The sequence below is a fragment of the Mauremys mutica genome, chromosome 21, assembly GCF_020497125.1.
Source record: "Mauremys mutica isolate MM-2020 ecotype Southern chromosome 21, ASM2049712v1, whole genome shotgun sequence".
Taxonomy (NCBI): Eukaryota; Metazoa; Chordata; order Testudines; family Geoemydidae; genus Mauremys; species Mauremys mutica.
The window spans coordinates 22098104-22167752 of NC_059092.1; the positions used below are offsets into that span (position 1 = coordinate 22098104).

General features: G+C 49.8%; 2 protein-coding genes and 1 long non-coding RNA gene across 3 annotated transcripts; 2 read left to right on the forward strand and 1 right to left on the reverse strand.

The window, feature by feature from the left end:
- The first annotated feature begins 14856 nt into the window (after positions 1-14856).
- LOC123354453 (tyrosine-protein kinase STYK1-like) lies at positions 14857-24380 on the forward strand. The gene is made up of 3 exons (XM_044996555.1): positions 14857-14957; positions 17534-17715; positions 24201-24380. The coding sequence occupies exons 1-3, from the start codon at positions 14867-14869 to the stop codon at positions 24336-24338; spliced, it is 411 nt and encodes a 136-aa protein (XP_044852490.1). The 5' UTR covers positions 14857-14866; the 3' UTR covers positions 24339-24380.
- A 14239-nt stretch (positions 24381-38619) lies between these two features.
- On the reverse strand, positions 38620-50586 carry LOC123354456. The gene is made up of 3 exons (XR_006574759.1): positions 50450-50586; positions 45407-45473; positions 38620-38731 (listed from the first exon to the last, which is right to left on the reverse strand). It is a non-coding gene; the product is annotated as an uncharacterized LOC123354456 (long non-coding RNA).
- Positions 50587-50715: 129 nt separating this feature from the next.
- On the forward strand, positions 50716-59900 carry LOC123354455 (small vasohibin binding protein). Its single transcript, XM_044996556.1, has 2 exons — positions 50716-51092; positions 59457-59900. Exons 1-2 carry the CDS (start codon positions 50976-50978, stop codon positions 59541-59543), a joined length of 204 nt encoding a protein of 67 aa, XP_044852491.1. The 5' UTR covers positions 50716-50975; the 3' UTR covers positions 59544-59900.
- The last annotated feature ends 9749 nt before the right edge of the window (positions 59901-69649 follow it).

The window sequence follows — 69649 nt, forward strand, 5'->3', positions numbered from 1 at the left end:
ATGCGTCAGTGCCACAAGATTACAAGGTTGGAGAAGGGGTAGGGGGTTCCAGGGGCCAGTCAAGGGACAAGGAGCAGGGGGGGTTGGATGGGGCAGAGGTTCGGAGGGGCAGTCAGGGGACAGGCAGCAATTGGATAGGCATGGGAGTCTAGGAGGTTTATCAGGGGACAGGTAGGGGGTGGGGTCCTGGGGGGAAGTTGGGTGGGGTCTCAGGAGGGGGCAGTTGGGGACAAGGAGAAGGGAGGCTTAGATAGGGGCTGGGGTCGTTAGGGTCAGTTGTCTCGGGAGTGGGTAACGGGGGAAAAGGACCAGTGGTGCTTAGATAGGGGGTGGGGGTCCTGGGGGGCAGTTGGGTCAGGGGTCTGGGGAGGGGGCAATCAGCGGCCAGGGGCTGGGATTCAAAGGGCTCTGAGCTGCTGGCAACCGTGGGGAGCCCTGAGCCCTTTAAATCCCAGCCGCCGCGGCTGGGATTCAAAGGGCTCTGGGCTCTCTGCCCCTGTGGGCAGCCCAGAGCCCTCCGATTCCCGGCTGCGGCTGGGATTTAAAAGGCTCTGGGCTCCCCGCTGCTGCCGGCAGCCCAGAGCCCTCTGATTCCCGGCCGCAGCTGGGATTTAAAAGGCTCTGGGCTCCCCGCGGTTGCAGGCAGCCCAGAGCCCTCTCATTCCCAGCCGTGGCTGAGATTTAAAGGGCTCTGGGCTCCCCACGGTTGCAGGCAGCCCAGAGCCCTCTGATTCCCAGCCCCGGCTGAGATTTAAAGGGCTCTGGGCTCCCTGCGGTTGCAGGCAGCCCAGAGCCCTCTGATTCCCGGCCGCGGCTGGGATTTAAAGGGCTCTGGGCTCCCCGCAGTTGCAGGCAGCCCAGAGCCCTCTGATTCCTGGCCGTGGCTGGGATTTAAAAGGCTCTGGGCTCCCCGCAGCAGCGGGCAGCCCAGATCCCTCTGATTCCCAGCCACGGCTGAGATTTAAAGGGCTCTGGGCTCCCTGCGGTTGCAGGCAGCCCAGAGCCCTCTGATTCCCAGCCGCGGCTGAGATTTAAAGGGCTCTGGGCTCCCTGCGGTTGCAGGCAGCCCAGAACCCTCTGATTCCCAGCCGCGGCTGAGATTTAAAGGGCTCTGGGCTCCCTGCGGTTGCAGGCAGCCCGGAGCCCTCTGATTCCCAGCCGCGGCTGGGATTTAAAGGGCTCTGGGCTCCCCGCAGCAGCGGGCAGCCCAGAGCCCTCTGATTCCCAGCCGCGGCTGGGATTTAAAAGGCTCTGGGCTCCCCGCCGCAGCGGGCAGCCCAGAGCCCTCTGATTCCCGGCCGCGGCTGGGATTTAAAAGGCTCTGGGCTCCCCGCAGCAGCGGGCAGCCCAGAGCCCTCTGATTCCCGGCCGCGGCTGGGATTTAAAAGGCTCTGGGCTCCCCGCAGCAGTGGGCAGTCCAGAGCCCTCTGATTCCCGGCCGCGGCTGGGATTTAAAAGGGGCAAAACCTAGCTCCAAATATTGGTGGAGCAGAGCCCCTGATTTTGAATATTCCTGGGGCTTTAGCTCCACGAGCCCATATAAGTTGGCACCCATGCGCGCTTGGCGTGCTGGGGCCTGGAGCCGCCCCTGCACATCTGGGATTGGGGTTGGTCTGCACTTCTGAGCCTTTTGGTTGCGCTCAGGTCACATTCTCAAGCTTTTCTCTGCAACCATGAGGCCTAAATGAAAACTAAGGCCATGGCTACACTTGCAAATTTGCAGTGCTGCAGCAGGGTGTGAAAACACACCCTCTCCAGCGCTGCAAATTGCGGCGCTGCAAAGCGCCAGTGTGGTCAAAGCCCCAGCGCTGGGAGCCAGCGCTGTACGTTATTCCCCACAGGGAGGTGGAGTACGGACAGCGCTGGGAGAGCTCTCTCCCAGCGCTGGCGCTTTGACTACACTTAGCGCTTCAAAGCGCTGCCGCGGCAGCGCTGCCGCAGCAGCGCTTTGAAGTGCAAGTGTAGCCATAGCCTGAGATTCTCCTGCAATCTCCTGCTTTCAGCAGCTGCGCTGGTAAGAAACACACCCAAAATTGCTAGATGTTTGATAAAATCATTTGAGTGGGGCAGCATGGACACCCCATCGTCACCTAGGAGACCACACTGTGGAAGTCTATGGAACTGCACTACTAGGGTGACCAGATGTCCCGATTTTATAGGGACAGTCCCAATATTTGGGGCTTTTTCTTATATAGGTGCCTATTACCCCCACCCCCCATCCCTATTTTTCACACTTGCTATCTGGTCACTCTATGCACTATGCATTCAGGGCCTGATTTTCAAGAGCTACACACACAACTGAGGCCTAGTTTTTAGGAGCATTTGGACCCAGATCTTCAAAGGCATTTAGGTACCTAACTCCCATTGAGGATCTGCCCTCAGCTCCCAGCAGCTGCCCCAGTGAGGACACTGATGGCCAGATTTGTCAAGGGCTCCCCACTCTGAACATTGGGTGCTAAGCTCTCTTGCGGTAAATATCTGGCCTTAATAAACAATACATAAAAAACCCTCAAAAGTCCCCTGCCAGAAGCAGCTCCCATAACAGAATGCAACAAGAGGGCAGCTTGAAGGTTAGATGGATGGCAGAAGTCGGGGATGTTTGGATGCAGGGGGTTAGACTTGGGCCATCCGGATTTTCCTCCAGTAAGGAAAAGCCACTGGAGTGAACCCTCAGTCTGACACATCACCTTGGAGGCGTGTTTCCCCTCTTGAGTCTGATTATTTTTTCCCTGGTTGTTTTCTCCTTTTGCCCCCAGAAATCTTTCAAATGATCAATCTCCCTCCCATCTTCATGTCCCATCTCAGAAGAGCAAGCAGTAGAGGAGAGTGGCACTGGCTTGAGCAAACAGTCTCTCTTTAAAAAACAACAAGGAGTCCGGTGGCACCTTAAAGACTAACAGATTTATTTGCCCATAAGCTTTCAGATGCATGGAGTGAAAATTACAGATGCATAAATATACTGACACATGAAGAGAAGGGAGTGACCTCACAAGTGGAGAACCAGTGCTGACAGGGCCAATTCGATCAGGGTGGATGTAGTCCACTCCCAATAATAGATGAGGAGGTGTCAATTCCAGGAGAGGCAAAGCTGCTTTTGTAGTGAGCCAGCCATTCCCAGTCCCTATTCAAGCCCAAATTAATGGTGTTAATTTGAAAATGAATTTTAGTTCTGCAGTTTCTCTTTGAAGTCTGTTTTTGAAGTTTTTTTGTTCGAGTATGGGTACTTTTACATCTGTTACAGAATGTCCAGGGAGGTTGAAATGTTCTCCTACTGACTTTTGTATGTTACCATTCCTGATGTCTGATTTGTGTCCATTTATTCTTTTACGTAGAGACTGTCCGGTTTGGCCAATGTACATGGCAGAGGGGCATTGCTGGCACATGATGGCATATATCACATTAGTAGATGTGCAGGTGAATGAGTCTCTGATGGTGTGGCTGATGTGCTTGGGTCCTCTGATGTGCCGCTAGAGTAGACAGAGTAGGCAATGAGGTTTGTTACAGGGATTGGTTCCTGGGTTAGTGTTTCTGTGGTGGGGTGTATAGTTGCTGGTATTTGCTTCAGATTGGGGGGACTGTCTGTAAGCAAAGACTGGCCTGTCTCCCAAGATCTGTGAGAGTGAGGGATCATTTTCCAGGATAGGTTATAAAATCACATCTCTAAAAAATCCTTGCATAGATTTTTAGATGCACAATCTGAGTATTCGTCTTTAGCCTTAAATGCATGGATCTCCAGACATATAGTTTTTTTAAATAAATCCTTCAAAAGACCACCCTTCTCTAAAATACACGTCAGCCCGGGCTGCCGTCGGGCATAGGGGCACCAGTTTAATAATAATGTAATAGGGCTCCATAAATCCTCAGGACGGCCCTGAGGGCAAATATAGTGCCCATCTTTTAAAAAGGGAAGGAGGAGAACCAGGGAACTACAGACTACAGCCTCACCTCTGTCCCCAGAAAAATCATGGAGCAGGTCCTTAAGGAACCCATTTTGAAGCACTTCGAGAAGAGGAAGGTGATCAGGAACAGTCAACATGGATTCACCTACAGCAAGTCATGCCTGACTAACCTAATTGCCTTCTATGATGGGATAACTGCCTCTGTGGATGTCAAGGTTCCTCCCCAACTCTGAACTTTAGGGTACAGATGTGGGGACCTGCATAAACACTTCTAAGCTTAACTACCAGCTTAGATCTGGCTTCGCTGCCATCATCCAGATTCCTCAGGGTCTGGAACACCCCCTTTCTTCCCAAAACCTTCCCCTCCCTGGGTAGCCTTGAGAGGCTTTTTCACCAAGTTCCTGGTGAACACCGATCCAACCCCTTGGATCTTAACACAAGGAGAATTTAACCATCCCCCCTCCTTTCCCCCACCAATTCCTAGTGAGTCCAGATCCAATCCCCTTGGATCTTAAAACAAGGAAAAATCAATCAGGTTCTTAAAAAGAAAGCTTTTAATTAAAGAAAGAAAGGTAAAAATCATCTCTGTAAAATCAGGATGGAAAATACTTTACAGGGTAATCAGATTCATATAGCCCAGAGGAACCTCCTCCAGCCTTAGGTTCAAAGTTACAGCAAACAGAGGTAAAATCCTCTCAGCAAAAAGGAACATTTACAAGTTGAGAAAACAAAAATAAGACTAACACGCCTTGCCTGGCTGTTACTTACAAGTTTGAAATATGAGAGACTGGTTCAGAAAGATTTGGAGAGCCTGGATTGATGTCTGGTCCCTCTTAGTCCCAAGAGCGAACAACCCCCAAAACAAAGAGCACAAACAAAACCCTCCCCCCACCAAGAGTTGAAAGTATCTTGTCCCTTTATTGGTCCTTTGGGTCAGGTGTCAGCCAGGTTTCCTGAGCTTTTTAACCCTTTACAGGTAAAAGGATTATGGTGTCTCTGGCCATGAGGGATTTTATAGTATTGTACACAGGAGGGCTGTTCCCTTCCCTTTATAGTTATGACAGTGGATACGGGGAAAGCGGTGGACGTGATATATCTTGACTTTAGCAAAGCTTTTGATACGGTCTCCCACAGTATTCTTGCCAGAGCGTTAAAGAAGTATGGATTGGATGAATGGACTATAAGGTGGATACAAAGATGGCTAGATTGTTGGGCTCAACGGGTAGTGCTCAACGGCTTGATGCCTAGTTGGCAGCCGATATCAAGCGGAGTGCCCCAGGTCAGTCCTAGGTCAGCAAGTTCACGGATGACACTAAGCTGGGGGTAGAGATAGATACACTGGAGGGCAGGGATAGGATCCAGAGTGACCTAGACAAATTAGAGGATTGGGCCAAAAGAAATCTGATGAGGTTCAAAAAGGACAAGTGCAGAGTCCTGCACTTAGGATGCACCACTACAGGCTGGGGACTGACTGGCTAAATGGCAGAAAAGGACCTAGGGGATACAGTGGATGAGAAGCTGGATATGAGTCAACAGGGTGCTCTTGTTGCCAGGAAGGCTAACGGCATATTGGGCTGCATTAGTAGGACGGTTGCCAGTGTGACAAAGTTCCTCCTCTACCTTGGTGGGTCCTGTGCTTATTGGCAGATTTGCTCACCTCAGTGATCTTCCCCACAGTCTGGATCAACTTCTCTTGTGTCTGATCAGGAGTTGGGAAGTTTGGGGGGAACCCGGGCCCACCCTCTACTCTGGGTTCCAGCCCAGGGCCTGTGGATCGCAGCTGTCTATAGTGCCTCTTGTAACAGCTGCATGACAGCTACAACTCCCTGGGCTACTTCCCCATGGCCTCCTCCAAACACCTTCTTTATCCTCACCACAGGACCTTCCTCCTGGTGTCTGATAACACTTGTACTCCTCAGTCCTCCAGCAGCACACCCTCTCCCTCTCAGCTCCTTGCGCCTCTTGCTCCCAGCTCCTCACACGCACTTCCTCTCCTCTGGCTCCTCCTCGCCTGACTGGAGTGAGCTCCTTTTTAAACCCAGGTGCCCTGATTAGCCTGCCTTGATTGGCTGCAGGTGATCTAATCAGCCTGTCTGCCTTAATTGGTTCTAGCAGGTTCCTGATTACTCTAGTGCAGCCCCTGCTCTGGTCATTCAGGGAACAGAAAACTACTCATCCAGTGACCAGTATATTTGCCCTCTACCAGACTCCTGTACCCCACTGGTCTGGGTCTGTCACACCAGCAAATCGAGGGAAGTGATTATTCCCCTCTATTTGGCACTGGTGAGGCCACATCTGGAGTACTGTGTCCAGTTTTGGGCCCCCCACTACAGAAAGGATGTGGACAAATTGGAGAGAGTCCAGCGGAGGGCAACAAAAATGATTAGGGGGCTGGAGCACATGACTTATGAGGAAAGGCTGAGGGAACTGGGCTTATTTAGTCTTCAGAAGAGAAGAGTGATGGGGGATTTGATAGCACCCTTCAACTACCTGAAGCAGGTTTCAAAGAGGATGGAGCTCGGCTGTTCTCAGTGGTACCAGATGACAGAACAAGGAGCAATGGTCTCCAGTTGCAGTGGGGAAGGTTTAGCTTGGCTATTAGGAAAAGCTTTTTCACTAGGAGGGTGGTGAAGCACTGGAATGGGTTATCTAGGGAGGTGGTGGAATCTTCATCCTGAGAGGTTTTTAAGGTCAGGCTTGACAAAGCCCTGGCTGGGATGATTTAGTTGGGAATTGGTCCTGCTTTGAGCAGGGGGTTGGACTAGATACCTCCTGAGGTCCCTTCCAACCCTGAGATTCTATGATTCTTTCTCTATGTGTACGTATAGCTCCTAGTACGATGGGACCTTGATCTTGGTTGGGTCCTCTAATATTTTCCACTATAATAATAAACAATAATGAACACTAATAAAACTCAAGTATCAGAGGGGTAGCCGTGTTAGTCTGGATCTGTAAAAGCAGCAAAGGATCCTGTGGCACCTTATGACTAACTGACGTTTTGCAGCATGAGCTTTCGTGGGTGAATACCCACTTCTTCGGATGCAAGTAGTGGAAATTTCCAGGGGCAGGTTTATATATGCAAGCAAGAAGCAAGCTAGAGATAACGAGGTTAGTTCAATCAGGGAGGATGAGGCCCTGTTCTAGCAGTTGAGTGAAAACCAAGGGAGGAGAAACTGGTTCTGTAGTTGGCAAGCCATTCACAGTCTTTGTTTAATCCTGAGCTGATGGTGTCAAATTTGCAGATGAACTGGAGCTCAGCAGTTTCTCTTTGAAGTCTGGTCCTGAAGTTTTTTTGCTGCAGGATGGCCACCTTAAGATCTGCTATTGTCTGGCCAGGGAGGTTGAAGTGTTCTCCTACAGGTTTTTGTATATTGCCATTCCTAATATCTGATTTGGGTCCATTTATCCTTTTCCTTAGAGACTGTCCAGTTTGGCCGATGTACATAGTAGAGGGGCATTGCTGGCATATGATGGCATATATTACATTGGTGGACGTGCAGGTGAATGAACCGGTGACGGTGTGGCTGATCTGGTTAGGTCCTGTGATGGTGTCGCTGGTGTAGATATGTGGGCAGAGTTGGCATCGAGGTTTGTTGCATGGATTGGTTCCTGAGCTAGAGTTACTATGGTGCGGTGTGCAGTTACTGGTGAGAATATGCTTCAGGTTGGCAGGTTGTCTGTGGGCGAGGACTGGCCTGCCACCCAAGGCCTGTGAAAGTGTGGGATCGTTGTCCAGGATGGGTTGTAGATCCCTGATGATGCGCTGGAGGGGTTTTAGCTGGGGACTGTATGTGATGGCCAGTGGAGTCCTGTTGGTTTCTTTCTTGGGTTTGTCTTGCAGTAGGAGGCTTCTGGGTACACGTCTGGCTCTGTTGATCTGTTTCCTTATTTCCTCGTGTGGGTACTGTAGTTTTGAGAATGCTTGGTGGAGATTTTGTAGGTGTTGGTCTCTGTCTGTGGGGTTAGAGCAGATGCGGTTGTACCTCAGTGCTTGGCTGTAGACAATGGATTTTGTGGTGTGCCCGGGATGGAAGCTGGAGGCATGAAGGTAGGCATAGCGGTCGGTAGGTTTTCGGTATAGAGTGGTGTTAATGTGACCATCAATTATTTGCACCGTAGTGTCTAGGAAGTGGACCTCCCGTGTAGATTGGTCCAGGCTGAGGTTGATGGTGGGGTGGAAGCTGTTGAAATCGTGGTGGAATTTTTCCAGAGTCTCCTTCCCATGGGTCCAGATGATGAAGACGTCATCAATGTAGCGTTGGTAGAGAAGGGGCGTGAGTGGACGGGAGCTGAGGAAGCGTTGTTCCAGGTCAGCCATAAAAATATTGGCATATTGTGGGGCCATGCGGGTGCCCATAGCGGTGCCACTGATCTGGAGATATATATTGTCATCAAATTTGAAATAGCTGTGTGTGAGGATAAAGGCACAGAGCTCAGCAACCAGTTGTGCTGTGGCATCATCAGGGATACTGTTCCTGACAGCTTGTATTCCATCAGCGTGTGGGATGTTTGTGTAGAGAGCCTCTACATCCATGGTGGCCAGGATGATGTTTTCTGGAAGGTCACCAATGCATTGTAGTTTCCTCAGGAAATCAGTGGTGTCACGGAGATAGCTGGGAGTGCTGGTGGCATAGGGTCTGAGTAGAGAGTCCACATATCCAGACAGTCCTTCAGTGAGAGTTCCAATGCCTGAGATGATGGGGCGTCCAGGATTTCCAGGTTTGTGGATTTTGGGCAGTAGATAGAATAGCCCTGGTCGGGGCTCTAAGGATATGTTGATTTGTTCCGGTGTTGGTGTGGGGAGTGTCCTGAGTAGATGGTGCAGTTTCTTAGTGTATTCCTCAGTGGGATCTGAGGGAAGAGGCCTGTAGAATTTGGTGTTGGAGAGTTGTCTGGTGGCCTCCTTTTGGTAGTCAGACCTGTTCATGATGACAACAGCACCTCCTTTATCAGCCTCTTTGATTATAATGTCAGGATGGTTTCTGAGGCTGTGGATGGCATTGCGTTCTGCACGACTTAGGTTATGAGGCAAGCGATGTTGTTTTTCCACAATTTCTGCCTGTGCACGTCGGTGGAAGCATTCAGTGTATAGGTCCAGACTGTCATTTCGACCCTCAGGAGGAGTCCATGTGGAGTTCTTCTTTTTGTGCTGTTGGTGGGAGGGTAACTGTGTATCAGTGCGCTATTCAGTGTTGTCCTGATACACAGTAGGAGAACACTTCAACCTCCCTGGCCAGACAATAGCAGATCTTAAGGTGGCCATCCTGCAGCAAAAAAACTTCAGGACCAGACTTCAAAGAGAAACTGCTGAGCTCCAGTTCATCTGCAAATTTGACACCATCAGCTCAGGATTAAACAAAGACTGTGAATGGCTAGCCAACTACAGAACCAGTTTCTCCTCCCTTGGTTTTCACTCAACTGCTAGAACAGGGCCTCATCCTCCCTGATTGAACTAACCTCGTTATCTCTAGCTTGCTTCTTGCTTGCATATATACACCTGCCCCTGGAAATTTCCACTACTTGCATCCGAAGAAGTGGGTATTCACCCACGAAAGCTCATGCTGCAAAATGTCAGTTAGTCTATAAGGTGCCACAGGATCCTTTGCTGCTTTTACTAATAAAACTGAATTTCTAACCTAAAAAAGAACCAAGGGTGGAGAAAAAACTTTAAACACATTCCCAGGCCTTCTGTATACCTCATAAGGAAGCGAAAAATCCCAACCCCGTTTTTCTGGGCTGGGGTCATCTTTAGTCCTGGGACATCACCATTAGCCCTGGTCTACACTACACAGTTAGACTGACATAAGGCAGCTTGTGTTGACCTAACTATGCCAGCGTGCGCACTACAGCCGTGCTCCCGCTGATGCGCCTTCCTACACTGACATCATAACTCCATCTCCAGTGCCCAGCAAGAGTAAATAAACACTGGAAAAACCTACCCAGGATTGAGGTGGATTCTCCATCACTGACAATTTTTAAACAAAGAAAAGTCTGCTCTAGTTCAGACAGGAGCTATTGTGGGGCAGGTCTCTGGCAGGTGCTATCCAGGGGTCAGGCTAGAATGATCACAATGGCCCCGCCTGGCCCTGTAATCTAGGAATCAGTTGAGGCTTCAGCGCTGATAAAATCTGGCCTCCCTCAAATTGCCCTTTTCTGGAAAATATTGAATCTCTGTGGTGATCAGACACTAGGAAGTTTCTTTCTTCCAGCTTCCCCGGCATGTAGCAGTGAGCACCATACCCCTCCTGGCTACTCACTCCTAAAGCAAAGTGACGGCCCTCGTTCCCCCCGATAAGTGGACTCTCCGCCTGCCTGCTACTTTTCAATCAGCCGCACCTGCTTAATGTGTGGGTGGGTGGAAAAGCAAGCTAGCCAGTGGCCTGCGTGCAGAGGTGTGGGTTGTTGGTTTTGTTTTTAAGTTAAAAGGGAAGTAGCATTAAGTAGCAGTTAGAACACAGGCCTGGGAATCAAGAGACCTGGGCTCTAATCCCAGCTCTGTCACTGATCTGCTGGGCAGGCCTTTAGGCAAGTCTCTTCTCCCCTCCATCCCTGGTGCCTCAGTTTCCCAAACTGTAAAATGGGGTAATGCTACTGATCTGCTTTCGTGAAGTGCTTTGACACCTGTGGGTGAAAACTGCTGCAGAAGTGCTACATCTGATTGGCAGGGGATGAAGCGTTTGGCAGCATGAGAATGGTTTGCACTTGCCATGATCCACCTGCTCCAGGGGAATGAGGCAGGCAGGGGTGTAATAGGGTATGTTTGTAAGAAACAGATAACCTACAAGGGAACATGGCTATTCCACTGGAATGGAGGGGCATGTCTCCCCAGAACAACTTTCCTCCAAGGCAGGGGTGACAAGTACTTACCCACACTAGCTGTGATTAAGCTAGTCACTAAAAATAGCAGCGTAGCCACAGCTGCCTGGGTGGTGGGATGGGCGAGCCGCCCTGAGTACATACGGTCCCATGTGCAGCTGTGCACCTCCAGCTCCAGTGCAGATGGACCCCAAGGGCCCATACATGGGATGCACTGTGAGGCCCTGAGAATCTATTGAGCAGCCCTGACTCCTGAAGAGAAGGGTGATAAAGGGCCTGACGGTCTCTCTGTCTCCATCTTGTTAGGGTGCCTGTGGCCAATCAGACTCAAGCCAATGGCATCTCCTTAGAGGCCAAGCAAGGATGTGCTGGGCCATAGGGTCCGACTCCTTGCCCAGCTCTTGTACCATCGGCCATTGCACCTAGTTCCTCAGGGCCGACCGGGAGCTGCCAAGGGATCCTTGCCAGCACTGAAAGGTTCTTCTCTAGCATCTCCCCCTGGTTCTTTGTTGCAGACGAAAATGGGATACAGCATGCAATGATCATCATCCCCTCCTTCCTGGCCTCCTCCACGTTGCTGGTGGCGGCGGTCATCATCTGGAAGACGTGTCGGAGGGGGAGGGATGCTGAGAGGGAACCCATCATCTTGCTGGAAGGTAAGGACATGAGCTCTGCAGCTTTGGGTCTCACTCCCCAGCTAGGCCTTTCCCCATCTCCAGCCCTGGCCCCTGGATCTTGCCAAGATCCTCCAGTGATCATGTCAACAAAGCCTACTAAGTGAGTCCGGGTTAGGAGAGTTTTCAAGCCCTAATGAGCCTCACGGCTCTGAAATGGCTTGTCTGGATCCCCTCCAGAAGGAACAGAATGCCGCCAGCTGGACACATGGCATGCACCCAGCATGGGACGTGGAAAGACTGAAAAGGGGATGTGCACAACGGTGCATGTAAATCTCAGCCAAACCTTTGGAGTGGCTGCTGCTGTGTAATTCAGCTGAACAACACCTCTGAGAGGGAGTCAAGATGATCAGAGATTGCAGGAGTTGAGTTCAAGTCCTCTTCTCTGACCATTATGTCACACTTCCTGCTGACTAGCAATTGGTCAAAGTCAGTCAATCATTGAGGGTGTATGATGAGCAATAGAGGAATTTCCCCCAGGCTACAGTCCTGTTCAGTTGAGGAGGTTCAGCCTGTGTAGCGCACTGAAGCAGGAAGCAAAGATTCCACTGGACCAGGGTTTCTCAAACAGGGGTTGCCGCTTGTGTACGGAAAGCCCCTGGCGGGCCGGGCCAGTGTGTTTACCTGCTCCGTCCGCAGGTCCGGCCATCGTGGCTCCCACTGGTTGCAAATCGCTCCTCCGGGCCAATGGGAGCTGCTGGAAGCAGATGGGAGCTGCCTCCACTTCCAGCAGCTCCCATTGGTGTGGAGCAGCGATCTGCAGCCAGCGGGAGCCGCGATCGGCCGGACCTGCAGAGGGGGCAGGTAAACAGACCGGCCCAGCCCGCCAGGGGCTTTCCCTACACAAGAGGCAACCCCTGTTTGAGAAACCCTGAGATATTGCAATCATATGCAGATGGTATGCAAAGGTGATGGTAATACTGCATTGCATCATTAGTTAGTAGCCAACAGAGCTGAGTGATTAGTTGATTTTTTCAGTTCAGTGGCCAACCTGAAAAACCTGGAAAAAATGGTTTGTTTGAAACCAAAATTTAGGGGTTTTTCCCCTTGCCAAAGTGAAAAACCAAAAAATTTTTATTCAGGTCAAACAAAACATTTTGAATGTCAATCTGAAATGATATTTACAAAACAATTTGTTTGCATTTTCAAAAGAAAACATCAAAACCATTTGTTTAGAAAATGTCAAAATCAAACATTGTGACATTTCCCAAAAAAAACATTTTCAGGGTTGGGGGGAGGAGATTGGCCTAAACAATTTGACCTCGATTGGTGAGTAGTTTTGGTGCCTCAAAAATGCATTTTTCAATAAATCTACTGTGACCCGAGATGCCTAGGGCAGCCCACACTGAAAATGCCAAGGTCAGGACAGGCTCCAAGAGGAGAGCAGATTCCCCCAGAACTGGAGGTTAACACTGTAGTTAGATTCACCAACCAGGCACAAACTGTGCTCCTGATTCCCCACATTGGTTATCAAGAAACTAAACAAAAAAATTAAATCACGCAGCCCCCTTTATTGCATTCCAGTTCTCTGGCTAGGTCCAGTAAGACGAGGAGTGATTTAAAATGCTGCTCACTATACAAAATGTTCTTCTGACTCCCAAAGGGTCAGCCACATTACCAGATCAATATTAGTTTGGCTCTTACCCGAAATACCATGCTGCCAGCCAGTCTTTAGTAACTAAAACTAAAGGTTTATTAGACAAGAAAAGAACGAGAAGAGAGTTGTTAAATGGTCAAAGCCATCAGATACGTACATAAGACTTCAGAGTTCATATATCAGGTTCTCAGGAGCATTGGTGAGTTTGCTGGCTTGTAGAGTCCCTCTGGAATGCATCCACAGCTTGGATGGGTCATTCAGTCCTTTTTTTCAAAGCTTCAGTTTGTAGAGAAGTTGCTCCAGAGGTAAGAAGCCAGACTGAAGACAAAATGGAGATGGTGCAGCTGCCTTTTCTATCCTTTGCCATGTGGCTTGTACATCCTCTGTCCCAAACACAAGCTCACAGCACATGGGCCTGGAAAAACACTTGGAGTCATCTGGAGTACTGTGTCCAGTTTTGGGCCCCACACTACAAGAAGGAGTGGATAAATTGGAGAGAGTCCAGCGGAGGGCAACAAAAATGATTAGGGGGCTGGAACACATGACTTATGAGGAGAGGCTGAGGGAACTGGGATTGTTTAGTCTGCAGAAGAGAAGAATGAGGGGGGATTTGATAGCTGCTTTCAACTACCTGAAAGGGGGTTCCAAAGAGGATGGATCTAGACTGTTCTCAGTGGTAGAAGATGACAGAACAAGGAGTAATGGTCTCAAGTTGCAGAGGGGGAGGTTTAGGTTGGATATTAGGAAAAACTTTTTCACTAGTAGGGTGGTGAAGAACTGGAATGGGTTACCTAGGGAGGTGGTGGAATCTCCTTCCTTAGAGGTTTTTAAGGTCAGGCTTGACAAAGCCCTGGCTGGGATGATTTAGTTGGGTTTGGTCCTGCTTTGAGCAGGGGGTTGGACTAGATGACCTCCTGAGGTCCCTTCCAACCCTGAGATTCTATGATTCTATGGTCACCCATATTCCATACAGTGTCACATCTACAATTTGCCAAAACAATTTCACCAAACTCTACAGTTGCAGTCCTGTATTTGGTGGCCATCACCAGGGTATCCTGCCACCTTAAAAGACTTAAATTGAGGTGTTCAAAATCTCAGGTCTAGAAACCAGACTCCATGCTCCCTGCAGCAGAACTAGTCAGCTTGGGAAGCAGGATTTAATCAGCTTAATCCAGCTGGTCAAAGAGGCATGTCTAAGAGCTGACACATTCCTTCTTGTCGTATTTCAGCAGGGAGTGAATCCCAGAGGTCACTGCCAAGGAATCTCTGTTGCCAGTCTTTATAGGGTTGAAGACAGGGCTTTGCGTCTGCCCACCACCTTCCACTGGGGAGCCTTGGAGTGCTTTACCAAAAGCAACACAATTCCTGCATAAGAAGGGGCAATAGCTTCCTCCTCCTTTCACAGAGAGGGGACAGTACAGAAAGGAGTCTTGTCCTTGGGAGAGCTGGGTTCAACTCCCTGCTCTGTTGCAGACTCCACCTGGGACTTTAGCAAAGTCTCTCCAAGTTTCAGTTCCCATGTGTACAAAAGCAATACTAGTCTTGCCCAGCCTGGGGGAGGGGTGTGAGGAAGGTGAGGTGCTCAGATCCTCCAGTAATGACAAGTATCTAAGCTAGAAGTGCATGTCAGAAGTTACACAGCGAGTGTGTGCTGGAGCTGGGAAGAGAACCCAGGCTCAGTGCTGGCTGATGTCTCTCACTGTGTTCCCATGTACGATGATTCTTTCTTGGCAGATGATGTTCCAGGGCAAGATGGGAAGGAATATGACTCCCTGCCCACAGCCACTTCAGCAGCGAGAATTTTGGAGTTTAAGGATTCCCTCCTAGCAAAGTGGGAGCTGCCTAAGAACTGGAACATCCAGGAGGAGAAGGTTTTGGGCATGGGGCGATATGGACAGATTTCCCAGGCCACCCTCATCCAAACAGGTTCTTTGGGGCCTTCACTGTCTGTGATTCTGAGGAAACTACCAGGTGAGCAAGTTGGGGAGAGGAGTTTTCTCTCACTGCCAGGTCTGGGCTGTCTGGCGCGTGATGGCCCAGATGAGACGTCTAGAACAGGAGACGGGTCTAAAAGGAAAGCTGCAGGCATTAGCTAGAATTATACTTTAGCCATCTAAGTAAATGTGTTGGTGGCCAATTTGGTCAACATAACAGGGTCTGAACCAGGGACCTCCAGAGCAAAATGCATGAGCTACTACATCTTGAGTTAAGCCTCGTGCAGCGGAGGCTGCAACAGACTCGTGTCCTCTGTGACTCAGCCACCACGGGGAGGAGGGAAGGAGGGTCCTGTACCACACAGTCCCCAGTGGGACACACACCACTTATTAAATAAGAGCATGTGACCAGGGAAACCTAAGCAGCTTTGAGAAATTCCTCCCTCAGTGTCTCTAGCTCCAGGATTCTTTGGTAACCCCAACTATACATACAACACGATGGGGGCTAATTTAGCTACAACGAGTCAGGAAAAAGATCTTGGAGTCATCGTGGATAGTTCTCTGAAGATGTCCACGCAGTGTGCAGAGGCGGTCAAAAAAGCAAACAGGATGTTAGGAATCATGAAAAAGGGGATAGAGAATAAGACTGAGAATATATTATTGCCCTTATATAAATCCATGGTACGCCCACATCTTGAATACTGTGTACAGATGTGGTCTCCTCACCTCAAAAAATATATTCTAGCACTAGAAAAGGTTCAGAAAAGGGCAACTAAAATGATTAGGGGTTTGGAGAGGGTCCCATATGAGGAAAGATTAAAGAGGCTAGATCTCTTCAGCTTGGAAAAGAGGAGACTAAGGGGGGATATGATAGAGGTATATAAAATCATGAGTGATGTGGAGAAAGTGGATAAGGAAAAGTTATTTACTTATTCCCATAATACAAGAACTAGGGGTCACCAAATGAAATTAATAGGCAGCAGGTTTAAAACAAATAAAAGGAAGTTCTTCTTCACGCAGCGCACAGTCAACTTGTGGAACTCCTTACCTGAGGAGGTTGTGAAGGCTAGGACTATAATAGTGTTTAAAAGAGAACTGGATAAATTCATGGTGGCTAAGTCCGTAAATGGCTATTAGCCAGGATGGGTAAGGAATGGTGTCCCTAGCCTCTGTTCGTCAGAGGATGGAGATGGATGGCAGGAGAGAGATCACTTGATCATTGCCTGTTAGGTTCACTCCCTCTGGGGCACCAGGCATTGGCCACTGTCGGTAGACAGATACTGGGCTAGATGGACCTCTGGTCTGACCCGGTATGGCCGTTCTTATGTTCTTATGACCCCCCCACCCAGCAGTCGCTCCAGTCTGATGGTGCAGGAGAAAGGCTCAGACAATGCAGCTCCTATTGCATGCATGACGGAAGCAGGAGACTTTCAGGGCAAAATGTTAATAAACAGAGGCCTACAAAAATGCATGTGCACAAGTGCAACTATTCCAATTTGCACGTGTGACCCCTTTTAACTCACTGAAGGCCTTGTCTCCCTCTAGTGGCTGGACAGGTGAAATGTTTGAGTCCACTTCAGCCCCAAGATACCTGTATCAACTCTGATAGCTCAAAGAGTAGACCTGCTTTTAGAGCCAGAGGTCCCTGCTTGAGTTGCTGCAGATGACTGAGCTGGAGGTGGGGGGCACAATGGGTAATTGTGTGTAGAGTAAGGAGGCATTTTTGTCCACCTTACTCCGCCTACAGTTTGAAAATCAGCCCCTCCAGTTTGTTGTGAGATAAGCTCTGTTACTATTTAAATGTAAGGAGGATGCCAGGTGAAGTGCAGTGGCTGAGTGGTTAAGGTGCTCAACTACAATCTAAGAAAGAAATAATTGGAGATATATCTATCTCCTAGAACTGGAAGGGACCTTGAAAGCTCATTGAGTCAGGTCCCCTGCCTTCACTAAGTACTGATTTTTGCCCCAGATCCCTAAGTGGCCCCCTTAAGGATTGAACTCACAATCCTAGGTTTAGCAGACCAATGCTCAAACCACTGAGCTATCCCTCACCCCTAGAAGGATGTGGGTTCAAGTCTTGTTTGATCTCCCACTGAAAACCTGCTTCCAGTTCACCCAGCTACAGAATGGGTACCTGCTCTGTTGGGTCAGGGAAGCCCAAGGTGGTTGGCTGTTTCACATCCTTGGGTATTGTTGGCTACAAACCTGCTGTGCCTTAGCCATGGCAGCCCAATGAACCATTGGGTTTGGAGACCTTTGACTAGCAAAAGATTCACTTTGGTACATTCTTTCTATAGTCTGGCTATTGTGTTCTAGTTCTGGGCCACAGCCAACACACCTTGTCCAAATCAAGAGCAGATAGTCCTGATATCACTAGAATGAGGAGAACCAAAATCATGGATCTAAACAGGGCATGTGATAGACCAAGGCTCATGTAGCAAATCTGGCTGTGCTGCAAATCCGGCTCTGTGCTGCAAATCCAACCCGTATCTAGTCCCTGTCGAACCACATTTTGCTCCTCAAGGGTTAGTCCCCTTTCTTGTAGGCCATCAGCTTTCCTCCTCTTGGTGCCGATGCTTGGTATTAACGTTCCTTCTGGTTTCTTTTCTTCAGTGGCCACCAGCCCTCAGGAAATGAAGGATTTTATAGAAGTGATCAAGTTTCACATCACAATCTGTAAACATGACAGCCTGGTGAAGGTCCTGTGGTGTCAGAGCCAAGCTCTACCCCTCTGCCTCATCCTGGAGGCCATGAGCCTAGGAAATTTACTGCACTTCCTGTGGCAAGCCCGTCAGGTGAGAGGAACCGTTTGGTTTTGACATGCACAAGCTGTAGTGGGGGAATGCCGGGCAATGCACCACCCTCAGCCCCCTTCCACTTCTCTTTGCATTGCGGCCTTTTTCGGGTTAATGCAATTCTCCAAGCAGAAGTGGGAAAACATTTGACTTTGGCAAATGAACTCCAAGCTGTGTTGGGATAAAGTCAGGAGAGTTGGAAAGTCTCATGATGTTTGTGTGAAAGCTCCAATTTGAGTTCAAGGCCAGAAGGGATCATTGGATCACCAAGTCTGACCTCATGGATAGCCCAGGCCATTGCATTTCACCAAGTTACCTCTGTGTTGAGGCCAAAGACTCTAGTTAGACCAGGGGTCAGCAACCTTTTTGAAGTGCTGTGCCGAGTCTTCATTTACTCACTCTAGTTTAAGGTTTTGTGTGCCAGTACACCTCTAGCCCGATATAATGCGGTCCTTGGGAGACAAAAAATCTCACCACATTATAGGTGAGACCACGTTATATCGAACTTGCTTTGGCCCCGTGTTCCTTGTTCCCTGACCGCTCCCCCCAGAGTCCCCTGTCCCTAATCACCCCCAGGACCCAGGAGCGCCGCCAGCTTTTTTGGCACCCTAGGCGGCAGACGGTCCCTCTCCCGAAATACCGCCGATGACCGGGGCGGCCGCCGCCCCCCAAATGTTAGCGCCCATGGCGACCGCCTAGGTCACCTAATGGGTTACACCGGCCCTGCCAGGACCCCACCCCCTACCCAACCCCCCTGCTCCCTGTCCCCTGACTGCTCTGACCCCTATCCACAGCCTCCACCCCTTGACAGGCACTCACCGGCAGCTGCGGGAAGCAGAGCAATGTGGCCCCAGCCTGCTCCACCCCGCTACCTCCCAGCCGCGGCACTCCGCTTACCACCGCTGGTGAGTGCGGAGAGGTTGGGGAAAGGACGCCCCCCATACTCACCTGCGGCGGGAAGCGGAGTGATGCGGCCCGAGCCCACTCTGCTTTCCTTGCCTCAGTCTCAGCCCCAGCCGCGTCGCTGGGGGGTGGGGGTAGGGGGCAGGTTGGGGAAAGGTCCTGCACTCACCGGTGGCGGGAAGCGGAGCGCCGTGGCTGGGAGCTGGCGGAGTGGAGCGGGCTGGGGCCGGGCTGCTCCGCTTCCACCACTGCCTGTGATTGCATGGGAGAGGGGGATCCCTTCCCCCAAGCCCAGTCCCCCAGTGACACAGCTGGGGCCGGGGTGAGGGAAGCGGAGCGGGCTGCTCCTGGCCCACCGCTACTCTCCTGGGCAACTCTAGGACTGCAGGGCCCCCAAAATCGCCCCCCCACAGCTCCTGCCTCCTAGATCCTGGGGGGGAGCCCCTGACCGCCCCCGAGACCCTCTGCCCCTTATCCAACCCCTCGGCTCCGGCCCAGTCCCCTTAACACACTGCTCAGAGCAACGTGTCAGAGCTTTACCGTGTTGTATGTGAACCCGTGTTATATCGGGTTGCGTTATATTGGGGTAGAGGTGTAATACATTTTAACGTTTGTAGAAGGTCTCTTTCTCTAAGTCTATAATATATAACTAAACTAGTGTTGTATGCAAAGTAAATAAGGTTTTTAAAATATTTAAGAAGCTTCATTTAAAATTAGATTAAGATGCCGAACCCCCTGGACCGGTGGCCAGGACCTGGGTAGTGTGAGTGCCACTGACAATCAGCTCACGTGCCGCCTTCGGCCCCCGCGCCATAGGCTGCCTACCCCTGTGTTAGACTAAAGAATTTCAGTCCTGGAGACCAAACTTGTGAGGCAGAGAACAGGAGAGTCTGAGGTGCCACCAATGCCGGAGGCCCCTGCAACGGCAGGGGACTGATATGTGCGATTCGCCCTGATGATTCCAGCAGGTGACCCATGTTCCATGATGCAGAGGAAGGTGAAAACCCGCAAGTCCCCTGCCAATCTGACCTGTGGGAAAAGTTCCTGGAGTCATATTATTCCATGAATCTCAGTTTTCATTTTTTTTTTAAATGAGTTTTTAGCCCTCTTGGGACTGTGTGACCTGGGTGAAGGTCCCCGGGGTGAAGCCCCTCACCCTGCCCATGGCCCAGATCCCTGTGCAGACCCAGGAGGGGCCCAGCTGGCTGGTACTTGAGGTTCTCCAAGGTATCGGCTGGGAGGTCCTGTTGGGGGGTGACTGTGTCTCTTTGGGACAGGATCCAGGCCCTGCTCCTGTAACGGCCGAGGATTTGAATTTGAATCCAGGGAACCAATCGGCTGAGACTGAACGGCTCAGTGAAAATGCAAATGACTTGGCTGGCAGGAGGGAGGGGCTGCAGGGCTCAGGATACCTGCCTGTCTGTAACCAGCCCCCTGGGGCTGAGTGGGATGGAGCAGGGCCGGTGCAACCATTTAGGCGACCTAGGCAGTCACCTAGGGTGCTAGGATTTGGCGGGGGCGCCTTTTTCTTCGGCAGCGACCGCAGCAGCCGGATCTTCGGCCACCCCGGTCGCCGCCGGCATTTAGGTGGAGGGAGCTGGGGCAAGGGGGCGCGGGGAGAGCCGCCTGCAGCAAGTGGGGAGGAGGGCGGCACGCAGGGGAACTCCCCGCCCCAGCTCACCCCTGCCCCGCCTCCTCCCCGAGCATGCAGTGGCTGCTTCACTTCTCCCGCCTCGCAGGCTTGTGGCGCCTAAGCTGATTGGCGCTGCAAGCCTGGGAGGCGGGAGAAGTGAAGCAGCGACGGAACGCTCGGGGTGGAGACGGAGCAGGGGAGAGCTGGGGCGGGAGGGGGGGTGCCTCAGGGCAGAGAGTGGGGGGTGGGGAGCTGCCGCAAGGGGGGCGCCTCAGGGCGGAGCTGCTGCGGGGGGTGGGCGCCTCAGGGCGGGTGCGTGGGTGGGGCAAGGTGGACGTTTCGCCTAGGGCGCAAAACATCCTTGCACCGGCCCTGGGATGGAGAGATGCTCCCCACCCCCCTGCACACTGGAAAGGGGGCTCACGCTGGCTCTGATGCTGTGACCGGAGCAGAGAGCTCACTGCCTGCCCCCACTGGGACAGCAAGGGCAGCGCTGAGCACAGTGGGAGCTAAGTATCAGAGGGGTAGCCGTGTTAGTCTGATTCTGTAAAAGCAGCAAAGAATCCTGTGGCACCTTATAGACTAACAGACGTTTTGCAGCATGAGCTTTCGTGGGTGAATACCCACTTCTTCGGATGCAAGTGGTGGAAATTTCCTGGGGCAGGTATATATAAGCAAGCAAGAAGCAAGCTAGAGATAACGAGGTTAGTTCAATCAGGGAGGATGAGGCCCTGTTCTAGCAGTTGAGTGAAAACCAAGGGAGGAGAAACTGGTTCTGTAGCTGGCAAGCCATTCACAGTCTTTGTTTAGTCCTGAGCTGATGGTGTCAAATTTGCAGATGAACTGGAGCTCAGCAGTTTCTCTTTGAAGTCTGGTCCTAAAGTTTTTTTTGCTGTAGGATGGCCACCTTAAGATCTGCTATTGTGTGGCCAGGGAGGTTGAAGTGTTCTCCTACAGGTTTTTGTATATTGCCATTCCTAATGTCTGATTTGTGTCCATTTATCCTTTTCCTTAGAGACTGTCCAGTTTGGCCGATGTACATAGCAGAGGGGCATTGCTGGCATATGATGGCATATATTACATTGGTGGAAGTGCAGGTGAATGAACCGGTGATGTTGTGGCTGATCTGGTTTGGTCCTGTGATGGTGTTGCTGGTGTAGATATGTGGGCAGAGTTGGCATCGAGGTTTGTTGCATGGATTGGTTCCTGAGCTAGAGTTACTATGGTGCGGTGTGCAGTTGCTGGTGAGAATATGCTTCAGGTTGGCAGGTTGTCTGTGGGCGAGGACTGGTCTGCCATCCAAGGCCTGTGAAAGTGTGGGATCATTGTCCAGGATGGGTTGTAGATCCCTGATGATGCGTTGTAGGGGTTTTAGCTGGGGACTGTATGTGATGGCCAGTGGAGTCCTGTTGGTTTCTTTCTTGGGTTTGTCTTCCAGTAGGAGGCTTCTGGGTACACGTCTGGCTCTGTTGATCTGTTTCCTTATTTCCTCGTGTGGGTACTGTAGTCTTGAGAATGCTTGGTGGAGATTTTCTAGGTGTTGGTCTCTGTCTGCGGGGTTAGAGCAGATACGGTTGTACCTCAGTGCTTGGCTGTAGACAATGGATCTTGTGGCGTGTCCGGGATGGAAGCTGGAGGCATGAAGGTAGGCATAGCGGTCGGTAGGTTTTCGGTATAGGGTGGTGTTGATGTGACCATCACTTATTTGCACCGTGGTGTCTAGGAAGTGGACCTCCGGTGTAGATTGGTCCAGGCTGAGGTTGATGGAGGGGTGGAAGCTGTTGAAATCGTGGTGGAATTTTTCCAGAGTCTCCTTCCCATGGGTCCAGATGATGAAGATGTCATCGATGAAGCGTAGGTAGAGAAGGGGCGTGAGTGGACGGGAGCTGAGGAAGCGTTGTTCCAGGTCGGCCATAAAAATATTGGCATATTGTGGGGCCATACGGGTGCCCATAGCGGTGCCACTGATCTGGAGATATATATTGTCAGCAAATTTGAAATAGTTGTGTGTGAGGATAAAGCCACAGAGCTCAGCAACCAGGTGCAAATTTGACACCATCTGCAAATTTGACACCATCAGCTCAGGACTAAACAAAGACTGTGAATGGCTTGCCAATTACAGAACCAGTTTCTCCTCCCTTGGTTTTCACACTTCAACTGCTAGAACAGGGCCTCATCCTCCCTGATTGATCTAACCTCGTTATCTCTAGCTTGCTTCTTGCTTGCTTATATATACCTGCCCCAGGAAATTTCCACCACTTGCATCCGAAGAAGTGGGTATTCACCCACGAAAGCTCATGCTGCAAAACGTCTGTTAGTCTATAAGGTGCCACAGGATTCTTTGCTGCTTTCACAGTGGGAGCTGAGACCCCAGCTGAGTGGGGGGATGCACAGGCAGGGCAGGTCGGCTGCCAACCAGTTTGCCTGGTCCAGACGTGCTGCTGGGAAGTGATTACACAGCAGGGAGGGAGCTACCAGGGACAGGGCTCAGGGGGGCTGTGACCCCAGGCCCAGCCAGCGAGAGGGAGCAGGTCCCACTCCCTTTCCCAGCAGCTGAATTCCAGACCGAGCTGCAGAAGGGTCCCTCCTTGGAGAAGCTGAGGGAACTTGCTGGCCCCAGCGCTGCAAACCCCCTTGGGGAAGGCCGCAGGGACAGAGTCCTGTGGAAGAAGGGATTCCTGTACCGAGAATGGGCTCCCCAAGGGGAAGTAGAACTGTGGGGAATCGGGAGCAGCTGATGGTGCCCCGGAAGTATCGCCACAGGCTATTGTACCTGGCCCACGATGTCCCTCTCTCGGGACACCAGGGGATCCAGCGCCCCAGGCAGCAGCTGCTGCAGAACTTGCACTGGCCCGGACTCTGCACACTGCAGCTGTACTCTGAGAACAGCCTGTAACTGACAATGCGAGGGCTCATTTATTCCCTCTACTTCTGAGTGGAACCTGCTCACTTTACAGCGTAAGTCAGGACTCATTCTAGCTGCCAGCACCACAAATTCCAACTGGGATTTAAAATCCCATTTTTGCTGTCTGGATTCTTATTCCACCTCATCACCATAGTTTCTGAATGCCTTGTGCTTTCTGCCTCTGCACTATCGCCAGTAAGAAAGCTTATGCTGTCAGGGTTTAGCTGACAGTTCTGTTCATGCATGAGATCAAATAGAATCCAGGTCTCTTTCAAATAACTGCAGTGTGAAAATGCATAACAACTTAATTGTGTCAGTAAAGTGAGCAGATATCAGTGAAATTCTACAGAGCATAAGATATGATTTTTATGATAGTTACATCTATAAATGCGCTTTACAGGAGATAGGAATTCATGTTAAACATACTCAAGACTAGATGTGATTATTCCTAAATACTATGTGGTGACTGGTGCCCTACCTAGACCTAAGATACCGTAGATATTGGGAATTCTTTAGGAATAATCAAATCTCTCCTAGACCTACCACAAAGCAGAGAGTAGGAACTAGATGACTTACGAGAGGTCCCGACTGCCTTCCAACCCAAATGGCTGTATTTTGTACAGCAGCATATAGAAGAAAGTTTTAAGCAGAGCAAAGAAATTACTATTAATACCCAACTAGGAACTATAACTAGAGGAATTATTGCATTTAGGTATTTTGCCTGTTTTCTGGTTAACCAATAAATTGTGCCCTGAGGTGACAGCCTGAGACAAACTCTGGTGTGATGCTTCCCAGGCTGGTGGGCTGGCCCCCTGGTTTACAGGGAAAAGGGGGGAAATGGAATTCTGACACTCAAATTGGGGAAGGGGATTTTAAAATTGAAAGGGTCCTGATCCTTAGACTTCCCCATCTTGTCTGCCGTTTCAATTGGATTAGAATGCAATTATTGTGATCCCAAGCGGAAGCTGTTGTAGAACACGACTGTGTTTGTGGGGAGGCGGAGGCTGCCTGAGTCAACTGTCTCTTCCTCTTTTGACTTGGTAGGGGGCCTTACCTGTTAAGGGGCATATTTATGAGCTGACAGAGAAGAGCGTGTTCACCATGGTGATCCAAATCGCACGTGGACTGGTAAGTGCTGAGTATGTAGAGGAGGGGAGGGGGTCAAATACACTGGCTTGTTAATTTCAAGGCCAATTCCTTAATCTTTAGAGAAGGAAGCATGGCTCGTTCCTGTGGTGATCTTAGACCTGGAGGACAATCAATGGGCAAAACCTCGCCATAGTTGTTGCCTTATTTAGCTGATCCTACAGGATGTTCCTGAGCTCAGTTCCCAGCTGGGAGAGCACATAGATCATACTGGGAACAGAAGGGATTTCTTGGAGCATTACAGCCCCTTCCCTACAAGGCAAATGTAGGATTCAGCTAAGTGATGCTGCCGGAAAGGGGACTGGAATTTACACAGACATGCCCATGGGCAGGCCAACGCCTTAACCTCTCAGCCATTCTAAATCACAGGCAGGATCCCCTTTCGGGAGAGCGCAGTTGCAGTAGTTAACTCTGTGGCTGCTGAGACCAGGGGTGGCAGACCACTTGCTACTCACGCAGTCCCAAAGTCTCCTTTGCAGACGTGGCTCTTCTAATTTCAGGACTATCTGACAGCGAGCCAGAAGCTGATCCATGGCGACGTAGCAGCTCGAAATGTACTGATCCACCAGGATATGACAGTTCGGCTCTGCGGCCTGGGGCTGGCGGGAGAGGTCTACCGCAGGGGCATGCTGCCATCTAGGAAAGCAGCTGAGGTGCCCATCAAGTGGCTGCCACCAGAAAGGATCCTGAAGCGCCCAGTCACAGCCAAGGGCGACGTGTGAGTTATTAACACCAGCTAGTTGTTCTCCAGAGCTGACTGGGAAATAGCAGAGGGGCAGCCTAGGAAATGCATGCCAGCTCTTAGGGGAAACCTGGGCACCAACAGCCTAGATGCGTGGCCTAGATTAAGGCCTTATAGGAAGGTTTCTGACGGGCTGCCAAGCTCCAGTCCTGTGGGCTGTGAGAAGCATGTTAGAAACAGTGCTCGCTGGGGAGTGCACACCCGTGCTAGCATCTAGGGCAGGGATCAGCAACCTTTGGCATGCAGCTTGCCAGGGTAAGCACCCTGGCGGGTCGGGCCAGTTTGTTTACCTGCCGCATCAGCAGGTTCAGCTGATCACAGCTCCCACTGGCCGCGGTTTGGGAAGCGGCGCGGGCCGAGGGATGTGCTGACCGTCACTTCCCACAGCCCCCATTGGCTTGGACCAGCGAACTGCAACCAGTGGGAGCCGCGATCGGCTGAATCTGTGGACGCGGCAGGTAAACAAACTGGCCCAGCCAGCCAGGGTGCTTACCCTGGCAAGCCGCGTGCCAAAGGTTGCCGATCCCTGATCTAGGGAGATCTCACAAGCCCCTTCCAGCTCCTAGCAGCACTTTCCCCACTTCTTGGCAGTGATTTGAATCCGCAGTGGTGTGTCCTCACCTCCTCTCTGGTCTCCTGGGGTCCTTGTCTGTGGTGCACCGTACTGAGCTTTCCCTCAGCCCTGCAATGGCCTTTCCAAGCCTTCATCTTCTCCTGGCTCCTCCTCTGGGTACTCTGGCTTGGCCCACTGGCCAAATCGCATGAAAGTTGAAACCGCTCCAGGGTAACGTGAACAGTCCAAATGAAAGTCCAAACAAATCTTCAAACTCAGAACCCTTCCGCCCCCTTCAGACTCCGCTGCAGATGCCTGTTGGCCCTGCCTCAGGGCTCCTCTGCAGGGGCCAGACCTGCGCCTGTAGAGTTCTTCTCCATTGTTCCTGTCTGTTAAACCCTATCCTGGGGCTTCTCTCCGGCAGAGACCTGTCTCCTCTGAGCTCCCTCGGTCCACTTACAAGGCCCAGCTCCACCTCCTCAGGCCAGGAGACAATTGGTTAATCACCCTGCCCAGGTGCAGAGCATGACGAATTGGGATTCTTTCCCTTGCCTTGCAGGCGATGGGGGTAAGCCCTGTCACAGTAACAATGACCTGCCACCTAAGTGTGCTTGAAGAGTAGTTTGGTGTGATGGTGCTTCCTGCATGGGAAGCTGAGATAGGTCTGAGATAATGTTACACTCCTGACCTCCACTTCTAGCTGCCACAGCTCTTTGCTGCTCTTGATATTCCCCCTCCCTTTCAGAGTAGAAACCTACAGCTGCCTCTTGCTCTTCTGCAGGCAGTTTGACAATAGCCAGAAAGCCCCAGCTCTGCAATTACTGATGTATCCGGCACGAAAGCAGATTCATTCTCATCAGCTAGGTTAAGCCTGAAGACTCGAAGGGGAACGAAGCTTCTTGTGATGAACAAATTTAGCTGTGAGGAGAGAATGTTTGTTTGCAGGAGCTGTTTCTACAGGATTTAATGTGGCAAAGGTTTCAATGAGTATTTTCTCTTGGAAAATTAATCATTAGACCATGAGCTCAATCTCTGCATAAGGCTAGCTCTTCTGAGAGTGAGTTTTATACCTCCCGAGCATGGGCAGCAGATATCGTAGGCCAGGGGAGGGTTTCCTCTGGCCATGGGGAGGGGAGGGGAGTGGGGCCTCAGGGCTACGAAGGGCAGGGCCTCCAGTGGAAGGGGTGGGGCCTGGAGCTAACCTCCCCAAACAGGAGGTTCACCCGCCGCCCATGCTCATGAGCCTTCTGCTTTGCTAAGGATGCCCCAGGCAGCAGACAGGGTGATCGCAGGTGTCCTGAAGTTTCAAACAGCAAAGTTTTTCTCTCCACCACTCCCTGCGCTCAGTGCCCTAACAACACACCTAGTGCTGGGGGAGCCTCAAAAGATTCACAGGTTTGATTCCTCTGACTAGCAGGTGAGATTTTGATCAGTCCCTTCTCATGAGATTCCTCTGCTGTAATCAGGGTAGAAATACCCTGAAAATTGTATTTACCTGGTTCTCCTGCATCTGATCCCAAACATCACAGGATGCACAGAGGTGCATGGAATCACAGAATCATAGAATCTCAGGGTTGGAAGGGACCTCAGGAGGTCATCTAGTCCAACCCCCTGCTCAAAGCAGGACCAATTCCCAACTAAATCATCCCAGACAGGGCTTTGTCAAGCCTGACCTTAAAAACCTCTAAGGAAGGAGATTCCACCACCTCCCTAGGGAACCCATTCCAGTGCTTCACTACTCTCTGAGTGAAAAAGTTTTCTGAATATCCAACCTAAACCTCCCCCACTTCAACTTGAGACCATTACTCCTTGTTCTGTCATCGGGTACCACTGAGAACAGCCTAGATCCATCCTCTTTGGAACCCCCTTTCAGGTAGTTGAAAGCAGCTATCAAATCCCCCCTCATCCTTCTCTTCTGCAGACTAAACAATCCCAGTTCCCTCAGCCTCTCCTCATAAGTCATGTGCTCCAGCCCCCTAATCATTTTTGTTGCCCTCCGCTGGGCTCTTTCCAATTTTTCCATATCCTTCATGTAGTGTGGGGCCCAAAACTGGACACAGTACTCCAGATGAGGCCTCCCCAATGTCGAATAGAGGGGAATGATCACACCCCTCGATCTGCTGGCAATGCCCCTACTTATACAGCCCAAAATGCCATTAGCCTTCTTGGCAACAAGGGCACACTGTTGACTCATATCCAGCTTCTCATCCACTGTAACCCCTAGGTCCTTTTCTGCAGAACTGCTGCCCAGCCATTCGGTCCCTAGTCTGTAAACAGTGAATGGGATTCTTCCGTCCTAAGTGCAGGACTCTGTACTTGTCCTTGTGGAACCTCATCAGGTTTCTTTTGGCCCAATCCTCTAATTTGTCTAGGTCCCTCTGTATCCTATCCCTACCCTCCAGCGTATCTACCACTCCTCCCAGTTTAGTGTCATCTGCAAACTTGCTGAGAGTGCAGTCCACGCCATCCTCCAGATCAATTATGAAGATATAGAACAAAACCGGCCCCAGGACCGACCCCTGGGGCACTCCACTTGAAATCGGCTGCCAACTAGACATGGAGCTGTTGATCACTACCCGTTGAGCCCGATGATCTAGCCAGCTTTCTATCCACCTTATAGTCCAATCATCCAGCCCATACTCTTTAACTTGCTGGAAAGAAAACTGTGGGAGACCGTATCAAAAGCTTTGCTAAAGTCAAGGAATAACACGTCCACTGCTTTCCCCTCATCCACAGACCCAGTTATCTCCTCATAGAAGGCAATTAGGTTAGTCAGGCATGACTTGCCCTTGGTGAATCCATGCTGACTGTTCCTGACCTCTTTCCTCTCCTCTAAGTGCTTCAGAATTGATTCCTTGAGGACCTGCTCCATGATTTTTCCAGGGACTGAGGTGAGGCTGACTGGCCTGTAGTTCCCAGGATCCTCCTTCTTCCCTTTTTTAAAGATGGGAACTACAGTAGCCTTTTTCCAGTCATCCGGGACCTCCCCTATTCGCCATGAGTTTTCAAAGATAATGGCCAATGGCTCTCCAACCACATCAGCCAACTCCTTTAGCACCTTCGGATGCAGCGCATCCGGCCCCATGGACTTGTGCTCATCCAGTTTTTCTAAAGAGTCCTGAACCACTTCTTTTTCCACAGAGGGCTGGTCACCTTCTCCCCATACTGTGCTGCCCAGTGCAGCAGTCTGGGAGCTGACCTTATTTGTGAAGACAGATGCAAAAAAAGCATTGAGTACATTAGCTTTTTCCACATCCTCTGTCACTAAGTTGCCTCCCTCATTCAGTAAGGGGCCCACACTTTCCTTGACTTTCTTCTTGTTGCTAACATACCTGAAGAAACCCTTCTTGTTACTCTTAACATCTCTTGCTAGCTGCAACTCCAAGTGTGATTTGGCCTTCCTGATTTCACTCCTGCATGCCTGAGCAATATTTTTATACTCCTCCCTGGTCATTTGTCCAAGCTTCCACTTCTTGTAAGCTTCTTTTTTGTGTTTAAGATCAGCAAGGATTTCACTGTTAAGCCAAGCTGGTCGCCTGCCATATTTACTATTCTTCCTACACATCGGGATGTTTTTTTCCTGCCATCTCAATAAGGATTCTTTAAAATACAGCCAGCTCTCCTGGACTCCTTTTCCCCTCATGTTATCTTCCCTGGGGATCCTGCCCATCAGCTCCCTGAGGGAGTCAAAGTCTGCTTTTCTGAAGTCCAGGGTCTGTATTCTGCTGCTCTCCTTTCTTCCTTGTGTCAGGATCCTGAACTCGACCATCTCATGGTCACTGCCTCCCAGGTTCCCATCCACTTTCGCTTCCCCTACTAATTCTTCCCTGTTAGTGAGCAGCAGGTCCAGAAGAGCTCTGCTCCTAGTTGGTTCCTCCAGCACTTGCACCAGGAAATTGTCCCCTATACTTTCCAAAAACTTCCTGGATTGACTGTGCATCGCTGTATTGCTCTCCCATCAGATATCAGGGTGATTAAAGTCTCCCATAAGAACCAGGGCCTGCGATCTAGTAACTTCTGCTAGTTGCCAGAAGAAAGCCTCGTCCATCTCATCCCCCTGGTCTGGTGATCTATAGCAGACTCCCACCACGACATCACCCTTCTTGCTCACACTTCTAAACTTAATCCAGAGACTCTCAGGTTTTTCTGCAGTTTCATACCGGAGCTCTGAGCAGTCATACTGCTCTCTTACATACAATGCAACTCCCCCACCTTTTCTGCCCTGCCTGTCCTTCCTGAACAGTTTATATCCATCCATGACAGTACTCCAGTCATGTGAGTTATCCCACCAACTTTCTGTTATTCCAATCACATCATAGTTCCTTGACTGTGCCAGGACTTCCAGTTCTCCCTGCTTGTTTCCCAGGCTTCTTGCATTTGTGTATAGGCATTTAAGCTAACTCGCTGATTGTCCCACTTTCTCGGTCTGAGACAGGAGTCCTCCCCTCGTGCACTCTCCTGCTCGTGCTTCCTCCCGGTATCCCATTTCCCCACTTACCTCAGGGCTTTGGTCTCCTTCCCCCGGTGAACCTAGTTTAAAGCCCTCCTCACTAGGTTAGCCAGCCTGCTTGCGAAATGACATGTGGGTCTGAGGCCAAGACTCATGTTAGTTTCTACATCATCAGAAGTGGTTTATCCCATCCATAACTAAGTATAATGACTGCCTGAGGTCTTCTTGGCGGTCTCAGAGCCCTGCTCAGTCACAAGCTCCTCCCCCCTCCCAATGACCTACCAGTCACAGAGCCACTGCTGTATTCATTTAGATGGAATACAGGGGTCCAAAGATGTTAACATAATCCAGTGACTGTCTAACTTTAGACAGTGTTAAACAAGGCTTGGGGTTTGGTAGAAAGAGACCTCAGGCTGCTTGGTACCATAGCAAACATAATTAAACAGCCTTTAGCCTTTTAGTAAAGATAAAGGGGCGAAGGAAAAACAGTTAAAGCATCTGAAATATAAAGTATTAAATAAGGCTTTCATTTTAACAACATTCGTTGTTCCCTTGCCCTTTATCTGGAGAGTTTTAGAAGGAAAACCACCTTGTCTGACAGTCTCTGAGATGGTAGCAAAGGAAAGCTGGGGATAACTGTCTTTGGGGAGAAGAGAAGTTGTTAGCTGAGATGTGCTGGGCTGTTTTGCTGTTAAAGTCTGATCCCATTTCATCTCAGGTGGTGGTTGGGATTCAGCTGGTAGAGGTGGAGGTATCATCTGGGTGCCTCTCTCTGGCCCTGTCTGGTCAGGACATCCCTCTGGATTAGGACAAAGAAGGACCAGTGTCCAGGGAGATGGTGGGGTGCCAGCCATGATGGTGAAGCTTACTTCAGCAGACTGTATGTTCTTCCGTATTTCCCTCTCCCCCTCAAATCTCTTTCTTTTAGGACCCAAAAAGGGAGTGGTGGGTGGAATAGCCCATCCCCTCATTATTTTGTCCACCAATTAGGCTTAATATCCGACACACCAATTTTGGTTCATTAATTCCCAGATCACATTTTCTTGTTTACCAGGCATGGTCTTAACACTGTCCTTGAGTTATATGAGTCGGCCTTTTCGTTTGGACTAATTCAGTCCGTCTCCCTTTTGCACCTTCTCCCATCAACATTTGTTGTTGTCGGTTATCATGACATCTTAGGAACTTGCACATACTTTTTACAGTTGAGCTCACAATTAGAGTAAATTTGTAGGCCCAGTTATCACAGCTCCGCTAACAGGGCTCTCAGCTCCTCCCATCCCAGTCCCATTTCAAATCTTTGGGCTCACTTCTCTGCTGCTGCCTTCTACCTGAATCACCTTTTCCTGGAGCCTGTGTAGCTTGCCACGTGGCCTCACAAGCAAGGGAAAGAGGGACACCACGGCCCAGGCAGAGCTGAAGCAGACAGGGTCTCAAGCCTTTATTTCTGTCTTTAAACTGGCTGCAGACAGAGCGACATTGACAACTGATCATCAGTTCAAAGCGACTCCCCAAATGCTAATTCTCGACCTGTATAGTGTTTGCAAACCACATGTTGCAAGTATTCAAAACTGAGCAGTCTTATTGGACACATAGGTATCATGTACTAGGATTCCACTCCCTGACTGGATAAGTGAAACTCCAGGGCCGCCCAGAGGATTCAGGGAGCCTGGGGTCTTCGGCGGTGGGGGCCCCCACTTCAGCGGCAATTCAGTGGGGGGGGCCCTTCCGCTCCGGGACCCGCCGCCGAAGTGCCCCGAAGACCCGTGGCGGGAGCCCCCCGCCGTCGAATTGCCGCCAAAGACCCGGCACTTCGGCGGTGGGTCCCGAAGCGGAAGGACCCCCCGCCGCGGATCTTCGGGGCACTTCGGCGGCGGGTCCTGGAGCGGAAGGACCCCCCCACCGCCGAATTGCCGCCGAAGACCTGGAGCGGAAGAAGCTCCAGGAGCCCAGGCCCCACGAGAGTTTTCCGGGGCCCCCAGAGAGAGCGAAGGACCCCACTCCAGTGGCCCTGAAAAACTCTCATGGGGGCCCCTGTGGGGCCCGGGGCAAATTGCCCCACTTGCCCCCACCCACTCCCCCGGGCAGCCCTGTGTAACTCTGTGGCAATGCTCACAATTCTGATTCTGAATTCAGACCTTCCACAAATTAGCACTAGACAATATCAGTGAAGGACATCTTAGATTAAGAACAGGCTAACAGATAGATCCCAAAAGGCAGTTGTTCATGGGAAATAGTTATCAAATGGGGGCGATTTCTAGTGGGGTTCTGCAGGGATCAATTCTAGGTCTGATGCTATTCAGTATTTTCATCGATGATCTTGAAGTAAATATAAAATGTGTGAATGACCATCTTTTTATCAGCAAAGTTCAATGGAGGGGTAAATAATGATAACAGGGCAGCCACACAAAGTGCTCTGTAAAAGCAGCAAAGAATCCTGTGGCACCTTATAGACTAACAGTGCTCTGGATCACTTGGTAGGCTGGGCCCATTCATACAAAATATGTTTTATTACAACCAAATGCCGAGTTATACATCTAGGGCCAAGGGATGCAGGCCAGACCAACAGAATGGGGGACTGTATCCTGGAAAGCAGGGACTTGGAAAGGATTTAGGGGGCAGAGTGGACAAACAACCGAACATAAGCTCCCGGTGCAACATTGTGCCAAAACAGGCTAATGGGATCTTGGTAGGGAGTAAGAGTAGGGAAGTGATTTTACCTCTATGTATGGCATTGATGAGACTGATGGTGGAATACTGTGCCCAGTTCTGGAGTCCACAATTTAAAAAGGATATTGGTAAAATTGGAGAGGGCGCAGAGAAGGGCTGTACAAATGATTCCAGGGATGGAGAAAATTCCTTACAGTGAGAGACTTATGGAGCTCAATCTGTTTAGCTTCTCGGAAAGGTCAAGGGGTGATTTGATTATAGGATATATGTATCTTCTTGGGGAGAAATACCAGGGATTGGTACTAAAGGGCACTTTGATCTAGCAAGCACAAGCAGAACAAGAATCAATGGCTGGAAGTTAAAGCCAGACAAATTCAAATTAGAACGAAGGCACAAATGTTTAACAATGATTGACCACTGGAACCAATGACCCAGGGAAGTGGTGGATTTTCCATCTCTTGGTGTCTTCAGATCATGACTGGATGCCTTTCTATAAGATCTGCTTTAGTAAAACACGAGTTATTGGGCTCAATACAGGATTAACGGTCATCTCTGGCCTACTGGACAGGAAGTCGGACTGGATGACCAAATGGTCCCTTTTGGCTTAACAAAATCTGTAGCCCACAAAAGCTTATGCTCAAATAAATGTGTTAGTCTCTAAGGTGCCACAAGTACTCCTGTTCTTTTTGCAGATACAGACTAACAGGGCTGCTGCTCTGAAACAAAATCTATGAATGAATCTATGAAAATATTCTGCAATATTTGCTTTAAATTCCCTGTCCTTGCCAGAAAGACACATCCTCTAGACTAACCCTGGAGAGCTAATACAAAGGGAGCATGAACCTGGGCAAAGAGAATTTTCAAACCAATTCAAATGGCTGTCCCCAAGGAATGTTTAGCACTGTCTGCCCAGAAATCTACTCTGGTAAAAATCATGTGATCCTTGAGAATCTGCTAAACCTTCTGGCAATGGCAGATACTCTCTTGCTACTGCCTTAGAGTCTCTAGTTTGCATTAAGTTAATTTACTGTCTGTCATGAGAAGGTTGCCTTTTGTTAATGCAAATGGACCTCTTATGTGAAAGGACCTTAGCATCTTACAAATGTGGGGCTGGAAAGGACCTCCAGGGGTCAAGTCCACACCTCTGCACTGAGGCAGAACCAAGTAAACCTAGACCAGGGGTAGGCAACCTATGTCATGGGTGCCGAAGGCGGCACACAAGCTGATTTTCAGTGGCACTCACACTGCCCGGGTCCTGGCCACCGGTCCAGGGGTCTCTGCATTTTAATTTAATTTTAAATGAAGCTTCTTAAACATTTTAAAATCCTTATTTACTTTACATACAACAATAGTTTAGTTATATATTATGGACTTATAGAAAGAGACCTTCTAAAAACATTACAATGTATTACTGGCACGTGAAACCTTAAATAAGAGAGAATAAATGAAGACTCGGCGCAGCGCTTCTGAAAGGTTGCCGACCCTTGACCTAGACCATCCCTGACATGTGTTTGTCCAACCTGTTCTTGAAAAGCTCCAATGATGGGGATTCCACAGCCTCCCTTGGAAGCCTGTTCCACAGCTTACCCGTCCTTATAGTAAAAGTTTTCCCTAATATCTGACCTAAGTCCCCCTTGTTGCAGATTAAGCCCATTGCTTCTTGTCCTGCCTTCAGTGGACATGGAGAACAACAGATCACTGTCCTCTCTATAAACAGCCCTTACCATATTTGAAGGCTGTTATCAGTTGCTTCCCCCCTTCCCCTGTCTTCTTTTCTCCAGACTAAACATACCAAGTGTTTTTGATCAAATAAAGGTGCACTGGAAAGTAATCCCTTTGAGGGTTTTGTCACTAATGAAGTGCAGTGCTATGAGAGATAAGCCAGCCCGAGATAGCACTGAGTAAAGGATTTGTGGTGATGGAGTTTTATCAGCCATATTTCACTAGCTCAAGCCTGTTGCCTTTGCTGGGTAGTTTACTGGCAAAGTTCAACTGAGCTTAGTGCTTGCCTTGCTCAAAAGCCATTCTAGAGCAATGAGTCACTGGATATGGACTGAGTGGGGATTTCAAATAATTGTGACCTAAAGTGTCTTGACTGCTGTGGAACAAGCGGAGCGGTTTGATCAGGAAACCTTTAGCACAGAGGAGACTGAAGTTGGATGCAGCTAGGCTCCTCGGGAGGACTTGCTGAGCGATCCTGGAGGCAGTGGGGAGGTGGGGTAGTGTAAACAGACCTACTTGCCAGCGTTCCTGCACTCTAGCCACGGCACGTTGACTGTGTCTGCACCAGGCTTTGGGGCCATCTCCCTTCATTGCAGCTTCACAGGGAGTAAATGCAGCAAAGACACCAGCATTTGTAAAACGAACAGGAGTCCTTGTGGCACCTTAGAGACTAACAAAGTTATTTGAGCATAAGCTTTCGTGGGCTACAGCCCACTTCATTGGATGCATGGAGTGGAAAATACAGTAGGAAGACAGTGGTGAGCTGCAGCCGGTTCGCACCGGTTCGCACGAACCGGTTGTTAAATTTAGAAACCCTTTTAGAACTGGTTGTAAAGGGCTTTTAAATTTAACAAAGGTTCCAGCAGTGCCGCACCCCGCCGCGCCCCCAGTCCCAGCTCACCTGGCTCCAGCTTTGTCTCCTCCTCTGAAGGCTCTCCCTCCAGGCTTCCCGCCAATCAGCTGTTAGCGCGGGAAGCCTGGGAGGGCTGAGAAGGAAGCAGCAGCAGCTTCCTGCAGGTAAGCTGGGTGGGGTGGGGGGAGGCGCCGCACGTCCCCGGCCAGGCGGCGCAGCTCCGGGCCGGCCCCCGGCTCGGACCCCGGGCGGGCGGGCAGCGCGGCTCCAGGCGGGCGGCGGGGCTCGGACCCCGGACAGGTGGGCAGCGCGGCTCCGGGGCTCAGACCCTGGGCGGGCGGGCAGCGTGGCTCCGGGAGGGCGGCGCGGCTCGGTCCCCGGGCGGGCTGGCAGCGCAGCTCCGGGCGAGCGGCGCGGCTCGGACCCCGGACGGGCGGCGCGGCTCGGACCCCGGACGGGCGGGCGGCGCGGCTCGGACCCCGGGCGGGCTGGCAGCGTGGCTCCGGGCGGGCGGCGCGGCTCGGTCCCCGGCCGGGCAGCGTGGCTCGGTCCCCGGCTGGACGCCGACCCGGACTCTGGCCGGGCGGGCGGCTCGGCTCCGGGCCGGACGCCGACCCGGACTCTGGCCGGGCGGGCGGCTCGGCTCCGGGCCGGACGCCGACCCGGACTCTGGCCGGGCGGGCGGCTCGGCTCCGGGCCGGACGCCGACCCGGACTCTGGCCGGGCGGCGCAGCTCCAGGCCGGACGCCGACCCAGACCCTGGCCGGGCGGGCGGCGCAGCTCCAGGCCGGACGCCGACCCGGACCCCGACCCGTATCCCGGCCGGGCGGGCAGCGCGGTGCGGACCCCGGCTCTGACTCTGGCTGGGCGGGTGGCGCAGCTCCGGGCCGGACGCCGACCCGGCCCCTGGTCCCGACTCTGGCCGGGCGGGCAGCGCGGCTCCACGCCGGCCCCCGGCTCTGACTCTGGCTGGCGGGCGGCATGTCTCCGCGCCGGACCCCGACTCCGGCCCGGCGGTGAGGCTCCGGGCCGGACCCAGATGCCGACCTGGACCCCGAATGCAGCCCAGTGCCTGTGGCTCCCAGCCCCGACTCTGGGTGGCACGGCTCCCATCTCCAAGCAGCAGGGTAAGGGGGACAGGGAGCAGGGAGAGGGTGTTGGATAGAGGGCGGGGGTGGATTAGGGTCGGGACTGGGGTGATCAGAGGGCAGGGAACAGGGGAATTGAATGGGGGCAAGGGTCCTGGGGGGGCAGGGTGGGAGGCAGTCAGGGTCAGGGGTTCCAGGGGCAGTCAGGAAAGAGAGAAGGGGTGGTAGGATGGGGCGGGGGTCCCGGGGGGCTATCAGGAATAAGAGGAGTGGCAGGGGGCAGTTAAGGGACAGGGAAGGGGGTGGATAGGGCAGGGGTCCTGGGGGGCGGGGCAGGAGTCCCCGGGGGTGGGGGGGTCACCCTCGTGGGGTGAGGAGGAGGGAACCGGTTGTTAATATTTTGGCAGCTCATCACTGGGAAGATATATATATATATACACAGAGATCATGAAACAATGGGTGTTACCATACACACTATAATGAGAGTGATCTGTTAAGGTGAGGTATTACCAGCAGGAGAGAAAAAACAAAACAAAACAAAACAAAACAAAACACTTTTTGTACTGGTAATCAAAATGGCCCATTTCCAGCAGTTGACAAGAAGGTGTGAGGAGCAGTAGGGGGAAAAATAAACATGGGGAAATAGATTTACTTTGTGTAATGACCCATCCACTCCCAATCTTTATTCAAGCCTAATTTAATGGTGTCCAGTTTGCAAATTAATTCCAGTTCAGCAGTCTCTCGGTGGAGTGACAGCATTTGTGTCACTGCACTGCTTAGACCTGCTCTGAGCAGGGTTAGGCACCCGGTGGTACAACACCGCGCCTCTGCCTATGCCAGCTCCACTGCTAGCAGCGAGGGAGTGACAGGGGAGACTTCCCGCAAAGGGGTCACACAGACAAAGCCTGTGCCACTATAACTGTCCCTCCTCTCCTCCTGGGAGGCTGAAGGTTATTGAATAAAGTGCTGTGGAGAAGAAAGCCTTGGCAGAGAAGAGGGGATTAAAATGAAGGGACAAGGAACTGCTAGGTAAATGGAATCCAATTTACGATGCATAGATTCCAAGGCCAGAAGGGACCATTGTGATCATCTAATCAGACCTCCTGTACAGCACCGGTGAGAGACCTGCCCCCAAATAATTCCCAGAGCAGATCTTCTAGAAACACATCCAATCCTGAGTTAAAAATGGACAGTGATGCAGAATCTACCCCGACTTTTGGTGAACTGTTCCAGCGGTTTCTTACCCTCACTGTTAAAATGCTCCACTTTATTTCTAGTCTGATTAAGAGTTATTGTGTTTTCTAAAATAAGGGGACGTTCCAGGGCTAGGGGAAGCAGGGTGACCAAGAAGCCCATGGAGGGTTGATAGATTTGTGTGTGGCTGGTCACAGCATCGCCCATTCTTACCGAGTGCTGTAAAAAGGCTTGAACTCATCACCATCCCAGTAACCACAGAAACAGTGGCCAGGCTCTGGGGTGGGCTGTCTAGGTCAGGAGGCTTCCCTGGAGAGAGGGTGAGCAAAGCTAAGGGGCTTTAATGCGGTGTCAATGGACCAGAGGTCCAATACCTGGTGGATTGGCACATCAGGCAGCCTAATAGCATACAACTTGATCTGTAGCCTTTGAGAACGGGGCGTTCCTGGCACAACACCCAATGCAGAATGCATTCACTGTGCTTGAGAACATAAGAGTTTGGAGCCAGTCACACATGGGTCAGAATCCCCAGCCCCACAAAGCAAAGTCTTGTGGACTCCTCCCTGGGAGGCAGAGCACTACCTCCAGAGCTGGGGGAACAGTATTTGCTGAATGCAGCCTGGCACTGCCAGGAACCCATGTACTGTCAGCTAATCTAGTCGCTATTCAGAAATATTGGACAAAAAGCAGCAACCAGCAAAAGGCCAGAATATCCTGTGTGCATGCTGGAGCTTTGGACCCAGTCATGTGTTACAGTGGCAGCTGAGCTCAGGCCCCATTGTGCTGGGTGCTGCATAAACATATGGAAAGAGACAGTCACTGCCCTGAAATCTGAGTCTAAATGTAGAAGACAAAGGGCAGGCAGAGAAACAGAGAGGGGAAGAGACTGGCCCCAGGTCACTCAGCAGGCCAGTGGCAGGGCTGGGGATGAAAACTCAGGTCTTCTGAGCCTATGGCTATACTAGAGAGCTTACAGCTGCACTGCTGTAAGCTTGCTAGTGTAGCCACTCTCAGCCAACAATATCCCAGCACTTAACTCACTTACCTTAAACAGAAACTGGTGATTGCAGAACAGTCCCAATTTCCACCTCCCAATATCCATGCATCTCTCGTGACTGCACTCAGTGATGCAACAGGGTCAGGCCACTCAACCATCTTATCTAGGCAAAATAACAGAGCCCCTGACGCAGGATGCCTGGATTCCCTCTCAGGGCTAGGCCTCTTCAAGGGCCAGTGCCATCCATCTAGGCAGACATATGAATCCTGCCAGGATGGAGGGATGCACAAGAGCACAGATGCGGTTAAGGAGCCATAGATACAAGGTGTGGAAGGGAGGAGGCTGTTGGAATAAACTCGGGTTTTTAAATGCATGAGAGGAGCCATTTTGACTTTGTCTCACTCGTGTTTTCTCCCCAGATGGTCATTTGGGATTCTGCTGTATGAAATGATCACACTAGGTAACTGCTTTCATCTCCCTCATCTTTGTTGTTGTAACTGAACTGATCAATAACTGTTCAAGGAGAGATCCCATCACACCAGTGGCATGGCCGCATTTCCTCTCCACTGCACCGGCCATCTGGGAGAGAAGCAGCGCAGCTCTGGGAAGGTGGCCTGCGTCCAGTCCCTTAAATTTTGACAGTGACTTGTGTACAAATCACAGGGCCGCCCAGAGGGGGGGGGGGCAAGTGGGGCAATTTGCCCCCGACCCCGCAGGGGCCCCCACGAGAGTTTTTCGGGGGCCCTGGAGCAGGGTCCTTCACTCGCTCTGGGGACCCCGGAAAACTCTCGCGGGGCTCGGACCCCCGGAGCTTTTTCCGCTTCGAGTCTTCAGCGGTAATTCGGCGGCGGGGGGGTCCTTCCGCCCCGGGACCCGCCACCGTGGGTGTTTGGGGCACTTCAGCGGCCGGTCCCGGAACGGAAGGACCCCCCCGCCGCCGAATTACCGCCAAAGCGGGGGCCCCCCCGCCGCCGAAGACCCCAGGTCCCCTGAATCCTCTGGGCGGCCCTGACAAATCAAACCGTCATGCCCCAAATGCCAAAACTGATTCCCTAAGAAATTGCTTGAGAACATGTTTAGCACTTCTCTAGAGGATCCCAAAGCACCTTGCAAAGGGAAGTGTCATTCCTAATTTAGAGATGGGAAAACCAAGAGACAGGTGTGAAGTGCCTTGGAACAGTACCGAGACCCTGCATCTCCCCGCCCTGTGCCCTAACCAGTAGGCAGCACTGCCCTCCTGGAAAAATATTGGTTTGTAACCTTTGTGAATGTGATGATGCAATCAAACCTGCAGCATTCAGGCAGTGGGGAGTGTGGCCTAGGGGTTAGAGCACATCACTAGGCGGGGTTTCTCCCTGGCTCTGCCTCTGACTTCACTAAACTGTCTGCGCCTCTGCTCCCTCTTGAAATGTCAGCAAGGGTCAACAGCTTAGAGAGGAGTGAGGTAAACACACCACTGCAGGAAGCATGTAAAAGTGACTGGTCCCTGCTCAGAATGGATAGGGGGAATCATAGACTCTCAGGATTGGAAGGGACCTCAGGAGGTATCTAGTCCAACCCCCTGCTCACAGCAGGACCAAACCCAACTAAATCATCCCAGCCAGGGCTTTGTCAAGCCTGACCTTAAAAACCTCTAAGGAAGGAGATTCCACCACCTCCCTAGGTAACCCATTCCAGTGCTTCACCACCCTCCTAGTGAAAAAGTTTTTCCTAATATCCAACCTAGGTTGATGACACAGCACTGTGTGAGGCAGGGGATTTCTGACTTGTCCTTTGTCACAGCCCAGTGAAAAGCACCCTGGGCCTCCAGCCCCCGCCCTGCAGAGGGAGAGTTTGTAACGCCTTGTGCTCTGTGCCTCCCCACACACAGGTGGAGGTGGCCTGAGCACACCTGAGGTTCTCTGGGGACCCAGGAGCAGTAGGGCCTGGGCTAGTTAATGGGTGTGACGGGCTTCAGGCCCTTCACCAATAGCTAGCCCCTGCCCTCCTCCAAGCAGGAGAGCACAGAGCAGGTGCGAGCCTGCCTCCTTTATCTCTCCAGGTCAGCATGGAGCCTGTCAGCTGGAGGCTCCGCAGGAGCTGGATGCCATCAGCCTCACAACCCCAGGGCCATCCTCTCCCAAACAGCTTTTGAGCGGAGCTGCATGTTAGACCATTCCCATTTCTGCCTAGCCTATCCCTCATCCCCACCGCAGGGCAGGTCTGGCTGCCTGTGTACTTGCTAGATCTCTAGGTGCCAGCAGCCCAGCACATCTGGAGACCCTACAGCTTCAATTCTTCCATTTGCATCCTCTCCCTCTTAGTTATACACCCTGGAACCACACAGCAGCCTCTGTTTGCTCCCTTCACACACCTCTAGAAGCCCCCTTCTCCCCAACCTTTAGTTGCAGCTTAGCCAAGCAGGAAAGACTGAGACCAAGGGGCCACAAGGCATCCAAAAGGTGAAATACCCCTAGTGTCTGCAGTCTGCTTCCCGCTGCAACCTCCAGGGCAACACATCAGAGACAAGCCAACGCAGGAGAAGATAGCCAGGGTGTTCCTAGACCAGCTAATCCCTGGCTGCCTGCTGCACCCCCTAGGAGCTGTTGTCGCCAGGGGGCCAAGTAGGGCAGCTCATGGGGCTCCTCTAACCTGTCCAAGCCAGCCCACCGTAACCCAGGACAGGGGGGCACATTCCCTTCCCTTTGGTCCTCGGGCCAGCTAGCGACATGGTCCCTTTAATTCCTTAGCGGATTCGGGGTCTAATCTGCTGATAGCTCCTTATTCTCCTTCCCCAGGTGCTCCCCCTTACCCGACCCTGCTGCCCTCTGAAGTGTTATCCTGGCTACAGCGACAGCACCGCATGCAGAAGCCACAGCAGTGTGGTAACAATCTGTAAGTGACTTGTAACCCCCACAGAATAATCCAACCACAGCACCTTCTAACCATCAGGCCTTAGCTATAACTGTGCTCCGGGCTGACCATTCAGCTCCATTACTAGCCACTCGGAACCTGCCCTGCTCAGTAAAGACCCAGGGTCTCTCCATGGTAAAACACGGATTGATTCCAATGGGGCAGAGTCCATTTGTAAAAGTGCTAGGGGAAGGACCTGACTGGATAGTGGAAGGATAGCCTTGTGTTGGGCTGGGTTTGCAGCTGTGATTTCGGTCCCTTCCCCTCTCTGTGCCTCCTGTGTAAAATGGGCATCATAAGGCTGACCCACCCCAGTGGGGGCTGTGAGCCGTAAGCTCTCTGATGCCTAAAGCCCCTGGAGATCTGTGGGTGGAAGGTGCTAGAGCGACACAAATGACATTAATAAAGCATTTGGCAGGGAGATGTGTCAAGATAGAGCTAAGGAGCTCTTGGATTTGCTCCTTCTACAGCCTGGGAGATGATGCGAGCTGCCATTCTCCTAAACTAGTGGGTGCATGGATGAATATGGGGGACGAGACCATTGCTGTCTCCCATGACCTGCTGCTCTATTCCTTCAGTATCACACTCATGGTGATTAAAGGCAAAAAGGCATCCTTTAAAAATTGGCAGTTACATGCTACTGAGGAAAACAAAAAGGAGCATAAACTCTAGCAAGTTAAGTGTAAGAATATAATTAGGAAGGCCAAAAAAGAATTTGAAGAGCAACTAGCTAAAGACACAAAAACTAACAGCAAACAGTTTTTAAGTATAACAGAAGCAGGAAGCCTGCCAAACAATCAGAGGGGCCACTGGACAATGGCGGTGCTAAAGGGGCACTCAAGGAAGACAAGACCATTACGGATGAATTCTAAACAAATTATTTGCATCAGTCTTCACTGCAGAGGATATGCGAGATATCCCCACGCCTGAGCCATTCTTTTTAGGTGACAAATCTTAGGTTCTGTCCCTGATTGAGGTGTCAGTAGAGGAGATTTGGGAACAAACTGATAAATTAAACAGTAATAAGTCACCAGGCCCAGATGGGATTCACCCAAGAGTTCTGAAGGAACTCAGATATGAACTTGCAGAACTACTCACTATGGTATGTAACCCATCGCTTAAATCAGCATCTGTACCAGATGATTGGAGGGTAGCTAAAGTAATACTGATTTTTTTAAAATACTCCAGAGGTGATCCTGGCAATTACAGGCTGGTAAGCCTTACTGTAATACCAGGCAAAACTGGTTGAAATTACAGTAAAGAACTAAATTATCAAACACATAAATGAACACAATATGTTGGGGAAAAGCCAACATGGCTTTTGTAAAGGGAAATCATGTCTCACCAATCTATTAGAATTCTTTGAGGGTGTCAACAAACACGCGGACGGGGTGATCCAGTGGATAGAGTGTACTTGGACTTTCAGAAAGCCTTTGACAAGTCCCTCACCAAAGACTCAAACTAAGCAGTCATGGGATAAGAGGGAAGGTCCTCTCATGGATCAGTAACTTGTTAAAAGATAGGAAACAAAGGGTAGGAATAAATGGTCATTTTTCACAATGGAAAGAGGTAAACAGCCAGGTCCCTCAACGATCTGTACTTGGACCTGTGCTGTACAACATATTGATAAATGATCTGGAAAAGTGGGTAAACAGTGAGGTGGCAAAATTTGCAGATGATACAAAATTACTTAAGTCCAAAGCTGACTGCGAAAAGTTACAAAGGGATCTCACAAAACTGAGTGACTGGGCAACAAAATAGCAGATGAAATTCCATGTTGATAAATGCACAGTAACGCACACTGGGAAAAACAATTTCAACTGTACATACAAAATGATGGGATCTAAATTAGTTATCACCAAGAAAGAGATCATCCTGGATAGTTCTTTAAAAAACATCTGCTCAATGTGCAGCAGTGTCAAAAAAGAGAACAGACTGTTAGCAACCATTAGGAAAGGAATAAATAATAAAACAGAAAGTATAATGCCACTATATAAAATACATGGTACTCCCACACCCTGAATACTGTGTGCAGTTCTGGTTGCGTCATCTTAGAAAGATATATTAGAATTGGAAAAGGTACAGAGAAGGGTAACAAAAATGATTAGGGGTATGGAACAGCTTCCATATGAGGAGAGATTAAAAACACTGGGACTGTTCATCTTAGAAAAGAGATGACTGGGGGGGATATGATAGAGGGCTATAAAATCATGAATGATGTGAAGAAAGTGTTATTTATCCTGCCACATAACAGAAGAACTAGGGGTCATCCAGAAAATTAATAGTCAGCAGGTTTAAAACAAATAAAAAGAAGTACTTCTTCCCATAGTGCACAGTCAACCTGTGGAACTCATTGCCAGGGGACACTGTGAGGGCCAAAAGCATAACTGAATTTATAAAAGAGCTAGATAAGCTCCTGGAGGATAGGTCCATCAATGGCTAGCAGACAAGCTGGTCAGGGACACAACCCCATGCTCTAGGGGTCCCTAAACCTCCAGATGCCCACAGCTGGGACTGGATGGCAGGGGATGGATCACTCAAAATTGCCCTTTTCTGTTCATTCCCTCTGAAGCACCTGGCACTGGCCACTGTCAGAAGACAGGATGCTGGGCTAGATGGACTATTGGTCTGACCCAGTGAGACTGTTCCTACGTGTGTCCTCCCACTACTCGTCCTTACCTGTTTACACTACTCTCAGGTCAGCCTGAGCTTGGTATATTTCACAACACGCAGGTTTCATGGCAACCACCCTTTTCACTACATGGGGCTAAGCTGTGGCTAAGATACCGTATGCGATTGCTCCAGCGATGCTTGAAACCGCTGGCCCCTAACCCGAAGCAGTGCCATGGCTTGATTGTTTTTAATGGACATTCTGTTAGCACGGCCCTTCCCGCTCTCTCCAAGCTCTTTTATTAGCTCCGGAGCAAGGTGTTGCACTGTGTTGCATGCCTCCGTTTTCCCCTTGCTCATTATTTTGAAGCTGGTGCTAGACTGAGTGCTGAAGCCCTGAATCAATCCCTGGGGCAGAAGCAGTACGAGCGTTCCCCAGGCTGCCCTCAGCTGGAGGGACCACTCCCAAGTGTGAGAACGGGACTCGCTCTCTATGGCTCCTTCTGCACTGACACTGCAGACATGGGCCCCATCCTGGTGGTGGTTTCTGGGATGGGGGCACATGCCCACTGGGGGCACAACTTCCCACCTCAGCAGGGTTTGAACTGGCCACCTGCAGCTTATGAGAGACACTTGGCATCTCGTCTCCTGCACCCTGCACCCCCCTCGCTTCTCTCATCTGTGGTTGTGATGGCCACAGGTGACAGTGTATAATCAGGGCTATGGATATTTCCTCCTCCAGTAATAAAGAGGGAAGAGGGAGGCAACAACGGAGTTAGGATGGAAGTGAACTAGTGAGACTCTGGTTTCTACCTCCCAAGTTGCCATAGCCCTCATTTAAAAGTCAAATTGTCCTCTCCCTCCTCCCCCTACTGAGCTGCCCCCACCCCACTGCTTTCACTGACAAAATCACAACTGAGCTTGCTAAGGGAACAGCTGCCATGTTATATCCAGGAAGTGCCTAACACCTGCTACTTGGCAGGGGCTGAGTTTATACTGGGTGGTGGGGCCTGGACAATTGACCAGAGCGATTTTCCAGAGGCTGACACACAAGGCAGAAGAGTTACCCCCAGGCACAGCCATTGATTGAGAATCCCAGCCCCATGCTGTGTACTGGCAGAGATCTAACCTGGGGAGGGGGAAGGAGAAGGCAGCTTTCAATGCCAGCCGTGGCTTGTGGGTGTCTGGTAAGTCAGAAGGTTTCTCCTTCACTCGCTCTCACCACCGTCTCTCTCACCTTCTCCCAGACCAAGTGAGAGCCATCAATGCTCTCAAGAGCTGTTGGCACTCAACAGAACAAAATCCCCCACTTGCCAGTAATGAGGAAATGCCCTACCTGCAAGCAAGGGGAGGGATCACTGGAATCGGATGCACTGTTCTCCAGCCTCTTTAAACCACCATCCCTGAAAATAATCATAAATACAGTTTAGGGCACCACTGCCCAAAGGCCTCCCAGCTACTAACTACTTTCCTGAACCAAACTGAATCCAAAAGGCAACATGACCTGCCAAGTGCCCTGAATCCATCTGAACACAGATCAGTCACCCACCATGTGGAATTTAACTTGTACCTTTAAACCTCCAAGGTCTCTACTGGCTACAGAGACTGGCAGCCAATTTAAGAATGCAAGAGCTAAGTTATTATCACTACGTGGTGAGTTCAATGCAGAGACACATGCCATGGGACTTGGCTTCTTTCTTGGTTTGTTCTCTAGACTTCAAGCAAAGCTTGTGCATATATATGACTTGTATCTGTTACTAACGACAGGTATCGGATCATGAGGAGTTGCTGGCAGTGGAAAGCTTCTAAGAGGCCTACATTTTCACAGCTGATCAACCAGCTGGACTCTCACATGCCCCATGCAAATGAGGCAGAGCCACTTAATGCCACTGAGAGGCTGGTCCTCAGTGACTACCAACGCATTGCTGGGGTCTCGCCTGGGGAAGTCCCCTTGGAACTCTGTCTCTCTGATCCTTGTTTAAAGCACAACACGGACAACACCAGTACGCCCCTGTGAAAGAGCCCAGCAGGGAAGTAGAGAGAAGGTGACTGCAGCAAAGTTTATATTTCCATGTTTATTATTTTTAAAATGTGTAAAGAGAAGTTGGCGCCTATGGTTGGCGCTTGGGACGGGAGCAGCGCACAGAGACCCCCTGGCTGTGCCTCCTTCTAGGAGCTGCTACCGGACATATCACCACTTCCAGGAGCAGCATGGAGCCAGGGAAGGTAGAGAGCCTGCCTCAGTCCTGCTGGGCCGCCGGAGTTTTAGCAACCTACAATCTCCCAGATTGGCTTCAGTAGCCTCCAGGAGATCAAGCCCGATTCCCGGAGACTCCTGGCCAAACTAGGAGGGTTGGCAACCTAGCAAACAAGAAAGTGATCTTGGCATTAACCAGGAAGTGGACAGAACACACAAAAAATAAAAATATGTATCCCTCCCCTATGCCAAAGCATCTGGGTCACTGTCCAACACAGAGGTGAGCAAACTACGGCTCGCGGGCCACATCCGGCCAGCGGGGACGTCCTGCCCGGTCCCGGCCCCACCCCTGCTGTTCCCCCTCCCCCGCAGCCTCAGCTCACCATGCTGGCAGCGCGGCAGCGTAGCTGGCTCTGGCTGGGCAGCACAGCTCAGGGGCAGATTTACCAGTGAACACAGGGTGGCCTGGCACGGGGCCCCCCAACAACAGGGGGCCCCAGGGCTGGGCACTCAGGCAGATCAGCACCAGTGCACCCCCTGCGGGGGGAAAGGGCTGCACTGCAGGGGCAGGGGAGTAGGTGGGTGGCGGGAGCGCGGGGAACGCAGCCGGAGGATTCAGGAGGATCACCGGGCGGCCGCGCAGCCAGCCGGAGAGAAGTGGCGCTTTGAAGGGGAAACCGCTGCTTCTCTCCAGCTGGGTGGCTGCCTCTGCTCCTCCTGAGTCCTCCGCCCATTTTCGCAGGGCCACATTCCGAAAGGGGCTGCGGGGGTGGACAGGGGGTGGGGTCCCAAGGGGGAGGCTAGGGGCAGGGGGTCCCGGGAGGGGGCAGTCAGGGGACAGGGAGCGGGGGGGTTGGATAGGGGGTGGAGTCCCGGGGGGCGGTTAGGGGCAGGGATCCCAGGAGGGGGCGGTCAGGGGACAAGGAGCAGGGGGGTTGGATGGGTCCGAGGTTCTGAGGGGGGCAGTCAGGGGGTGGGAAGTGGGAGGGGGCGGATAGGGGGTGGGGGGCAGGCTGTTTGGGGAGGCACAGCCTTCCCTACCCAGCCCTCCATACCGTTTTGCAACCCCGATGTGGCTTCAGGCCAAAAAGTTTGCTCACCCCTGGTCCAACAGGAAAAACACATCTTAATTACAAATAAAATCCCACCCTCAAACTGCAAACCAGGGAGGCAGCTTGGTCTAGTGCTTAGAGCAGGAGCAGGGCCACCCAGAGGGGGGGGGGAAAGTGGGGCAATTTGCCCCAGGCCCCAGGCCCCACAGGGGCCCCGCGAGCCCTGGCCCAGCGGCGGTCTGGGTCTTCGGCGGCATTTCGGCAACAGGGGGCCCTTCAGTCGCTCCAGGTCTTCGGCGGCATCTTGGCGGCGGGGGGACCTTCAGTGCTGCCAAAGACGCAGAGCGACTGAAGGGCCCCCCACCACCAAAATGCCCCCAAGACCCAGACTGCCGCCGGGTGAGTACAAGCGCCGCAGCTCCCCCACTTTGCCCCAGGCCCCCTGAATCCTCTGGGCGGCCCTGAACAGGAGAGTGGGTGCCAGGATTTTTAGGTCCAGCTCTGCCACTAACTAGCCACAATCTTGGGCACCTTCATAAGAGGCAAGTGATATTTAGTGCCTAACTTGAGACATAAATGGTTTGATTTAGTGCTGAATGCCAGCAGGTCCAGCCGGAATCAATGGAAGCATCTCTGAAAAATCAAAACCAAAGTGACTAAGGTTGAGTCCACCAAAGCAGTGGCCCCATCTGAAAATGCACGCCTGAAGCTATGTATCAGTTTCCCCGGCAACACGTACCCCTTTCAAAGGCACTGAGGCAGAGCTAGTTGCTTGATAGTGCTTTGAGATCTTCAGATGAGAAGGGCAAAGTATTGGAGTTTTAAAAACAAACAAGACCTCCCAACTTGAAAGGCAGGGGAAGGAAGAGATTGGGAGGGAAGGGAATTAATGCAGGGCAGTGGCTTTTCTACATATGACCAGCTTTGTGCTTTCTGTCTTGGGAGGCCAAGCCGTGATCAGTTGTGAAGGCCAAAAGTATAAGTGGGTTCAAAAAAGAATTAGAGAAGTTCATGGAGAATAAGTCCATCAATGGCTATTAGCCAAGATGGGCAGGGATGCAACCCCATGCTCTGGGTATCCTTAAGCCTCTGATTGCCAGAAGTTGGGTCTGAAAGACAGAGGATGGATCACTCGATAATTGCCCTGCTCTGTTGAGTCCCTTTGAAGCACCTGGCACTGGCCACTGTCGGCAGACAGGATACTGGGATAGATGGACCATTGGTCTGACCCAGTGTGGCTGTTCTTATTTAAAAATTAGTAACAAGATGTCATGTTTATTTAGGTATCCAATTTTCTCCTCTGGGTAGCTCTTCGGAGACTTGGTTTCATTTGCAGAAGGCACTAGTAGCCAGGGAAAGGGAAGACCAGGAATCATTGAGCTCAGCGTAGTTTTGTTTCTGATATACCATCCAGGTGTTTACGTGCCGGAATCTCTTCACCATACAGAGCGGTAGCGCACCACACTGTTCAGCCTATAAAGACATATGTGATAAGAAGACTCATGTGTGTGAAGGCTTATGGGCCAAAAACTTCAGGAGCTGAATTGAACCAAGTCTCCCTCCCAGATAGTCTTGTTATGCTGGAAGGCATTAATGGTGGCCATCAAGCAGGTCTTTGATCTATAGCCAATCACAGGCTTGGTTAAAGCCAATGGGTGTGCCAAGCACTCTGCTTTCATTCTAAATTAAGTCCCTTTACATAGCGATAGCTGGAAACAAAAGAAGCGACTGGCCACAAGGCAAGGCGTGGTCAGAAGCTAAACCATGTGGGTTGTGAGGTTCAGTCACTGCAAACACAGAGCCTAGGAAATGGTTTAGCAAGCTGTGTGTGTGTGTTAAAGCAGAGAAAACAAGCGAAGCAGTCGTGTGAGTGATGAACATGTGTGGCCCTGAGAGGGAGCAGAGACAGAGCTCCTTGGGAGCAGGACTGATGGAAAGGGCAGACTTGGAAACTGTGAGCTAGAAACTACTTCCTGTTGTTTATTCCTACTGAGTTGAGGGGAAAAGATCTTTGCAGATATTCTTTGAAAATAAACAGGATTCACCAAAGATATATCTGACTTGTGTCACTGATTTTTCCTTCTAATAAAAACAATGCAGAAAGGCACTGAATACTGGCTCACTACCAATGGGCAACAGTTTACTGGGCCTCTCCACAGGGCTGCAGAACACCTGGTGGGTTTTGGGTGGAGAACACCAGCACAGCTAATGTGGGGAAGGGAGCAGGAATATGAGACAGATGCTTTAGAATCATAGAATATCAGGGTGGGAAGGGGCCTCAGGAGGTATCTAGTACAACCCCCTGCTCAAAGCAGGACCAATCCCCAGACAGATTTTTGCCCCAGATCCCTATAATGGCCCCCTCAAGGACTCAACTCACAACCCTGGGTTTAGCAGGCCAATGCTCAAACCACGGAGCTATCCCTCTCCTTTCTTACATGCATGATGCAGGAAGGTTAAACCTCCGCCAGGGAAAATCTGAGCTTAACCAGGGCAGCAAGGACACAGACAGCACAGGGCTCTCAAGCCAGCTGCCACAGACTGGCAACCTGATACTGCCTGACACCAGTGCCCATGCCTCTGGCATCTGCACCCAGTCCCCACCCTCATCCCCACAAACCTGGGCCATGAGGTCAGAGATGGGGAGGCCAAAGGGGCATTGACCCTCACTTTGAGAAACTGAACTCGGCAGGGGTGCAGTGGGTGGAGGGAGCCAGGGCCTGGACCCCCCTTGGCCCGTCTGGATCTGGGTGGTGTAACAGCTGGCGTGATGAGGAGTCAGTGGCCTGTGACCTGCTGTACAGGATCCCAGCACTGCTCAAATCTGCCTGTTTTGGTGGTTTGGCCTCCGCCCCCTTTGCAAGTCTTCTGGTGCCCTGACCTGCGCCTATGGACACCACCCCCCATAGCCCCCCCCCGGGCACGGACACCACCCTCCATAGGCACCCCCCCATGGGCACCACCCTCCATGGGCATCACCCCATAGCCCCCCCCACGGGCACCACCACCCCACGGGCACCACCCTCCATAGGCACCACCCCCGGCACGCCCAACACCAGCCGCCTAGGCACCCCCATCCCCGCGCGGGCTTCCCTCAGCCCCAGCCCAATGGCCCCGTTGCAGAGCCTACCGCGGGCCCAGCTCCGAGGGGACCGCCCCCCACCAGGGGGCGCTGCGCTAGGCGGGTCCCCACGAGATGCTGGGCTCTGTTGGCGCCCTGCCCATCCCTCGGGCTCACTTCATGCGCATGCGCATGCTACTCTCTCCGTTTTCTATGCTCGATTTCCCCCCCTCGTGCTGCGCCTGCGCATTATCCAGTTTTCACACAACGTTTACGCATGCGTATCCTCGCGCCTGCGCACTCGCTCATATTTGTGCACGCGCTTCCCTAGCCCCCCTTACACCTACCATCCGACGTCACGTAGGAGCAATCGAGTGTCGAGTCCTCGATGGGACCAGCCCCTCCCCTGCCATTTTACACTCGCGAGTAAACGGCGCGGCGCGGCGCCTACCCGCCTGGGTGAGCGCGGCCCCCCTGAGCGGCGGGCGGCAGCGCTGGAGCCTGCAGGCGCAGGGAGCGGGGCTGCTGGGGGCTGCAGGGCGTGACGCCGCTGTCTCACTCGCAGGCCCCGGGCCGAGCCGAGCGGGAAGGAGCCATGGAGCCCGGCGGTGGGCGGAAGGAGAAACCCAAACCCAAGGAGCCCGTCAGCCGCCTGGAGAAGGCCAAGCAGAAATCGGCCCAGCAGGAGCTGAAGCAGAGACAGCGGGCGGAGGTGAGAGGGAGGCGCCCTATGCTGGGCCCCAGCTCGGACGGGGCACGGCCCACGCCCCTTGGAGCAGGGCCCTTTCCTGGCTGTCAGGGGATGTGTGCGCTGCAGCCAGTGGTCAGACACGCTGCCGTCCCCATCGCTCCTTCTCTCATGTTGTGGGCACCTGATCCGCTCTGAGGCTGACATGCAGATCGGGAAACCAAAGTCTGACACCACAGCGATGGGCTCGATAAAAGAACGTGACTAAACCATCTCTCGGAGGCATTCTCAAGCTCTTAAAACTCTGCGCCCTCTCGTGACCTCAAAAGTTTTCTGCCTGTCTTTATAGGTTGCCAGTGGGCCGGTCAGTGAGAGGGAGATGGTGTCAATTTCTCAATGAAACACACACTGCAAGAATGTAAACCTCTTCCTGTGACTGCAGCCCTTGTCTCTTGCTTTTTCAGCTGTGCTGTCACCTTGTTAACCTTCCCTTGCTGCAAAATGTGGCCAGTCATATAACTACAGCTGCAAAAGTGTGACGTGTCCCCTTCCTCCACTCCATTGTAGACTCTGTCTATAAAAGGGAAATTTTCTAAATTTCCCACCAGTACTAACACTAGTTCAGCTGCACTGCAGCTAGTGATGCTGAGAGCCCTATGGGTAGTTGCATTACCATTGAGCATAATACTGCGGACTTGTCTACATACAGAAATTACATTAGTTTAACTAAACGTCCTTTGTTAACTGGGGCAAACCCCTGCCTGTCTAGGGCAGTTATCCCACAGTGCAGCTCTCTCCAGTTTGACGATTGGGCTTGTGGGAAGTGTGGAGGGAGTGATTGCAAGGCATCCTGGGTCCCTGCATCGATAAGCTCCAGTAGCTCAGCATTGCTCCAAGCAAGGGATTGCTTGCTCCATGGAGCAGCCATTGTCACCTGGCCAGATAAGTGAGCACTTACCATGAAAACAGGAAGGGGAGTTTCAAAGTTCCTGGGGCTTTACAGGGGGAGGGATGGATGTCTGTTGACCTGGCAGCAGAGCTGCTGGCTAGAGTGGTCACTTAGGCACTGTGGGATATCATCAGGAGGCTAAAAGCAGTGTAAATAGGAAGAACTTGTCTTCACTTGCACATCACCACAGATGAAATGTCTGAGTTTCACTGCAAAAAGTCATGGCAAGTGTAGATGCTTTTTCCACTTTAAATGGCAAGTGTAAACATGCCATTAGTCACACCATGTAATGCACATCTGGAAGGTGCTTGATACTGTGCTGATAAAAGCAGCATAAGAACTTGACTAGAATTAAAGTGGTTCTGTCTGCTTTGAATGTCCATGTACATTCACTGACACAAGCTAAATTTGATGTAATCCAGATTTAAGAGTAACTAACCCCACAGGGGTTTTGCACTAGTCTAACTAATCAGTTTAAAATCACATTGCTAGTTAAGGTGCAGCTGTGTGTGTAGACCACACACCTGTGGTGTGTAAACCTCTTTAGAACTAGTCTGACTCACACAGCATTGAGAAGACTGGCATCTTCTCAATGCTGAGAGAAGCATCTACAGAAGAGTTTCAGCATTGCTTACACTGGTATTGGCAACAGATGGCAAATGGTAGCCATGTCCCTTGTGCAGACAAGTATGAATAGCAAAACCTAATGGGGACCATTTCAATGCTAACATGCTCAGGCATAGTCTTTTTCTTCTCTTTTCTTTACTGACAAACAGAAACTGCAAAAACAATGTAAAGCACCATTAATGTTACCCACTTAAAACAATTGGGAAGTCTAAAAGTTAGAGTTCTCAATACTTTGCTTCATGTCTAAAATTTCAATTACTAATTAAGTTATTAGCCAGTACAGTGTTTGCAGTGCAGGTCAGCTAGTTACTATTAGAACTTTAACTCTTGCTTTCCTGACTGTGTTTAAATTAGTTTCCTTATTGTTCTCTATAAAGGCATAACACATGAATAAATGCGGTGTAGGCAGGGAGCCATATGTTGTATCTGAACACGTTCTTGGAGGGCTGTTTCTTTTCTGTTTAATCCTCCTTGTCTTGTAAATGCCTCTTGCCTTTGCCGTTCTCCTCTAGCTCCTGAGTTTGCTTTTGAAGTTCTTGATATCATTCCCATGGACCAACAGGGGGCACAGTTATACCATGCCTGGTTACATGCTGCCTTCACCAACTAATGGAGTGAGACTGGGAGCATGACTCTGCATCCCTAGGATTGTAGGAAAGAAGGGTGATGTGAGAAGAACTTTCCAACTCTGTTCTTACGAGTTGTTTATCACGAGTGAACTTTTCTTCTTATGCCGTAAGCAAATGAACTGCCAAGCTGCACACATGGCATGTCTAAATGTTGATGACTCACATGATTCCCATGGAGTCCAGCAGAGGGCAACGAAAATAAGGGGGCTGGGGCACATGACTTACGAGGAGAGGCTGAGGGAAGGGGTTATTTAGTCTGCAGAAGAGAAGAGTGAGGGGGGATTTGATAGCAGCCTTCAACTACCTGAAAGGGGGTTCCAAAGAGGATGGATCTAGACTGTTCTCAGTGGTGGCAGATGACAGAACAAGAAGCAACGGTCTCAAGTTACAGTGAGGGGAGGTCTAGGTTGGGTATTAGGAAACACTATTTCACTAGGAGGGTGGTGAAGCACTGGAATGGGTTCCCTAGGGAGGTGGTGGTATCTCCATTTTTAGAGGTTTTTAAGGCCCGGCTTGACAAAGCCCTGGCTGGGATGATTTAGTTGGAGATTGGTCCTGCTTTGAGCAGGGGGTTGGACTAGATACCTCCTGAGGTCCCTTCCAACCCTAATATTCTGTGATGTGGCACTCGTAACCCTGATTTACACCTAAAAGTTAGATCCACCAAGCTACGTTGCTCAGGGCTGTGGAAAACTTTCATGCCCAGTTTGATGTAGTTAGGTTGCCCTAAGCCCCCCGTAGACTCAATGGAAAAATTCTTCGGTAGACCTAGCTACTGCTTCTCAGGGTACGTCTACACTACGGGACTATTCCGAATTTGCATAAACCGGTTTTGTAAAACAGATTTTATAAAATCGAGTGTGCGCGGCCACACTAAACACATTAAATCGGTGGTGTGCGTCCATGGTCCGAGGCTAGCGTCGATTTCTGGAGCGTTGCACTGTGGGTAGCTATCCCGTAGCTATCCCATAGTTCCCGCAGCCTCCCCCGCCCCTTGGCATTTCCGGGTTGAGATCCCAGTGCCTGATGGGGCAAAAATCATTTTCGCGGGTGGTTCTGGGTACAGCCTCACCCCTCCCTCCCTCCCTGACAGCGGCAGACAACCGTTTCGCGCCTTTTTTGCTTGGTGAACCGTGCAGACGCCATAGCACAGCAAGCATGGACCCTGCTCAGCTCCATACCGCAATCGTGGATGTTTTAAACACCTCGCGCACTCTCGTGCAGTATATGCTGAACCAGGACCTTCGAACCGAGGCGAGTAAGAGGCGGATACGGCAGCGCGGCGATGACAGTGATGAGGACGTGGACACAGAATTATCTCAAACCGCGGGCCCCGGCGCTTTGGAGATCCTGATGGTAATGGGGCAGATTCTATCCATTGAACGCCGATTTTGGGCCCGGGAAACAAGCACTGACTGGTGGGACCGCATTGTGTTGCAGGTGTGGGACGATTCCCAGTGGCTGCGAAACTTTCGCATGCGTAAGGGCACTTTCATGGAACTTTGTGACTTGCTTGCCCCTGCCCTGAAACGCCATAATACCAAGATGAGAGCAGCCCTCACAGTAGAGAAGCGAGTGGCGATAGCCCTGTGGAAGCTTGCAACGCCAGACAGCTACCGGTCAGTCGGGAATCAATTTGGAGTTGGAAAATCTACTGTGGGGGCTGCTGTGATGCAAGTAGCCAAAGCAATCACTAAGCTGCTGCTACGAAAGGTTGTGACTCTGGGAAACGTGCAGGCCATAGTGGATGGCTTTGCTGCAATGGGATTCCCTAACTGTGGGGGGGCAATAGATGGAACCCATATCCCTATCTTGGCACCGCAGCACCAGGGCACCCAGTACGTAAACCGGAAGGGGTACTTTTCAATGGTGCTGCAAGCACTGGTGGATCACAAGGGACGTTTCACAAACATCCACGCGGGATGGCCAGGGAGGGTTCATGACGCTCGCGTATTCAGAAGCACTACTCTGTTTAAACGGCTGCAACAAGGGACTTACTTCCCAGACCAGAAAATAACAGTTGGGGATGTTGAAATGCCTGTCGTTATCCTGGGGGACCCAGCCTACCCCTTGATGCCATGGCTCATGAAGCCATACACAGGCAGCCTGGACAGTGGTCAGGATCTGTTCAATTACAGGCTGAGCAAGTGCAGAATGGTGGTGGAATGTGCATTTGGCCGTTTAAAGGCGCGCTGGCGCACATTACTGACTCGCTCAGACCTCAGCCAAACCAATGTCCCCTATGTTATTGCTGCTTGCTGTATTCTCCACAATCTCTGTGAGAGTAAGGGGGAGACCTTTATGGCGGGGTGGGAGGCTGAGGCAAATCACCTGGCCGCTGATTACGCGCAGCCAGACACCAGGGAGATTAGAAGAGCACACCAGGAAGCGGTGCGCATCAGAGAAGCTTTGAAAACGAGCTTCATCAATGGCCAGGGTACAGTGTGACTGCTGTGTTTGTTGATGAACACCCAACCCCCTTGATTGACTCAGTCCCTGTAAGCAACTCCCCCTCCCCCTTCGAGTACAGCTTACTTATGCAAATAAAGTCACTCATTTAAAAAGCATGAATTCTTTATTGATTCATTATAAAAAGAGGGAGAGAAGTAAGGGTGTGCTTTGGGAGGAGGAAAGGAGGGATGGAGAAGGCCATTAAAAAAATAAAATTCAGAGTAACGACATCCTTCTGGTTGGGCTGTCCACGGGGGTGGAGTCCCCACGCGTTCTTACACGTCTGGGTGAGGAGGCTAAGGAACATGGTGAGGGGGGAGGGTGGTTATACAGGGGCTGCAGCGGCACTCTGTGATCCTGCTGCCGTTCCTGAAGCTCCACAAGACGCCGGAGCATGTCAGTTTGATCACGCAGCAGCCCCAGAGTTGCATCCCGCCACCGCTGATCTTCCTGCCGCCACCGCTGATTTTCCTGCCGGTCTTCCTGCCGCCACCTCTCATCTCGGTTGTCCCTCCTGTCCTCACGTTCATCCCTCCTGTCCTCACGTTCACTGGCCTCTTTCCTGTAATTTGAAACCACGTCCTTCCACTCATTCAGATGAGCTCTTTCATTGCGTGTAACTTCCATAATATCCGAGAACATCTCATCTCGCGTCTTCTTTTTCCTCCGCCTTATCTGTGCTAGCCTTTGGGATGGAGGAGGGACGCTTGAAATATTTGCAGCTGCATGAGGGAGATAAATATTTAGAAAGATACATTTTACAGAACAATGGTTATACTCTTTCACAGTGAAAAGCACTATTCACCTTACATAGCACATGTGATTTCCCTACAAGGTCGCATTTTTCATCTTAATAGTGCCTGCTTGCAACTCTTGGGTTACAGATCTCAGACACAGGTCCAGGCATCAGGATTCAGCTTGCATGCGGCCATGGTAAGCCACTGTCTCAGTGATTTACCCCTCCCCCCCCAACGCATGGCTAATACCACGCTAGCTCCCTGCTAATCAACAACCTTCCCCCCCCCCCACCCACTGCTTGTCCGGTAGCTTGGGGAAGATCGCCTCGCCGGTGACCAAACAGAAAAGATCATCGGCATTTCACTCCTCCCCTCCCCCCGCTTCGCTACGTGCAGGAAAGTGTTTTTTTTAAGCTGCTGCATTCCACGAACCCAGTAGAAAAATGGCCACCCCCCCTTACTTAAATTCCTGATTTCTAACCAGGTTATCCTGAACGATATCACTTTGCTGAGGATAACAGAACAAGATAAAGAGCGCATGCTTCTTGAATGCCAGCAGTCACCGGGACCATACGCCGCTATGCTTTGCCACGCAATGATACCTGATTACTTGCTACATGCATGGCATGGTAAAGTGTCCTACCATGGTGGGCGGAACAAGGATGCTTTGCCCAGAAACCTTCTGCAAAGGCTTCTGGAGTACCTACAGGAGCGCTTCATCGAGATGTCCCTGGAGGATTTCCTCTCAATCCCCGGACATGTTAACAAACTTTTCTAAGTAACTATACTGTCTGCGAATGCGTCCCAAGTCCTCAGGGCAAATCAATCATTAAAAAAGGCTTGCTTAAAAAACACTGTTTGCTATTTGCAAAGGTACACTCACCAGAGCTCCCTTCCATGGCGTCATTCTCTGGAATAGTTGCTTGTGAGGGCTGGGAGCAGGGTAATTCCGTCAGGGTGATAAAAAGCTCCTGGCTGCTGGGGGTCACGGAGTGCTGTGTGCTCTCTGCGAGGTCTTCCTCCTCTTCTTCATCTTCATCTTCCCCGTCTGACATGGCAGAGATTACAACCCCCACCTCGGAATCCACGGTCAGGGGTGGGGTACTTGTGGCGCAGCCCCCTAAAATTGCATGCAGCTCAGCATAGAAGCGGCATGTTTTTCGACCTGCCCCGGACCTTCCGTTTGCTTCTTTGGTTTTCTGGTAGGCTTGTCTGAGCTCCTTAACTTTCACTCTGCACTGCACGGAGTCCCTGCTGTGGCCTTTATCCGTCATAGACTTAGAAATTCTTTCAAATACTTTTTCATTTCGTCTTTTGGAACGCAGTTCTGTTAGCACTGAATCCTCTCCCCATATAGCGATCAGATCCATTACCTCCCGAGCGGTCCATGCTGGGGCTCTTTTTCGATTCTCAGGAGACTGCATTGTTAACTGTGCTGATGAGCTGTGCGTGGTCACCTGTGATGATGAGCTCTCCACGCTGGGGAAGCAGGAAATGAATTTCAAAAGTTCGCGGGGCTTTTCCTGTCTACCTGGCCAGTGCATCCGAGTTGAGAATGCTGTCCAGAGCGGTCAGTGGTGCACTGTGGGATAGCTCCCGGAGGCCAATACCGTCGATTGCGGCCACACTAACCCTATTCCGATATGTTAATACCGATATTAGCGCTACTCCTCTCGTCGGGCAGGAGTACAGAAACCGATTTAAAGAGCCATTAAAATCGATATAAGGTGCCTCCTAGTGTGGACGGTTGTGGCGTTAAATCGGTTTTAGGCTCCTAAAACCGATTTAAACGCCTAGTGTAGACCAGGCCTCAGAGAGGTGCTTTTACTACAGTGACAGAAAACCCATTTTTGTCGTAGTGGGAAGTGGCTATGCCAGGGTGCTACAATGGCACAGCTGAAGCATCGTAGATGTGCTGCTGTAGACGTACCCCTTGGGAGCACTGCTTACTCTTGCTCCCATCTCTGTACTTTTTCTTTCCTGATCTTTTGCTCCTCTCAGAATGTTTCTGTGATCAATGGCAGCAACTAAACATTATCCTTTAAAATGCCTGTCTGTTTCTGGCTGCACCTGTAATCCACTCCCTCCATAGCTCTCTCCGGGTATAAAGAGACTGCTTGTTGCAGAGAGTGCATAGCCCTAGCCAACTTCCCTTACTTCTCTCATGTGCAAAGTGCTGCTTTGGCAGCAGACATCTGATTGGGAGCTCTGGCAAGGGCGTCTGAACGGTGGGTCACTGATGTTAAAGCTATTGCACTCAAGTGATCTGGGAGAAATCCCAGTGGCAGCTTGATGAGATGTGCTCCCTTGAAAATCAACACAGGAGGGCAGCAGAGGGGAAGTTACAGTTGTCCTGAAAGTGCCTTCAACATTCATCTGTAGAGAACCCACTCATCCTTGGAGCCCTAGCCCACTTATAGCTGAGGGCAAATGTGTCAATGGCCACAGCAGCTCTGGGATCTGCTCTTCCTTACTGTGTGCGCCACTGATGCTGCCATCTTCAGAAATGAGTTAAATGCGGCTTTGGGGGCAACCGCTGCCCCAAATCTTCCAGGTCATGGGGGCTCACTTTACATTTCAACACATGTATTTCTTTCCCCTCTGCCATACAGAGAGACCCACAAATGGGATGGTGACTGACTGAACAGGTGGGACTCGCTGTGTACCCCGACAAACTGCTAGACTGCTGTATTGACAAGTGTGCAGGAAGGAGGCTGAAAAAACAGCAAATCATTTTTCCTCCTCTCAGCTGTGGGAATCTTTGGGGGTTACTTGTTGTAGCAGGTAAAAGCATTTGAGACAAGTGTGACTTTTTGAGTGATACGGTCTCTTTGTAGTTAAAAGTTGAGGTGCCTGTTGGCATGGATACAGTTTCTTTAATGCTTTGGAGAGACAATTCCTAGAAGCAGAGTAGGACCCCAGTCTCCCAGCATGAAAACTACGGCCCCAGGTGGCAAGCGTGTTATTCTCAGACACCTCCCTTTTCTCTGCACAGATCTACGCCCTGAACAGAGTGATGACGGAGCTTGAACAGCAGCAGTTCGATGCCTTCTGCAAGCAGATGCAGGCTTCTGGAGAATGAGACCCTCTGTCTGCCATCCCAGGATTGCCAGTGGCATTTTAGACCAGGAAACAACATGGATAAGTGATGGTCAGAGTTCAGTGTTCCCAGGCATCTTTCTGCTGACCGTGGGTAATAGTAAAAGAACCGTACAGAACTGCACACTTGCAGATATAGAGGGGGTAGGATCACTTGTACGGCATGAACCTTGCTCCACTTGCCCTTCATTGTAACTGCCTCTGACCCATTCCCAGCAGCAGTGCAGAATCCTCTGGTTCATCCTTGTTAAGATGGCACATTTTTCATTTTTTTTAACACTGTCCTTCTTAAAGGTATTTATTACTTTGATTTGACAAATAAACGTTTTTTAAATAAAAATTGTGGTTGCCCTTACCTGGGCCTGACGCATAAGGAAAGTGTCTTCTCAAAGCAGCATGTGTCGTGGTTGTAGCTGTGAGCTGTTGGCCAGGAGAGTGAAACTACCACCCGTTTCTTTTAAATGCTACTGGATACAAGACAGACCAGTAACTGGATGGGGGCTAAGAACATTCATGATCTAGCATGCCACAGGCACACTGCTTAGAGCAGGTTGGGAGCAGAGAATGGACACGCAGAGAGCATGCCATAAACACACAGCTCTGAGATTTGGAGAGGGTTGGGAAAGAGAATATCCACTGACAGGATCTGACTCCTCTCAGTCTATATTCATCTGGGGGGGATATGCTCATTCAGCTAAGAACTTCCCATTGTAACGAATGGGCAATGTCACACCTTTGTGAGCTTCCTATACTGCAGATGGATGTGTAGAGTCTACTCCTTGCCGTCCTCCAGCTCGCAGATTAACTCCTCAGAGCCCCATGGGTACCACATTCCATCTTCCTAATGGTGCCGGTAGCTTGAGCAGGGATGTAGAGAAGCGGTAGCTGAGCAGCAGTAAGATGTGCCTGGGGAGCTCCCTCATCACTTCTTCCCTTGTGTGTGATGGTGAAACTCACTAACAAAAAAAAGCTTCTGTGAAAGGGAAGTGTGGGTGCCTGGCAGTATCTTGTGTTCTTCCTGAGTGTTTCTGAAAACGTTCACTTTGACTGAAAAAAATTCAAGTGGTTCTATTACAGGTATTTGTTAAGTACGAGTGTTTTTTAAAACATGCGTCTACTTCAACCTCTGACTGTATTCCCTTCACCTTCCCAGCTCAAATTCAGTCACCTTTATTAGACTACTCATCTCTTTGGCAGTTGCTTGAATAGTCACTTAGTACAAGTGTCGCTGTTTGTAAGACCAGGATTTGTGAAAGAAGATTGTCCCCGTGTCTCTGACTGATGCAGGATGGATACTAATTAAGGATTAAAGTGATTAAAGATATTGTAAAAAATCAGATTTAAATAAAAAATCCAGTTTTTGATTTAAATTAAATACAGATTTATTTAAAAAAAAATAAATGTACTTATATTTGAAATTGAAAATCTATATCAAGACCTGAACATATAGTACCTTAAAATCAATTACATTAAATACAAAAAAATAGCAAGCAGTACATTTGCTGTCAAATTTTAAAGAAAGTCAAACCACTGAACTGGGGGAAGTCTCTGGCTAAGTCCCTGGAACCAGAGTTTGTTGAAGAGGTAAATCAGCTTTTGTCAGCAGTAGCCTATGCTGCAGGCGCAGAGAGAATATTTTCTTCATTTTTGTGTATTTAGCTAATTCACTTCAATGGCTAGTTCATTCAAAATTAAGAAACCGATTGGGAGTTGACAAAGCAAGAAAGTTTGTTTTCCTCTTTCAATCTATGAATACAAATTAGGTGTGAGAGGATGAGATCTACTAGTTCTAAAATCTTGAATAATGTGGTGACCAGGAACAATCAGTTCAATTCACTAACTTTAGATAATGCTTCCTTCATTTAATAAAGTACCCAGCACTGTTTAAGGTAGATTTAAGTAATTTTTTAAATGCTGTTTTTGTGCAGTTTTATTTGAATTTCCATTGAAATAGAGCTTGACAAATCACAAGTAAAAAAACCCCAGCATCTAGTAAATAAGAAATGCATCATTTGCCATTTTCCACCATAATAAAAAGGTAAAAAATAAGAATAAATGTAAGTTATGCTATGTAATTGCTTAAATGTGTATAGATAATGTATCTTCTTGGTTAGAAAAAAGCACTAATTTAGTACAGTAACTCCTCACTTAGTCGTCCCAGTTAACGTTGTTACATTGCTGATCAATTAGAGAACATGCTCGTTTAAAGTTGTACAATGCTCCCTTATAACGTTGTTTGGCAGCCACCTGCTTTGTCCACTGCTTGCAGGAAAAGCAGGCTTTTGGAGCGAGCTGGTGGGGGCTTGGAACCAGCGAGGACCAGCAGCCCCCCTATCAGCTCCCTATTCCCCTAAGTTTCCTGTGCGGCAGCCGCTCAGCAGGCTATCAATTGCCAGCACTTCAGCTGTCCCTCCCCCCGCTGCCATGTGCTGCTCCTGCCCTCTGCCTTGGAACTGCTCCTGGGAGCCTCCTGCTTGCTTTGTGTGTGTGTGTGGGGGGGGGGGGTGGTAATGTTAGGGTTTCCTCCTCCCCCCCGCTCCTACCCCTCACCCCATTTCCAATTTTTGTTTGACTAAAGCAGATCTTTTAGAAGGGCATCCAGTTTTGATCTGAAAACGTTAAGAGATGGAGAAACCATCCCTTCCCAGTCATTACAAAATAGAAAGGGGTGGACGGGTGTAGAGGGAGTTGGTTATTAACTGACAACTTTTTGGGCCGATTGGGGTTGTGGGCTTTGATAAGCTTCACTCTAGTAGGCAGGTTTGATTAATCTAGGCAAGTCAGGGGCTATAGTTGAGGAAACAGCTTGGTGTCAGTGCAGTTAACACAAACACTTGGCCTTTGCCCTATTGGTATAAATGTCTGTCTTTACATTTACAGCATCAATGAGTTTGTAGAACCTTATTGCTAGGAGCATAGACGCTTGCGGAATAAATCTCCCTCTGATAGGTGCATAAACTCCTGCATTCCACAAAGGGTGGATTTCATTTAAATCACTAGTCTGGAAGACTCAATTTAATCATGGATTTCTACATAAAAGTGTATTCTTGTTGGTTGTTATAACCTTAATACATATTCTTCACAACTCAGAGATAGATGTAGGTTTCATTTTTAGAAGGTACACACTATACATTTTTAAAGTGATTTATTTTGAACACTTTTCAGATTAGTTTTACAGCTATATCAGAAAATGAATGATTGGTTATTTCATTTACCAAAGGTAATTGAAGTAGATATTTATGAAGTCATTGGGAGGTGAACTATCTCCAGTTCAACAGGTTAATCATTAATATTTGGAGGATTTTCTTGCCATGCTGTATTAGGAGGAGACAGACGTTTAAATTGTTTTATTTAACCAAAACAATGTTATGTATTCTGGATTTTTTCCTTCAACAGCAAACATAATATTTTAACAAAACAAGCATATGAATTTTTTAATTTAGCTAAAAATTCAAGTTTTTTAAAATCAGGTTTGTTTTTGTTAAAATTGTTTTTAACTAAAATAGTTAAATGAAATCTTTAAAAAAACACACAAAAATTAAATCGACTGTGTCAGCCAGATCAACATGAGAAACTTAAAATATTGGCTTCTACAGCTAACTCAGTCATCTTCACCTTCATTTTCTTGTTTGTTCATAATCTGAAAAAGAAAAACAAGCTTCCCTGCTTTTTCAGGTCCCAAATGATTTCTCAGTTTGGAATTAATTAGTCCAAAGGAAGAAAGGGATAGCTCAGTGGTTTGAGCATTGGCCTGCTAAACCCAGGGTTGTGAGTTTAATCCTTGAGGGGGCCGTTTAGGGAACTGGGGTAAAAATCTGTCTGGGGATTGGTCCTGCTTTAAGCAGGGGGTTGGGCTAGATGATCTCCTGAGGTCCCTTCCAACCCTAATGTTCTAAAATATTCTTTCTATACTAGCAGAAGAAGCTACTGCTGTTAAAAGTGAGATTATCACTTCAACAGTCTCTGAATCCAAGTGCTGAAGTGACTTCCACCAGTTCACTGGTATGACTTTCTTTAAAACATCATCAGCAACAGGGCCAGCTCCAGACCCCAGCGCGCCAAGCGTGTGCTTGGGACAGCATGCCACGGGGGGCGCTCTGCCTGTCCCAAGCACAGGCAGGAGGGCGGCAGGTGGCTCTGGTGGACCTCCCGCAGGCATGCCTGCGGATGCTCCACCGGAGCCACGGGACCAGCGGACCCTCTGCAGGCAAGTCTGCAGGAGGTCCACCGGAGCCGCGGGACCGGCGACCGCCAGAGCGCCTCCCGCGGCGTGCCGCCGTGCTTGGGGCGGCGAAATTCCTAGAGCCGCCCCTGATCAGCAAACATATATTTCTTGAATGGTTCACTCTTAGCTCTGAAGTTTATTATAGTTGGCATTATGGAGGGATGATTGCTGGATGTCCATGTCATAACCAACTCCTCTTATTCAGCAGTAAAGGTTTGAACCTGGTGCTGAGTATTGAGAATATTTGCAAGAAAATGAGCTGAAGATAGTGCTTGTCCCATTCATTTTTTTTAATGCTTGTAATTTCACTCTGTCATTGCATATTTCTCTTTTTAAGATCTCACTCAGTTCCTTCCAGATTTCAACAGCATCAGCAATAAAACAGCTATTTCCCTGCATTTTGGTCAAGTCTACAGAAATAGGCTTCAAGGTACTCAGCATGTGTTCAACATTTCTCTTAAGCCCAAGGTTGAGAACTTTGGCTGTGACAGTGCCATCTATTTTTTCACGATCATCGGATTAGGCCAGTTCTTGATATAGTGCTCAAAACAGTCCACTATTGAGTTCCCTCACACGTCTTGTGGTAGAGTCCTTATTCCATGATGAGATATCTTTGAGCTACAATGTATCTTAATTAAAACTATCTTTAGATAGATTTTTTTCCTCAAAAAGCATTTTATCAAAAAAATCCAATTTAAATTAAAAAAAATCGGATTGATTTTTATCCACCCTGATTCCACATACTACCATAGAAAATTCCAACCTGTCTTGGCCTGGTGGAGACCTCTGAGCAAAAGATACTTCAAAGAGGAAGAGAGAATGAAAAGTAGCATGAAACAAAGCAAAATAAACACCTTAAACAAAATCTACGGGAGCAGGAGTAGCTGTAAATGTTTTCCAGGAAACTTGTGTCATTTGCTGCCAACTCCTGCTCTTATGAATGGGAGCACCCCAGGCCCATGGCAATAAAACCTTCCCTTCAAATTACCCACCCCAGTTTATCTGCTGTGAGGGGATAGCCTTGTGGGAGCTAAACAGCATGGGCAGAAAATCAGGCTGCTCAGTGCTGATTTATTATGAAAGAAATGTTTTTGTCTGTTCTACGGGAACACTGATCCAAAGGGACCAGCAAGAACATACAAATTAGGAAATCGCACTACTGGGAAGGTCATGCTGAAATACAGGGATATGCTGCTGATGTGAGCAGTGAAAGGAAGTGATATGTTCATCAGGGAGTGGCTTTGCAGCTTTGGAAGCCCGTGTCTGAAGAGGCTAATAACTGGGAGGTGAGGGAGATCACAGCCCTTCATGCAGCTTTCCTGCTGGGAAGTCCCCATTGTTATGATCAGATGATTATTAGCTGATCAGGTTTGTGAAAGAATTGCAGGTTTTATGATAAAAGCATGAGATTTGCTAGAGTCTTAGGGCATGCCCTCATAAAGATTTTCAGAAAAGGGATCATCACCAGGGATCCTAGTTATCCATGATAAAAAACTAAAATTCTCGGATAAAAAACTTGAATGAAATGCTGAACTTTCATTTTCCTAGCCACAATATATACAAGTATCACTGGAACACAAAGTTTTATTGATATACAGTAGAACCACATTTATCTGAGCCTCCACTATCCAGCTCTCTCTATTAACCAACCATCAGCCTCCCCAGGCTCAGAGTCATCTGGAAGGAAGGGAAGAAGTGCAGTGCAGGCTGGGGTGAAGTCTTGCACTAGCTGTTTGCTGGCCTGATAAGCTGTCCTGGAAATGTCTTGATCTCCACTGAAGGTATCCAGACTTGCTGCTTGCTTTACTTGTTCAAGCCATTTGCATTTTCCTTACAGGGCCTGTGTAATGAGCTGTCTGTCAGCATGTGCAGCAGGGATGGGAGCACTGGTTTTCTGCAAGATCAATGGAAGGACAATTGTGAAGACTATATCATCAGGAAGTGATGATATAGTCGTCGTCACTGATGCTGCCATCTCACAGCCCAGGGTGGGAATTTCACAGACAACTCCCTCCATTTGAGTACTGGGATGCTGAAAAAGTGCATTCCAGTTCCATAGAAGGAGTCTGTTGCCGTGGTGAAGCTGGGATTGTGGTCTATGTTTAAGGCCACAGCAGTGAACAGACTAGCACGAAGCTTTAGAGGACAGCCTGCATTCTCATTCTTGAAGTGTTGGCATGCATGTTTGCCATGCTGGCAGAGATAGCCAGTGCTCTGACACAGGAGATGGACAATCGAAGTTTAAAGAAGTTTCTACTAGTTCACTTTTTTCAGTCTGTGCATAAAGTGTCAGACCAACATAGACTGGGAAAGGCATTTCTTGAGCTTTGTTGTGGTACAAACACTGCTTAATTTGTGCCGTGGCTTGCTAGGGCTTAGCCCCAGCACCTCTGGGCCTGGCAGTTCATAGCCCTGTCACCTCTGGGCATGCTGCGTCACTTAAGAACATATGAACCTTCCTTAGAGGTTTTTAAGGTCAGGCTTGATAAACTCCTGGCTGGGATGATTTAGTTGGGTTTGGCCCTGCTTTGAGCAGGGGGTTGGACTAGATGACCTCCTGAGGTCCCTTCCAACCCTGAGATTCTATGATTCTATGAACAGCCATACTGGGTCAGACCAAAGGTCCATCCAGCCCAGTATCCTGTCCTCCAACAGTGGCCAATGCCAGGTGCCCCAGAAGGAATGAACAGAACAGGGAATCATCAAGTGATCCATCCCCTCTTGCCCATTCCCAGCTTTTGGCAAACAGGCTCGGGACACCATTCCTGTCCATCCTGGCTAATAGCCATTGATGGACCTATCCTCCATGAATTTATCTAGTTCTTTTTTTAACCCTATTATAGTCTTGGCCTTCACAACATCCTCTGGCAAGGAGTTCCACAGGTTGACTGTGCGTTGTGTGAAAAATACTTCCTTTTGCTTGTTTTAAACGTGCTGCCTATTAATGTTATTTGGTGACCCCTAGTTCTTGAGTTATGAGAAGGAGTAAATAACACTTCCTTATTTACTTTCTCCACACCAGTTATGATTTTATAGACCTCACTCATATCTCACCTTAGTCGTCTTTTTTCCAAGCTGAAAAGTCCCAGTTTTACTAATGTCTCTTCATATAGCAGATGCTCCATGCCCCTAATAATTTTTGTTGCCCTTTTCTGAATGTTTTCCAATTCCAATATATCTTATTTGAGATGGGGTGACCACATCTGCACACACTTTTCAAGATGTGGGCGTACCATGGATTTATATTTAGGCAATATGATATTTTCTATCTTATTATCTATCCCTTTCTTAATGATTCCCAGCATTCTGTTTGCTTTTTTGACTGCCACCGCACATTGAGTGGATGTTTTCAGAGAACTATCAACAATGACTCCAAGATCTCTTTCTTGAGTGGTAACAGCTAAGTTAGCCCCCATCATTTTATATGTATAGTTGGGATTCTGTTTTCCAATGTGCATTACTTTGCATTTATCACCACTGAATTTCATCTGCCATTTTGTTGCCCAGTCACCCAGTTTTGTGAGATCCTCTTCGCAGTCTGCCTGGGACTTAACTATCTTGAGTAGTTTTGTGTCATCTGCAAATTTTGCCACCTCATTGTTTACCCTTTTTTCTAGATCATTTATGAATATGTTAAATAGGACTGGGCCCAGAACAGACCCCTGGGGGACACCACTATTTACCTCTTTCCATTCTGAAAACTGACCATTTATTCCTACCCTTTATTTCCTATCTTTTAACCAGTTATCGATCCATGAGAGGACCTTCCCTCTTATCCCATGACTGCTTACTTTGCTTAATAGCCTTTGGTGAGGGACCTTGTCAAAGGCTTTCTGAAAATCTAAGCACACTATATCCACTGGATTCCTCTTGGCCACATGCTTGTTGACCCCCTCAAAGATTTCTAGTAGAGCACTCCTGCCAACAAAGCACTGTTCACACCAGCACTTAATGTCGACAAAACTTTTGTTTTTCAGGGTGTGTGTGTTTTTTTAACATCTCTGAATGGGAAAAGTTTTGTCTTTCACTTGCCAGTGTAGACAAAGCCTTACTTTTGCAAGCACTGATCTGCCAGCTGAACTGCATGCCTGTGGACCTGAGGATCTATGCCCAGGGTAGAAGCTTCATGCAAATCTTCTGACGGTATGTTCATTTCACAAGTAAAGCACGCTTCTTTTTCTGGAGATACTTTGCGTTGGTCACTTAAACGAGTTTCTTTCCCTGCAGTTCACCAGTGTGAACCACAGCTTTCTCAGCCTTTTCCCCCCTCAGCTGTTATAAGTTTGTTCCTTTTAAACTTGACAAAGAGAATTTGTACCAACATCTGTTGTTACTGTTCAAAGACTTTTCAGTGCCATCACCATCTGTGATACATGAAGTGGGGAGGGAGTAGCTTCCTTTGATGGACACCCAGCCAGCCAGTTAGCTGTAAAATCCCTCTTGGTCTGTTCTCTGCTTGCTTTACCTGTAAAGGGTTAACAAGCCCACAGGTAAAAGAGAAGGAGTGGGCACCTGACCAAAAGAGCCAATGGGAAGGCTAGAACTTTTTTAAATTGGGAAAGAAACTTTCCCTTTCTCTGTTGTTCTCTGGGCTGCAAGGATGGAGCAGCAATGCTGTGTAAGGCTTGAACCAGGTATGAAAATTCATCTTCCTTACCTCGAAGGAATTATTTGGATAGGGAATGTTTAGTTAGACACAATCAGGTTTATTTTTTATTTTGCTTGTAAACTTTAAGCTGAACCCCCAAGAAAGCTATTTTGGGTGCTTGATTTTTGGAATTGCTCTTTTAAAATCTAGCAAAAGCCTAAGTTCCAGGTGTATTTTCTTTTTGTTTTAAATAAAATTTACCTTTTTAAGAACAGGGTTGGATTTTTGCTGTCCTAAGAGGTTTGTGCACATGCTGTTTGATTAGCTGGTGGCAACAGCAAATTTCCTGTTTTCTCTCTCAGCTCTTCCCGGGGATGGGGGGTAAAAGGGCTTGAGGGTACTCCACAGGGAGGAATTCCTAAGTGTGCATTCCTTGGTCCAAGTTTTGTGGTTTTTTTTACATTTGGGTGGTGGCAGCATTTACCAAGCCAAGGTCAGAGAAAAGCTGTAGTCTTGGGGGTGTAATACAAGCCTAAAGTGTCAAGGCTGAATCCCCACTCTGTCACGCCGAGTGCAGGAAGTGGGGGCCCACAAGGATTTTTAAAATTAATACTGGCCACTCCAGGCTTGTATTACAGGGTGTCCATCAAAGGGAGCTCCTCCCCCACCCCCTTCATGTATCACACCATCATCTAATATACATATGTCTGTGGATATGGGATGTGCCTTCAGCTTATGGGAACATCTGATATCTTCTAGTAGAGTTTGATAGCCACATCCGACATGCTCTCTTTTTGAGTCTGCTGGATTAATCAACTCTGCACCTGTGTCTTCCTGACAAAGTACACACTTGCCCCAGTCAATAGAGGAATGGGTCTCTCTTGATGGACCTGCTCTTGAACAAGCTAGTCTAAAAGATACATTTGAAGGACCAGTAATAGCCGATAATAATCTAATATCTTTCTCTACTGTGTGCTGTCAATACCACCCAATCACCAAGATGTTTTCACACAACCAAAGTAGCATCTGAAAGAAAAAGAGAAATATGATTAAATTCTGCCAAGACCACGCTGACAATCAAAATTAGTACAAAATGTGTCCTTACGCCAATGTTAAGGTCACGTTGAAGCAAAACCAAGAATACAGCCCTTGTATGTCCAACTGTAAAGCAATGTTCTTTGCCAATGATGGGAATGTTGTTAAAATGGCTGGCACAGCCAACACAGCATGAGTTGGCAATGGCCCCATCTCTGAAAATTGTTATTAAGGCATGCCC

Coding starts and splice junctions, on each gene's coding strand:
- LOC123354455 (XM_044996556.1), top strand. CDS start 50,976: ATGGAGCCCGGCGGTGGGCGGAAGGAGAAACCCAAACCCAAGGAGCCC. Junction 51,093..59,456: donor AGCAGAGACAGCGGGCGGAG/GTGAGAGGGAGG, acceptor TTCTCTGCACAG/ATCTACGCCCTGAACAGAGT.
- LOC123354453 (XM_044996555.1), top strand. CDS start 14,867: ATGGGGCGATATGGACAGATTTCCCAGGCCACCCTCATCCAAACAGGT. Junction 14,958..17,533: donor GATTCTGAGGAAACTACCAG/GTGAGCAAGTTG, acceptor TCTTTTCTTCAG/TGGCCACCAGCCCTCAGGAA. Junction 17,716..24,200: donor TCCTGTGGCAAGCCCGTCAG/GTGAGAGGAACC, acceptor TTGACTTGGTAG/GGGGCCTTACCTGTTAAGGG.